This window comes from Myotis daubentonii, chromosome 3 (assembly GCF_963259705.1).
Source record: "Myotis daubentonii chromosome 3, mMyoDau2.1, whole genome shotgun sequence".
Classification (NCBI taxonomy): Eukaryota; Metazoa; Chordata; class Mammalia; order Chiroptera; family Vespertilionidae; genus Myotis; species Myotis daubentonii.
The window spans coordinates 211166167-211234223 of record NC_081842.1 but is presented as its reverse complement, the minus strand read 5'-3'; the positions used below and the strand labels follow the sequence as shown (position 1 = coordinate 211234223).

The following is a 68057-nucleotide window of genomic DNA, read 5'->3' as shown; positions in this document are numbered from 1 at the left end:
GTAAGCAGACACTTCCTTTTGAGTCCAACAGTATTTCCCTGAAAATTTCTTTTCCTTTTCGTAGGCCCATTTATTTTGAATAGTGCCTAAGCAGCCCAAACCTTTTTTTATCGACAAAGTGCTGCCACCAAAGGAACCAACAGTAAGAAACATCATTGAACGTTAGTCAACACACAGGATTATGCTGTTAATGAGGTCACTGTAGTGAGCCAGTTAGAACAGGATGTGAGCTATTGAAGTGAAGCCACCTATATGTGTGTTTTTTCCTAAGTCTGAATTGTAGCCCATTTCAATCTAAATTCCAAGCCAAGTTTCTGCCTTTTTTTTTTTCCTAAAATATATTTTATTGATTTTTTACAGACAGGGAGAGGGATAGAGAGTTAGAAACATCGATGAGAGAGAAACATCGATCAGCTGCCTCCTGCACACTCCCCACTGGGGATGTGCCCGCAACCAAGGTACATGCCTTTGACAGAATCGAACCTGGGACCCTTGAGTCCGCAGGCCGATGCTCTATCCACTGAGCCAAACCAGTTAGGGCGGGTTATTTATTTTTAAATATATTTTATTGATTTTTCACAGAGAGGAAGGGAGAGGGACAGAGAGTTAGAAACATCAATGAGAGATAAACATCGATCAGCCGCCTCCTGCACACCCCCTCCTGGGGATGTGCCCGCAACCAAGGTACATGCCCTTGACCGGAATCGAACCTGGGACCGACCCTTCAGTCCGCAGGCCAACGCTCTATCCACTGAGCCAAACCAGTTAGGGCAACTTTGGGTTATTTTAAAGTCTTGAGTTGTCATTATTCATCAGTGACTAGTATCACATGTTGCATTTTTTCGATATGGTAAAGTGGATTGGATCTACAAGTTCAGGGACTAGCTTTCTTCTAAAGACAAAAAAAAGATAAGAGCTTTTAAAGTAAGCGGCCAGATTTTGCCAGTGTCTGTTACTGGAGAACACCCAATGCGTCATCAGCCTTGAACCCCCCTCGAATGGACATGGGTAGCAGATGGAGACTTCTGAGGTGGTCTGTTTGCAGTCTACTCCACTACCTTATAGTTCAGATTTACTACAGGCTACAGTTTTAAATGTGACTTAAGTATTTTATAGGAAAGGGAGAATTTTGAGCAACCAAACAAAGGAGAAAAAATCCATTTTGTTTTGCTTTGTTTTTTTATCCTCACATAAGGAAATGTTTTTATTAATTTGAGAGAGAGTGAGAGAAATCAATGTGAAAGTGAAACATTGATCAGTTGTGTCCCCTATGCACCCCTACCGGGGATTAAACCTGAGACCTGAGTATGTGCCCTGACCCAGAATTGAACCCATACAACCTTTTGGTGTACAGGATGACAGTAACCAACTAGGCCACTAGGCCACCCAGCCAGGGCAAATTCAGTTTCAGTCTTACCCACAAGGCAAGATTGAATGAGATTGATATACCTACTTAGAATGTTTCACATTTTCTTAGTAACTTGTCAGCTTAGTCATAATACTCTGTATTAGTAAAATAGAATGTATTATCATTTTGTGAAATCTCTACTTTCCCCCCACGGTTTTGGTGCTTTTATTTAAGAAACACTAGCTGATGGTAGCAGTGCTATCTAAACTAATAACAGTTACCCTCTTTGGGTAATTACAGTTTATTAGAAAGCTTAGGAGATTAAAATAGAAACCACAGATGTTTTCAGGCAAAGTGAAGATGTATCCACTTCAAATGATTAAAAGGAAATGGCTCTTTACCCAGGTGACCTTGTGTTGCTGATGTGTATTGGCTTGTGCTGTGTTTGTAATGTTTAAGTAATGAGGTAATTGTATAACATGAGGTTCTATTTGTTTGGGACATGGACTTCCCAGTATCATCAAAGTCAAAATTCTGGACGTAAAGGTGAAATATTTTTGCTATAAACTGCTTCTTTGGTGGCTACTCATTACCAAAGTATCTTTTCTAGTAGTTGAAAAAATAATTCAGAATAATAGCTGTATCTGACCTGTTTTCTAAAAACTAATTAAAAAATAAAGAAGATAAGCCAGGCTAGATAATCATGTTTGGTTTGTATTTCTTCTATAAATAAGTCTCAACTGAGAAAGGAATTTGGAAAGTGTCTGTTACGTGTGTTCACTTACCGTGTACTCCATAAGAGGATGTCCATGTCATGTAATTGCATATGGGCCTACCTCTTTTCACCTGTCTGACGTGTTTGTCCATGAATTTTCTGTGTGTAAAATTAATTTCTTTCCAAGTTCTATTAAGAATCTGTTGAAGTTGACGCATTACTTTATGTATTGTGAGAGAATTCTTTTGATGTCCAAACTACAGAAACATTCCCCAGCTTTGACTGCCAGTTCCTGAGGTTAAAGATGGCAAAGGAATGGAGACTGTAACCCCGCATGCTGTGTGGTTTGCATTGTTAACCCAAGTTTGCTTGTCTGTTTCCTAATTCAAACAGAGCGTCAGAAGCCATGATGCATGTAGTGTGTGTGTACTGCAGCTGGAGTGGGCCCCAGACCAGGTATTTATAGACACTCCCTAAGCCTTCCATCAGTCATCCGTGGTCTATATCTGCAGCAGTTTTGGAACTTAGCGTCCGTCATTCACCATTTCACCTTGTTTAATCTGGTTACAACTAGCCTGTATATATGTTTGTATGTTAGCATACATACACATCTAAACATAATTTCTTATTTAAAGTTTTATCCATTATTAGAACAGTCCAAGGGGAAAATCCCAGAAAAGCAATGTCCATCTCACCGACCATTGTGAATTTCAAATCAAGCATGTCAGCCTCACAGCCCTTTGTTGGATAACTCGTCCTTTAGGGCTTTCATAAGACCTGAAAACTGCAAGTTCTTTTTGCACATTACTGCACACACCCACCTAGAGCTATAGAGCAGTAGAAATTTTCATTCTGTTGAAGAAGAAATGGAAATAGGCCAGGTGACTTGTACAGGGTCACCAAGTCAATAAGAAAGGTGGAACTGGCATTTTATACTCCCAGCAATGAGAGCTGAGACCCTGCTTTTGCCTCTCCCTGGCCGGACCGATTTCCCCATCCCCACCCTCCCTCTGTTTCCCTGCAGTGTAAAGGTGGCCATTGTCAGCCTGAGTATATTGGCTAATACATCAAGAGGAGGAAAATCGGTCTATTAAACTATCAACCTTGGACTTTATAGGGATTTGCAGGCTGGTTGTAATGAGATACATGGGACTTAATTTCTTCTTTCTTTTTCTTGAAAGGCTGGGTTAAAAGCAGGCATAGTTTAATTATTCTTAATATCCATTGCCCTCATTGTCTTCTCCTATCTGATGGTACTGACCTAGTCCTCCCCTGCATTTAGGACTTAGGCCAGTGAAACTGACCCTCTCAGCTACAGGAGGATGTATGCTGCTTTCGTAGTGAGTACAAAATACACTCAGACCCTGTCACCTTGACCTCACCCAGTTGTTACAGCTGTCATATCAGTTCCCAGAAGGCCATTGTCATTCTGCCCCCAGCCCATGCTGTTAACATGGATATTTCACTACAATGTGTCTTTCCTGTTCACAGTAACTCAACATTGAATCTTTTTCAGAGTCAGCCTTAGAGATTGACAAGTAAAACTAGTAACTGTTTTTAGACTCTAAGGGATATGGTTTGCTCTGAGATAAATGCTGTTTTCCTGTTTACCCCTAAACGATAAGTAAGACTGTTTCATAGAAGCCTGTCACTCCCTGGCATAGTGCTTCATTGTCTCGTGCTGTTAACCAGTGTTCTGTCAGAATGATCTAGAGCCATCTGAACTGTAACTGCATTGCTTCATGACTTCTTAAGTCAAGATCAAGCCCCCATGTTGGACACTAATGTTGAGCATGAAGCCGCTGAGTTGTATCTGCCCTAATAGATTGTATTGTGAAGTCATTTTTGTTACCAGCCTTTGACTTTTGAAGATTGTATAATAATTGCATAGAAGACAGTTTTTAACTGGATCAGTGGCAAAAGGAGAGTTGGAACCTATGTTTAATGACAGCATGTTTACACTGAGGTGTAACGTTTGACCCTGCCATCTTGTGTGACTGGTCAGAAAGCTACACTGGGTCCATGGTCATTGCCTATTGAAAACTAGCTCCCTCCACTGCCCGATCTACCTCCACCCCCACTCCCTTGCCCTTAACATACTTCCGTGTTCTTACTTAGTTATACTGTGTTCATGTGGTAAAAGTAACTGGCAATCTGTTTTTATTGGTAAGATGATGACTGGGATTTAATCTGTTTGGTCTTTAGCTTTACTTTTGTTCTCACAGTCAACGCTCACATAGTTTTATTATTTTGGGGAAGTTTGGATAGAAATAAATAGAATGTTCACCTCTCTGTCTTGTGGAGATCCCCAAGCATTACATTCTTCTTCCTCTTTATAAGTCCTGCTCTGACCCAGATGATATGCCTGGTTTAGACTTGTCATTTGTAACCTCAGTGTTCACATCTGAAACACTGAAAGTATCTTGGCATGAGAATCATTCTAGTCAGAGAGCTTCAGAATTTGTAATGTGCTTAAGAATTACCGGAGGAGCTTTTTGGAAATGCAAGTTCCTAGGTTTACTCCCAAGAAAGTATCCCAAAATATGCGTGCTTAGCAAACATCCCAGTGATTTTAGGACAAGTGGTGGAGAGAACACACTGGGGGAAAGTATCCCAGGGTTCTGAACTCACGAAGAACAAAGGTACTGAAATGGCCTTCAGTCTTGAGCACAAACCAGCCATCATGTGTATGTTTATTAATGATACTTAAATAGTGCAGTATGCATCTTTTATTAACATTCCTACCTCTTATTTTCACGCTGTGATGTTAAATTGTCTACCACAGTGGGAATGGTTCTTGTGTAATATAAGCAAACCCAAGTTTAAGACCTGTCCTATCGTGTTTAGATTTGTATCCTCTGGTAATTCAGTGGCCTTCATAACCTGCTGATCTCTTTTCCTCTCCCTTTTGTTCCATGTAGAGAAAAGTGGTGAAGAAACTACCTCACTGGGAATGTCATCGTTACCAACTTCAGATGGATTTAACCATCCGGCCCGTCCTTCAGAACAGAGTCCTGAGATTGGTAATCCTGCGGGTCTCGCTCACTCTGTCTCTGCTTCAGTCTGCCCCCTCAAGCCCAGTGACCCAGACAGCATCGCACCGAACGCTGTGAAGGCCTCAAAGGCTACCACTGAATTCCAGATTCCCTCTGAAAAGAAAGAGCCTCTTCCTCTACAGGATCTCCCTGGTCCTGCTTCTCCAGCAGACTGGAGTTTGGCTGTGCCCTGGCAGAATTCACCCGAGGAAGCCACTGTTGCAGATAATCTGGAGCCATCTCCTGCTGAAAGAAGCACCCAGAGCCTCGACTCTCCCCTCCACCCAACACAGGAAGTGTCTGTCACAGAGACTAGGATGCAAGAACCACAGAGGTTTCTAGGTGAAAAGGCTTGGCATCCAGAATGTCAGACTCTGAGTCAGGTGAATGGCCTTCAGCAGCAGGAGGAACCAGAGAATGGACAGCATGAGGTTGAACAGAATGTGCCACATGACCGAGAACATCTTTGTAACAAGGGGGACCTTGAGCTTCTTGGAGAAAGGCAACAGAATCAACCAAAAAGTGTGGATGTGGAAGCTGCAATGAAAGGAGACACGCTGCAGCAGAATATGGACCTCCCGGGTGCACAGAGCAGTCTACCCTCAGGGTGCTCTGACTGCTCCAGTTCAGAAACACTTATGGAAGTAGATGTAGTTGAACAGCCCCTTCTGGCAGGCGGCCAGAATGCCAATGTCGAGAGTGTCAGTGCATCTGATCTCACCTTAGATAATAATCCCTTGATGGAAGTGGAAACATCAAAATGCAACCCTTCATCTGAAACCTTGAGTAGTTCCATTTCCTCTCAGAATTTACAGCTCCCAGAAAGTAATGTGGAAATGTCTGCAACAAATGCAGACACTGGGAATTGCTCCCCCGCTGTAAGTCTCTGTGGCAGTTGTCAGCCCTCTGTGGAGTCAGCAGAAGAATCTTGCTCCTCCATCACAGCAGCCTTGAAGGAGCTTCAAGGACTTCTGGTCACTAGTAGTAAACCAGCTTCAGAAATTCCATCTGAAGAAGTTATCTGTCAATCAGAAACAGTAACTGAGGGCCAAACAAGTCTGGGGGTCCTTTCTGAACGATGGATCCAGAGTGAACAGTGTTCACAGGTCTCCTTTCATCAGGCCACATCTGTTTCAGTAAAGACAGAAAAATTAGTAGACACTTCCGCTGGCACTGGAATGGAAGATACAGCAGATGTTAACTTCAGGGGTCCCGCTGATGGCCTAGTAACTGACTCGGAAGGTGTCCCCCGATCAACGGAATCAGTAAATGAGAGTTCTGTCATTCTAGCCTCAGCCAAAACGTCTAATCAATTACACTGCACCTTAGGTGTAGAAATTTCACCAAAACTTCTCGCAGGTGAGGAGGATGCACTCAATCAGACTTCGGAGCAAACTAAGTCCTTGTCATCAGATTTCATATTGGTTAAAGATTTGGGTCAGGACACACAGAATCCAGTGACAGATGGGCCTGAGACCAGAGCAGATGTCTGTCCTGAAGTTGCAGGGCCACTTGTTGAATTTGACCCACCTATCAGCTATCCATCATCAAGTCCCTCCATTCTCCCACCATTACTTTTTCCTGCTGCAGACATTGACCGGATTCTCCATGCCGGCTTTACTTTGCAGGAAGCTCTTGGGGCTTTGCAACAAGGTGGTGGAAATGCAGACCTTGCACTTCTTATTTTGCTAGCAAAGAACATTGTAGTTCCTACATAACCATGGAAAAGTGGGCTAGACCATACTCCATTCCCTTGGGGGGAAAAGCTATTATACACACATACACACACTCACCTGTACTAGTAGAAACCTGCAAGCAGAATGTTGAGCCAGATTTTTTTTAAAGATTTTTTTCAGCCAAAGTAATTTATGATCTCTTGTCTGATGAATTTGTCTATTAGTTAAAATTTGGGCCTTTTTAAATGTAATGGCAGTATATGTATACAAAAGCTTTTTATTCTCATTAAGATGATGTATTCTGGAATAAAATTGATGGCTTTGTGTTTAGCATACCATTTTAGAATGAGAGTGAGTCTTGGAGAAGCAGAAGCCCTGAGAAATCCCACCACCCATGCAGCTAAGAGCAGCTCAAGTTCACCCTTTGGCTGTGTCTGTACCACAGGCAAGGTGGTATGGCTTGTTGGTTCCATTGTCAATTTACAAACTTTTGATCACATAGTTTGGGTGTTCGGAATTCTACCCAGTGCTCTGTGTATTATGACTCATCAGTTATAACAAGAAAATTGAAGAATAATTGAATAATATTGCCTGGCGTGGTTTGTGGTTAGGATTTGACATTTTAGAAGGATGAATCAGGAGGGTTTAAAACTTGAGTTACTTTGTACATCATAGGCTGCTGCATGGATTGCCACGTTGGATGGGGTATTGTAGGGGAATTGACATTAGAGTGAAACATGGTGCTACCCAGATTAAAAAAACAAACCTGGAATTCCATTTGCAAATGTCTTGGTGATGTTTCAAGAACTGTGAGTGAAAAATAGTGACCTAAACACTGGAATTTACTCACGTGGGTTTGCTAGCATCTCACTGATCACACTTCAACCCTCAATGACAAATGATGATCTCGAGTCCATCTTCTGGGAAATTCTACTAAAGCTCAGTTTGAGCTGTGATCTGAGTGAACTAGTGAAGTGTGAACCGTGCCACTGGTTTGTCATGGTGCTTGGAATGTCCGTCTGGCGAGTGTGCTTCATGGCAATAGAAATAAATAGTAATGGCAGTTTCTGACTCCGTGGCCTTTTACTAGATGGTTGGTAGTGTATTCCATCCCCGTCTTTTCTCAGGAGTTTCTTTTATTAAACAAGATTCATCACATTTGTGTTTACCATGTCAAGTCGGAGTGGGGCGTAGTGTATAGCGGTATTTATTGTGGCCTTTTACTAGATGAGGACTAGCCCTTGGAAATCACTGTCCTGTGGGCCCCACTGTGCAATAATGCTACTGGAAAGACATCTGCTCTTTTCTGTACCTAGAAGGAATCTGAAATCTTGTTTTATTGAAAAGAATTTTGAGCATGATAATTCCCAATTCCGGTTACACTTTGCAACGTGTTTGAAACAACCTTTGAAATGGTGATTTGTAAACTTAGTGTTCAGTGATTTTGTCTAAAGTCTGACTCTCTTTAAAAGCTTATTCTTGACATCAAAATTCAAGTCATTTTAGCACAATCAAAATGGAGGCTCATATCTCAGGAGTTTTTGAAATTTTAATTTGTGGCTACTTCATGCATTTCTCTTGTACCCTGTTCCATCTTCTCTTGGCTGTGCTGTTCGTGTGCGTGTTAGGAGACTTTAGTAACGTGATGGAACATCACCTAGGTCCGTCACGATCCTCTGAGGTCAGGATTGTGACAAGTTGTAGTTAACTGTTTGCAAGAGGGCGCTCAAAACAACAGGCTAGCCAGATTGTCTTCAAAATGTCCTTTCAGACAGTCATGTGCTGCAGACCCTCTCGCCTGCCCTACACCAAAGATGTACGATGGACTAGGAAACTGCTTGTAGGGTTTCTGTCCGTCACCTCCGAGAGCTGTGACTGTAATGAAGTAGTGCTGTGATTGGGGCAAAATCGGTGGCAGCACAAAGGGGTCTTTATATTTGCTTTGTGGGTTTATAAATCTTTAGGGCCACAGAGCGGTGGGTGGGGTGGAACTTAGCAATGACAATAAGGCCTGTGTGGAGATGGACCTCACGCTGTTCTGTGAGCAGGTGGCATGCACGGCTCAGAGGGCTGGCCACCGTCTTTTCACAGTGTGGGGCCTGGGGAATCAGTCCCAAAGATGGAATAGGGAAGATCCGTCCGGAACAGGTTTCATTGCAATAGCCTTTAAGTGCATGTGTATTTATGATTAGGCCTGTAGGTGTCCATGTATTCTTGTTAGGAATACTTTGAATGAATTTAACCCAAATATCCTTGTCCTTTTCCATCATTTATTTTCCAATGTATAATTGCTTTTTATTTTTAAGGTCTTATTTCCTGTCCATCATTTTTTATGCAAGTTAGGTTGTTGATATTGTGAGGGTTTTGAGTCATTTGTAAGTTCAGAAGTTCTAGAGTGTGACACTAGTGAACCTTCACTGGCAGTTTTTATTCCAAGTGCAGAAATTAGAGATTAACTTCTCTAGGAATCAAATAAAATCATTGTGAAACTCCTTTGGTTGCCAGCAGGACTGGTAAGTGCAGCCCGACCAGTAATGGGCCCCTTAACTAGGCGGCTCCTTCAGCATTACCAGTCGTGGACAATGTTCTGATTAGTGCTCACCTCCAGGGCTGGTCTGTCTGTTCACCAGAGAGGAGAAGATTTTTATGTATAACTTCCGCATTTCTCCTGAAGCTGGTTCCTGTGTGTAAAAATGTGTTTGGTAACCAGACACCTATATCTACGTTATAGATTTTGCCCATTGAAGGTGATAGGCATTATTTCCTCTTGTACCTGGTTAGGCCCCCAGACGTCAGCCAGTAGCCCTCATCCCAGAGTTCGGGCTTTAGCCATAAGCATAAAGATTACCAATTGCTTGGCGAAGGGAACTGGATAGATGGTGAGTGTGTGTTAAGACTGTTTTGCCTTGCAGCCTACCCCACGTGTTTCTCCTTAAAATACCCAGCAAGAGGGTTGCATAAAAATGGAAAGATACATGAGGCTTCATGTCACTGATTTTATAACCATTTGTAGTGGAATCTCCCTGTTCTTAGCACTTCTGTCTCTAGTAAAAGCCATAAAAATGTTGGTTAAACCGCCAGCTCTAGTGTATATATATACATGTGTGCTTGACAAATATCCTACAGTTAACTTTACATAGATTAAAACGCAAACAGTTTTATATCTACAGATCTATTCTTCACTTGTGGCTTTTACCCCCCTCTGTATATAAAAACAGCCTTACAACTAAGTGGCTAGGAATTGCAGTGCTTTCTGATTTCCTTGTCTTACCTGTTTGACACCTGCCCTGAGGGTAACCAGGATACTTGAACTGTTAAATATTCCAAAGTTGTTATCACTGGTAACGTAGTAAGAGAAGCTGATTGGATGATGCCTTCTGCCATTCTCCAGCACAGATTCCAGAAAGCCACGTTTCTCCTGTGAATTTGGTGACTTCGTGTACTCTGTGGCTTTACTAGAAAAGTTTCCCATTCCCATCCTAGAAGATGACTGTTCCCTTTCGTGTTAGGAGTTCCATAAAGTAAAAAGCTTTTCCTCTGAAAGAATTTAAAGTGCCAGTTCCTCTTAACAAAATAGATTCAGAACATGTCCTTGAGAACGGGAAATGTAAAACCATGGCCCAGGTTCTGTTCCTCAGTGGGCCCTCGTAGGTGTCACTAGGAGTTCATTGCATAAACTGAAGGCTTCAGGTGAACCTTCTCTTGTGCCTTGCTTTTTCCAAATAGCAGAGGCATCTACTTTTGGTGGGAAATGAAACGTATGAGGCCTCCATTGAAAGTGGCCCTCCTGAAGATAGGGGGCACACATGGGGCGGCCTTGAGGCTCACCTTCAGTGTTCATCCAGAATGGTCCTGCACCAAGTCATTTGGTAGAACTAATTGAAGAGAGAAGGTATTCAGAAATCAGTTTATGCTGGGGGGTGGGGGAGGGTAGAAGTACAAGTAAAGGGAAGATGACCCTTGCATGCAGGGTAGAGACATGATGGAGATATGGGTGTGCTGTAGCATCCTCCCCGGTTCCCCCAAGCATGGCTGCTCAGAACACTGACCATCAGGGCTAACAGGACTTAGAGGGTGCTGCCAGTCTTGCTGTTCTACAGCAGCTGAGTGCAATATGTGAAAATGGGGACCTAGAGCAGGACATGTAGCAAGCAAGGGTGTTGGACCGGTGGTGGGCAGCATTTATAAGAGGATTCAAGGCTCTAGCAAACCTTCCTATGGGACACTCCATCAAAAGGACAGTCTTAAAAAGAAAAAAAAAAGGACAGTCTTATACCCATTATTTAAGTGTCATCACATGTGTTGTGATCCTGCGGCATACGGGGAGGATTTCTGGACTTTTTAACTAGTGATTTGGGTTTCAGTGAGCGATGTATTGGTGATTGGTAACCTAAACCCTCTGGCGGCTCCAAGGTGAGAGGCTCTAGCTGATACGTTTTAGGACACAATCTTATAGAATGAAATCTGCAGAGAATGGTTCAAGAGTGTAGAAGTTAGAAAATATTTTTTGCCTAAAACTAAGCAAACTACAAAAGACCTGGAATGGAGGCGTGGAATACAAAATTAGGATAATGCTTACAGAACCATATCCCTTTAAATATGTACCATACGGTTTTCATTAGCTGACTTGAGGAAGGGGCATGCTGGGATTTTTCTCCCTGGGAAATACATGTCTGATGGGAAATGATGCTGTTTACCAGGAGTTTGTTTTACTCACAACCTTGAATGAATGCATCTGTGGCTTAACGAAAGGCAGACCCTTACTAGTTTCCTACCGGAGGCAGCAGTTGGGTTTATTTCTAAATCCCTCTGGTCTGAGGTTACCTGATGCTGACCAGACTTTTTCCTTCCCTGAAGGCTCCACAGCTGAGTGAATGCCACCCATCGGTGGCCTTGCCCTCTGCGTGATTATATTTCCATTCTCTGTTCTCTTGTCATGCTTTTGGCTGGTTCTGGTGATGAACTCGGAGCAATTCAGCATAGTAATTGCATTTGCTTTTTTCACTGTGCACCTCTGGTGGAAGTTAATTCCCTCATTTTAATTCTGAATCTCATCTTCATGGCAAGTTGGGCCAATGGCCTTTGCACTCAAGGTTTGTTTACCAGTTGTGTAGCCATACTTGGCAAACCTGAGCAAGTAGACATGGCTCTTTTCCCTTTATTTGTCCTTGCTATTGCTCATGCTTTCCTGGCTTTTCTTCACACTTTGAGACTACCGCGTCTTAGAAGAGCTGGGCCGATTGGCAAAACGGGCTTGCCAGTAGCTCAGTCGCTCCCAGAACGCTTTGGTTTTGAGAGTTGGGAAACTCTGAGAACTTAAGGGAACCACACTCAGGAATCCCGAAGTTGGTTGCATTGTGCCATTGGTTTAGGGGCTGGACGTAGGACCAGTCTGCAGCTGAGTGAATTAGATGCATTTGGGTTTGAGTTTGTGTCACGTAATGAAATGTAAGTCAGCCCTAAATAATCAAAACACTTTCTTTTTTTTAATAGGAACTTTCTGAAGAAAAGTGATGTGTAAAACATTTGATATTTAAACAATAAAGTTTTTATCATAAGACTCTTGTTTGATCGATTTCTTTTCAGTGGAGATGGTTAATTAATTTGTATCCCTGTCTCTATCTCCCTGTCCCTTTAAATAACTTCTTCCAAGGCTCTGTGACTTGCCATGTGCCTGAAACCCAGAAGAAATGGGCATCTCCACGCCATTAAAGTAACTTGCAGATAACCACTGCAGGAGGGTGGCTGTTGCTGTTCATAAGGTGTGCGTCGTGGCTCCACATAGGCAGTTGATGCAAAGTAATAGAAACGGCACTGGCGATGGGGTACTGTGGTTCAGGCTGGTCTCCAGAGCCAGGCTGCTTGGGTGTGAATTTCAGCTTTGCTACTTACTAGCTTTGTGACTGGGTAAATTACCTAACCTTTCGGTGCCTCAGTTTCCTCTTCTGTAAAATTGGGACAATTGGAGGTCACAGGGATTAAACAATGCATATAAAGTCCTTAGAAAATTACTGGCACATTGTAAGTGCTCATTAGATATTAACTAGCATCCATTGCATCACGGGAGATTCGAGGATACTAAGGGAAATTTTCAGAAGTCGGGCAACTCCAGCAGTGATGTGTGGGAAGGGAGGGCTCAATCACTAAGGGCCCTCGGCTACCAGGGTTCTGCCCTTTTCAACAGTGTGGCTTCCAAGATTACTTTGGACGTCAGCATATAGCTGACATACCAGGAAAAGAGAATGAGGCTTCGTGGAAGCTTTTATACCAGGCCTGGAAGGGGTGTTCATCTCTTCTCTACTGCATTTCACAGGCTGGAACTTTGTCGCATGGCCATGCCACACTGCCAGGGAGGCTGTGAGGTCTGATCGACTTGCGTGCCCGAGATGAGGAGTACAGTATGGTGGTCAGCCAGCAGTCCCCTACCTTCACCTCAGGCATGGAGGGCTCCCCACCCCCCACCCGAGCATGCCACAGACCTCTGTCTAGTAGAATCTTCTGCGATGCCCTGTTCTCGCTTGTGGCTTTCTAAGGTCTGACAAGCAACTGGAGGTACCTTAACTGCTCCTACCCGTATACAAGTGTTGGCGCAGGGACAGACAGCTGCAGTAGAAATTCATGAAAGTACTAACTTAGCAGCTTATACTGCATCCCTGCTCGCAGCTGTTGGTATGGGAATGGGATTAAGCAAATTCATCAATCCTTATCTATGGCTTTTGTCCTTTAAAAACTTAGAGCTAGGGTGGGTTGGTTCCTCCTAGAACGTTCCTAAGGCCAACATCATTTTTCCTGCTTTGCCTCAGGAATCTGAAGTGCCCTGAGCCCCAGATCCTCCACCCCCAACTGCTGCTCTCACCGTCTTCCCGGAGAAGTAAACGGCAGCTTCGTCCTCCCGGTCGCTGGCTCTCAAACCTGGACAGCTTACATGCCCTGCATCCAATCTGCCCTACGTCCTGTTGGCTCCTCTTAAAGTCTATTTGAAGTCTGATCCTTTCTAGAGCCCTGGTCCCAGGCAGGGGCCCCTCTCAGCTGGGTTATTGCAGGCGGCCTCCCTGCTCCTGCCCTTGTCTGCCTACTTTCCCTTAGAACAGCTGCCAGTGTGAGCTGGGACCCTTCCGTGAGTCCCATCCCAGAGTGAAAGCCACAGTCCTTACAGTGCCCCCCAGGCCACTATTACTTCTGCCCTAACCTGCTTCCCTCCCCCTGACCCTGCTTGACCTCACCTCGCTCTCCACCTCTGGCTCTTTGTGTATTTGTCCCCTCGTCTGGAATGCCCTTTCCCCAGGCACCTTCATGCTTTTCCTCTCGCTTCCTTCAGGTCTTTACTCAAATATCACCTCAGTAACGTCTTCTCTGGCTACTTTTTCTAAAATTATAGCCACCGACTCCTCTTCCTGTGTCACTCACTGCCCTTATTCATTTTCCTCAGCAGTGACCCCACTACCCAACACACTGCATGTCATTTCTGACCTAGTTTATTGTCTTCCTCCCCCATTAAAACATAAGGTCTATGAGGGTAGGGATTTACGTCTGTCCTTTTCACGGCTACATCCCCAGTGCCTGATGCCTAGTAGGGTTTTGAATGAATAAATCCATAACACCATTACACTGCCTCAGTTTCTCAGCTCAAAGGCCCTAAGGGTGACATAGCAGAACTGGGTTGTTGAGGTCCGTTTGCAGGTTTTAGGGATTCTAGACCAGATGGCTGTTGAGTTTGAATAATGTAGGTTTTATTTTTCTTCTTTTAAATATATTTTTTAATTGATTTCAGAGAAGGAAGAGGGAGAGATAGAAACATCAATGATGTGAGAGAATCATTGATTGGAACACTCCCTGCTGGGGATCCAGCCCACAACCCAGACATATGCCCTGACCAGGAATCGAACCAGTGACCTCTTGGTTCCTGGGTCAATGCTCAATCGCTGAGCCGCACCCCACTGGGCTAATGTAGGTTTTAAAAGACAGATGACATTCTGAGGTTAGTAAGCTTGTAGGTATCCATGTGAAGTAGTACTTTTTATTATATCCAAATGTAAGACTAATTTGAAATATCGACAAACTGCACTTCTCTGCAAATGGTTGTACAGACTGGCCATAGTTCTTCATCCACTGTCTTCCTAAAATAGGCCCAAATCAGGTACAACGAGAAACAACCTTCTATCGGTCCCTGGTTGTTGTTTTTTCTGGCCTTTTAATTCTTTAGATGGCTAAAAAAATTTCTGCATCCCTTTGAGTTAAAAAATTCATCAGAGCCCTGACCGGTTTGGCTCAATGGCTAGAGCGTCGGCCTGCGGACTCAAGGGTCCCGAGTTCGATTCCAGTCAAGGGCATGTACCTTAGTTGCGGGCACATACCCAGTGGGGAGTGTGCAGGAGGCAGCTGATCGATGTTTCTCTCTCATTGATGTTTTTGACTCTCTATCCCTCTCCCTTCCTCTCTGTGAAAAAATCAATAAAATATATTTTTTAAAAAAATTCATCAGAAGATATTAATTCAATAAACATTGAGTTATGTGCCCGATTGCATGAGCCGAGCTAGGATGCCTATTCCCATTACAGCGGTCCCAAAGAGACATTACGGCGGTCTCTTTGAAGAATGATGACAAACAAAATGCTAGGTAATAACTAAATTCTATGATGAAAATTGACTAGATTGGTATGATAGAAGGAACTAGAGACTATTTGATGTTGAGTGATCAATGAGAAGGTCTTCTGAGAAGCTAACCTTTAACATTTGAGTGCCAAGTGAGGATTTGAGGTGTTTTATGTTAGGCTGAAGGGCACAAAGAGGCCTACAATTTCCATAATTTATAACCACAAAAGTTTTTTTCTTGCCTATGTGACAGTCCAAGGCAAGTGTTCCTGATTGGTGGGCAGCTCTCCTCCACGTAGTGATTCAGGGAACCAGGCTCTTTACACCTTGTAAGTCCGACATCCTCTTTGCTTCATCCTACCTGGTAGCTAGAAGAAGAAACAGCAGGGAGAAGCCCAGTCTAGAAGTGGATCACATGATTTCTGTTCATGCCCGTGCTGGGGAGAACTTGGTAGTAGAGTCTTGCCTACTGCTAAGGAGGCTGGGAAATGTCGTCCAGCACTGCCTGACTACAATGCCGTCATGGTGGAGAGAGCAGATTTGGGTGAACAGCTAGAGGCCCTCTGCCATGCTGTGAAGACTCTGCCAGCAAAGGCCCTCAGATGGGTACACACTGGCATGTTTGAGAAACAGAAGGTTGGTGGGGACTGGCACACACCAGCAGAAATTAGGACATGAGTCAGGGAGGAAGGCTGGATCAAATCAGCTATGGCCTTGGAGGCCAGAGAAAAGAGTATGGATGTCGGTCCAGATGCTATGACAGGAAGCTGTTGGAGGCTTTTAAGCCCGGAGGTTGGGTGATACCCCCATTTTCACCAACCCCGTCTTGCTGACTGGACAGGACTGAGGAAGGGACTGATGTTCAATATTTTATTTTTTTTAATATATATTTTATCGATTTTTTATGGAGAGGAAGGGAGGGAGATAGTTAGAAACATCGATGAGAGAGAAACATCGACCAGCTGCCTTCTGCACATCTACTGGGGATGTGCCCGCAACCGAGGTACATGCGCTTGACCGGAATCGAACCTGGGACCCTTCAGTCCGCAGGCCGAGGCTCTATCCACTGAGCCAAACCGGTTTCGGCTGTTCAACATTTTAAAATGAAATCACCTAGAGTCAGGCCCGCGAGGCCTAGTGGTTGAGCGTCGACCTATGAACCAGGAGGTCCGGGTTTGATTCCAGGTCAGGGCACATGCTCAGGTTGCGGGCTCCATCCCCAGTGTGAGACCTGTAGGAAGCAGCTGATCAATGATTCTCTCTCATCATTGTTTCTATCTCTTTTTCCCTCTCCCTTTCCCTCTCCCTTCCTCTCTGAAACCAATAAAGAATATTTTTTAAATAAAATCACCTAGATTAAAGCTGCCTTGTTTTGGTTTACTCAGTCCTAGAGCTGTAGATTGCACTTGCAGAACCACTGCTGTTACGTACAACCAGCTCCTCCTACCTCCCTCTCTCAGATGGGAATCAGCTTCACAAGCCTGTTGGACAGTAAATATAGGGTGTCCCCCAAAAATGTATACACACATTTGAATAATTATAAAGGCAGTGTTTATGAAAATACATTTCAGCCCTAGCTGGTTTGGCTCAGTGGACAGAACATCAGCCTGTGCACTGAAGGGTCCCGGGCTCGATTCTGGTCAAGGGCACATGCCTGGGTTGCAGGCTTGATCCCCAGTGGGGGGGCGCATGCAGGAGGCAGCCAATCAATGACTCTGTCATTGATGTTTCTAATCTCTCTCCCTTCCTCTCTGAAATCAATAAAAAAAATATTTTTAAAAAATACATTTCATTTTCAAAACTGAGCTTTCAGCTGTTACAGTGTGTATACATTTTTGGGGGACACCCTATATTTATTCCCTCCTTTGGGAACACATATATTTGCCTTGAGTTGGGGGGGGGGAAGAGAGGAATGAGTCCTTTAAACCATTCTGCACCTTTTTTTGACAGTCCTGTCCAATGACCTTTTCAGGATGCGAGGATGAAGGTGCCAGAATTACTTTCTGCTTCCTCTCGGAGGCACAGCACAGCTTCAGGAAGAAGTGTAACGGAGACGTGGGCCAGGGCTATGGTCTCTCTAGGATCTTGCCTTTCTCCCCAACTTCGTCCTTCGTCGGATGGAGTTCAGCAGTCGGAGACTTAGGTGAGGACAAAATTAAACGAAGAAGGAGGAGGAGGAAGAGGAGAAGAGGAACAACAACAACGAAATCATTGTTCCTGTGTCACTGATTTGGAAACGAAGACAGTGATTTGCTCGAGGCCCTCGCATGAGTCAGTCGAAGCTTTTGATTCCGATGCCTCAGAGTCTCGTGCCCTTCACATATGACCAGCCGAGGGTTGTGCAATAAATGACTGGGCTTCAATTGTGAGTGTAAATGACGCCCCATAACAGGATTGATAGGCGTCCTGGTTGTGGGTGTTTGTTTGCGTTTGAATTGCCGTGTGTTTGACAGGCAAGGATGGATTCCACATTTAAGTTCCAGGCATGGGACCTTTACCTGCACGTGAACACCCACACGGGGCCCCCCTCTCCCCTTTCCTGCCAAAAGCCTTGTGAGATTAAGACTGTCTTCTCCCACCCACTCTCACACCCACGAAAACCTTAGGGATTTGATAGGCCGTGAGACCGGATGCTGCTCCGGCAGGTTGTAAAAAGTTGATTGTGACCTTACCCGGTGTGCGACGACGAAAGCAATAGGGCAGAAATGCCATCACCTCACAGCACAGGGGGACAGCCAAGTGATGAAAACGCCTACCGGTGGGAGCTGTCAAGTGCCCACGCAACATGGCAGGAAGGTGGCGCCCGGCAGAGGGTGCTGCCCAGAGAGGGCTTGCTGCTTCACAGCGGAATGACAAAGCCAGTTGGTTCCACTCCGGGTTAAATGGCTTCTCATGAGTGGGGTTGCACCCAACAGGTTGGGGCCTGTACGCACCCTAACGCGGGTGGAGTAGGAAGGGAGTGCACCACAGCTATGAGACTGGCCATTCGAGCTGGCTTTCCTCCTCCTCGCCACAAACACTTCAGACACCCGACTGTTTCTTTCCTCATTCAAAGCGATGTGTCCTCTGCTCTCCGCCTCTGCTCCACCCGTTCAGTAGCTGCAGCCTCCATCCCCACCTGTCATTCTGCCCCTGCCCACCTCCACGGAGGCCATCTCTTAATTTTTTTAAACTAATTAGAAAATGCCCTGGGTTTAGAGATCTTACTTCCTTCCCTAAAGGGTTAGGCCCGTGGTCGGCAAACTGCGGCTCTTTGGCCCCTTGAGTGTGGCTCTTCCTAAGCCTTCGGAGGACCCTAATTAAGTTAATAACAATGTACCTACCTATATAGTTTGTTTAAAAAATTTGGCTCGCAAAAGAAATTTCAGTCGTTGTACTGTTGATATTTGGCTCTGTTGACTAATGAGTTTGCCGACCACTGGTTAGACCAAAGGGGTCACCTCCTAGAATAACATGAAGAAATGAAAAGGGATCTTTAGCTCAGAAAAGGATACAAATGGTTTCTGGGCTCCCCCATGTGCTGTCTGGTTTTAGGCAAATTAGCCCATCCCCCCATGTCATCTGTACAGGAATGCTGGGAGGATCCATGAGACAAATGTAGGCACTCGGTTCAGTGTGTGGTACAAGTCAGCATCCAACACGTCATCATCGCCATCATCGTTCCCACGAGCAGCTCTCGCCCTGGGTCGTGAGGTGGTGACAGAATGCGGCGAGCCCAGTTTCTCAAGTAGTTGGTTCTCTTTCCTTTTCCTGACACACACTCGTCCCCTATTCAGTCACATCAAAACAAAATAAAATAACTACTGCCATCTTGGGTGTCCCCTGGAGAAACTGAGGGGTGGGGGGGGATCTTGGGTGTGTATGGGGTGCGGCCCATCTAGGACAGGGATGGGGAATGTCTGAGGGGAGTAGGGTGTTTTGGAGGTGGGGAGGGGCAGCAAGGACCGGGGCTGTATAAGGCCAGAGAAATCATTATGTTACAAATACCCAAATGGCCCTTGGCAGGAAAAAGGCTCCCCACCCATGACTAGAACAAGCTGTAGGATCAGTGTTTCAGGTAGGTGCCAGGGTGACTAAGTGTGGGAGGCGGCGGGAGGGGTAACCTCAGCAGAGAAGAGGAAAAACTGGGGAGCTGAAGTTGAGAAATGGGGTGTCTTAAGCATAAAAAGGGGAGTGATCATTTTGCAATATATACTTGTCTTGAATCGTGTTGCATACTTGAAACTAATGTTATGTCAGCTATATCTAAATTTTTTGGAAGTGAAAAATAAGTATATATTGACATTTGAAAAAAGAATAAAAAGGAGAGACTAAAGGAATATATTTATTTGGGATCAAAGGAGTGAAGCGAGCCAGGTAGGAGAGCGGTGGGGGAGGGGGAGGGGAGCGGTGGGGGAGGGGTAGCAGTGCTGTGGGTTTCAGGCTGAGGGAGTTGGCGCCCACAGGGAGTGTGACCCTGAAGCAGTGGGATGGTGAGAGGAGGAAGGGCGGGGGGGGGGGGGGGGGGCGCTGCAGGTGGAGTAGAGGGTGTTTGGGGGGGGGAGGGGCACCAAGGACCTGACATGGCCTGAAAGTGTAGGACTGAGCTTGAGGGTAAGGAACTGAGGACTGGAGGGCCAGGGTGGCCAGTGAGGGCCAGGGGGCTGTGGGCTGTGGGCAGGTCAAGGTGGGGTGCTGGGGTCTCTAGGCTCCTCAGTGCCTGGGGCCTAGGTCTGTGCACTGGGGGGGGTCTGGGGTCCCAGCATGGCAGCCGTCTCTGTGGCCCTGGCCAGCGAGTTCAGTGGTTAGAGCACCAGCCTGGGCTCCGAAGGGTTCAATTCCCAGTCAAGGGCAGGTACCTGGGCTGCAGGTGGATCCCTGCCCCAGTCCCCCAGTTGGGGGCGCCTGCAGGAGGCCACCCTTGATGTGTCTCTCCCTGTGGGACTGATGTCTCCCTCCCTCCCTTCCACTCTTCCAAAATATCAGTGGGAAAAATATCCTTGGCTGAGGATTAAAAAAAACAATCAACCAATGAATGCATAGATAAGTGGAACAACAAATAGATGTTTCTCTTTCTCTAAAATCAATTAATCAATAAATAAAAAAGTAAAAAAAATAAATTATAAGAAAAGGAAGGGGAGAGTGTTGGGGGGGTCTGCAGGCTGAGTCTTCAGCTGGCCGGACAGATAATGTGAGTGTCTCCGGGGTCCCCAGGGTCTCTGAGCTGATGGGAGTCTCTGGGTCCCGGGGTCAGAGGACTGAGTGGGGTGTCGGGGTGTCGGGTCCCCGGGGTCAGCGGACTGAGTGGGGTGTCGGGGTGTCGGGGTCCCCGGGTCTGGGCGCTGATGGGAGTCTCCGGGGTCAGTGGACTGAGTGGGGTGTCGCGGTGTCGGGTCCCCGGGGTCAGCGGACTGAGTGGGGTGTCGGGGTGTCGGGTCCCCGGGTCTGGGCGCTGATGGGAGTCTCCGGGGTCAGAGGACTGAGTGGGGTGTCGGGGTGTCGGGGTCCCCGGGTCTGGGCGCTGATGGGAGTCTCCGGGGTCAGCGGACTGAGTGGGGTGTCGGGGTGTCGGGTCCCCGGGTCTGGGCGCTGATGGGAGTCTCCGGGGTCAGTGGACTGAGTGGGGTGTCGGGGTGTCGGGGTCCCCGGGTCTGGGCGCTGATGGGAGTCTCCGGGGTCAGTGGACTGAGTGGGGTGTCGCGGTGTCGGGTCCCCGGGGTCAGCGGACTGAGTGGGGTGTCGGGGTGTCGGGTCCCCGGGTCTGGGCGCTGATGGGAGTCTCCGGGGTCAGAGGACTGAGTGGGGTGTCGGGGTCCTCGGGTCTGGGCGCTGATGGGAGTCTCCGGGGTCAGTGGACTGAGTGGGCTGTCGGGGTCCCCGGGTCTGGGCGCTGATGGGAGTCTCCGGGGTCAGAGGACTGAGTGGGCTGTCGGGGTCCCCGGGTCTGGGCGCTGATGGGAATCTCCGGGGTCAGCGGACTGAGTGGGGTGTCGGGGTGTCGGGTCCCCGGGTCTGGGCGCTGATGGGAATCTCCGGGGTCAGCGGACTGAGTGGGGTGTCGGGGTGTCGGGTCCCCGGGTCTGGGCGCTGATGGGAGTCTCCGGGGTCAGAGGACTGAGTGGGGTGTCGGGGTCCCCGGGTATGGGCGCTGATGGGAATCTCCGGGGTCAGCGGACTGAGTGGGGTGTCGGGGTGTCGGGTCCCCGGGTCTGGGCGCTGATGGGAGTCTCCGGGGTCAGAGGACTGAGTGGGGTGTCGGGTCCCCGGTCTGCGCGCGGACGGGAGCCTCCGGGTCCCCGGGTCCCCGGGTCCCCGGCCCCGGACGCGCCCGCCCCCAGGCGCCGCCCCGCTGACATCAGTTCCGCCGCCGCCCGCGGCCTCCTTCCCGCCGGCGCTCGGAGCCCGGGCCGCGGAGCGAGGGGCCGGGAGGCGAGGCCGGGCGGGCGCCGGGCCCGCGGCCGGCACGACGGAGCCCCCGCACGGCCGGCCGCAGCGGTTGGCGGCGGCCCCGGGCCCGCGGCGCGGGAAGCGGCGGCGGCGGGGCGGCGGCGCCATGGAGCCGCGGGAGGTGAAGGACCGGATCCTGGAGAACATCTCGCTGTCGGTGAAGAAGGTGAGCGCGGCCTGGCGCCCGGCCGTCCGCCCCGCCCGCCCCGCTCGCCCCCGGCCGGGCCCCCGCTCGCCCCGTCGGGCCCCCGCCCTGCCCGCCGCCCGCCCGGCCGCCGCGGGGCGCGGGGCGCTCACGTGAGCGCGGCCTCGGGCTATTTTTAAAGGACGGAGTCGAGCTCAGCATCCTCCGCGCTGCCCCCGCCGTCCCGGCCCCCCCCGCCCCCCTCGAGCCGCGGCGAAGCCCTGGGGGACCCCGCGCAGCATCGCCGCGTCCCTGCACCCGGCGTCCCCCCGCCTCGCACGGCCAGGGGCGGCCCGGGCTCCCGGCTCCGGGGAAGTCTCCCGATCACCGGCAGTTTGGAGGGGCTTCTCGGAGCCTGCGCCCTGGCGTGCATTTGTTTGCGGACCCCCAGGACCCAGCGACACCGCGGACACGCGCTGCGTGGGGCTCCCAGCCGCTGCGACCGTGGGCCCATCTCCAGGTGGAAAGAACACATTCCCTACCGCGGGGCGCGCGGCCGGCAGCGGGAGTCAGCTCCTTGGAAAGGGTCCCGTCTAGAAGGTAGAATGCTAGCCGGTACAACCAGGCTAGACCCGACAGGCATTTCAGGGTGTCGCTGGATTTTGTTCTTCGACTTGAGTTCCTCCATCACCCGTCTCAGTCTCAGAAACTGGGGGGTGCGGGTGGGGTGACGGGGTGGAGGGCTCGTCCGAGGATTTTATCACTCCAACACACCAAATGAAGGAAGTTAATGGAGTCAACCGTTATATTTAAATAGCTTTTCCCCATTTAAATGCCTCGAAAGTAGTACCATAGGCGAGCGATTTTACCTTTTGTGAAGGTCCGCGTGGCTTAAAAAGAAGATTGGAAATGCTCTTACTAACATATCCCTCTAAAAAGCACAACTAAAAGTTACATTGCAGGCATCCAACCGAAGTTTTATTTCTCTCATCGCCCCCCCCCCCCCAGCTTTGCTAAGGCGATTGGGGTGTAGGTTTTGCCTACCCAAGGAATGCAGAATGAGCCAAGACTGTTAAAACGCAATACGTCTTTCGCAATGGAAGGGAAAGATTGCTGACTTTACTAATCTGATCTGGGCTGGTTACGGCCTCAGGTAGGCCAGGCCTTGCGTCTTTGGGTTTCCAGGTATCAAGGCGGCGGACAGGGACACTTTGTCATCAGTGTAAACATGGATGTTTTTGAAGGCAGAGACACGCTCCGGAAATCAGAGTGAATTGTGAAGGAGTTATCAAAGTTCTTATCATTGCATGGGCTGGGACAGGCACGTTTTATTGAGCCGTAATGAACACCAGACGATGCAAGTCGCACACTAGAAACCTGGAAACCCATCCCTGGGTGCGTTGCCAGGGAGGGCCTGACTGACTGGCATCCTGGCATGGGGCATGGATTCTGGAGTCTAGCCGCCTGGGTTGAACCCCTGCCCTGCCCGTTAATAACCCTGTAATATTGGGTAGGTTCCTCCGCCTCGCCACACCTCGGTTTGTCCACCTGTAAAGCAGGGATAAATCAGGGTTGTTTTGGAGAGTTAAGGAGAGGATGTATGTAGAGTGTTCGGCACGATGCTTGACCCGGTCTCAGTGGGTAGGTTGTCTTCGTCTGTTTGGGTGGCTGTAAAACAACACGCACTTATTGGTCACAGTTCCCCTCCTCCGGGCGAAGACCACTGCTCTCTCCGTGTCCTCACAGGGGGAAGGGGCGTGGGGGCTCTCCGGGTTTCTTTGGTAAGGCTGCCACCCTCGACCCAGCACCTCCCAAAGGCCCAACTCCTCATCCCACCCCATTGGGGGTCAGGACTTCAGCCTCTATACCTGGGGGACACATGTTCAGTGTGTAGCTAAGTGGTCATTGTTTCTGTTTGTTTGTCATGGAGTTAATTCCTTACTTTTATAAGATCTGAAGACGGCTTAGTGCTTCGCCACCTAAAGGTTGTTGTACAACAACCCTCTGGACTTGCCGCCTGCTTCCTTTGTGTGCTGTGTCTCAGAGAACTGTTTTATGATTCTTGCACCATGAGGTGCCTTTGGTTTCCTGAGGATCTGCTTCTCATAGGAATCCGTTGGTTGTTTGCAGCAGGAGGCGGTGCGGGCTGCGGTCTTGGGGGCAGATCTACTCTGGAACACCAGTGTCACTTACACTTGTTATCCAGCCCGTGAGAGTGGCTCCGCCTTTTTCTTCCATCCACCACTAGTGAAATGGTCTACGGATCCTTGTTGCATAAAGAAAATGAGATGTGGCCCCGCTGCTGTGGCTCAGTCTGCAGCGTAAGTGGTTGTCCATCTGTGATCAGGAGGCCACAGTTAGATTCCTGGTCGGGGCACATGCCCAGGTTACGGGCTCCATCCCCAGTGTGGGGCGTGCAGGAGGCAGCTGATCAATGATTCTCTCTCATCATTGATGTTTCTATCTCTCTCTCCCTCTCTCTTCCTCTGAAATCAATAAAAATATATAGTTGTTAAAAAAAATTTTAAAAAGAAAAAATGAGGTGTATTTCTGCAAAAAAATTAAGGATTCATTGTGTATAACTGTGTTGGGAGAGGGTAGTTTAGAACTTTTTATCAAAGTAGAATATGCCTATACTGGGTGAGTTCTCACAGAGTGGAAACGTTCACATACGCAGCACCTAGATCCAGGAACAGAACATAGCCGTCATCCCAGAAGCCCCCCTCTCCGGTTCCAGGTTCCCCTCCCAGCCGCTTCACCCCCAAGTGTATACAACCCCTCTCCCCAAGCCTGTTGGTAAGTTCAGCTATCTTCCCACCTGGATTCTGTGATGGTGAACACGCACTGTGACACCAGAGAGGTGAGGCAGCTGTTAGCCACCGGGATCCGAGGGAACCTGTGGGTTCCCAGGGGATTAAAGAGAGAGAAGAGTTTAATAGGGAGCGCAGATCAATGAAAATGGTCACAGTGAAAGCAAGTTCCACGTGTTCTCAAAAGGGAGAGAGTAGCAGAAACATCCCAGGCGCGGATAATAGAGCTTGTGGTTGCTGATTTGTTCATAGTTCAAGAGAAACCTCCGAATCAAAGGCCTTTTGCGTCGGCCCGTGGTGCTAACGGAATAGCACCCCCTCCAGGGGGAAGCTGCGGTGTTGAGGACCGTGTCTGCTGATGCAGGTGCCCTGTGAGCGAAGGCTTTGGCTGTGAGAGGCAGCCTCTGTCCCCCCCACCCAATCTCCTCGCCCCGACAGCTTGTACATTGGTTGGAGGGAGAATTTCAGAAATCATTACGGAAGGAGAAGCCCCAGAGGAGGAGGGCTTAACTGAGTCTGACAAATGGGTGGAATTCAGAGAAAGAGAGGAAGCTGGCATTCACGATAGAAGGAGCGGCCTAAGTACCCCCTAGGAAGTGGGGGTGTCCGGGGGACTTTGAGGACAGCGAGGAGACGGACCAGTGTCCGAGGGCGCGGCTTGCGGGGGCTGGAAAGTGCTCTCCCTGGAAGCTGTCCAGCACAGTGGATACAAACCAGGTGTCAGGGCACAGACCTGGATCTGGGTTTGAATCCTGGGTTTGTCACGGACCATGCTGACCCCGGCAAATGGACCTCAGTCAGCCTCAGCAGTCACAGCTTACTCGTGGTATTGTAATGAGAACGAAATTGCTGGGGACAACACACAGCGCATTCAGCAAAAGCCTAGCACATAACGGGGCCTAAATAAAACACAGCTGCCATCTTTACCTGTGAGTGTCTGTGGCAACTCTGCACGTACTCTCATGCAGTTTTCAGGAAAACTTTATTTTTTTTTAATATATATTTTATTGATATTTTTACAGAGAGGAAGGGAGAGGGATAGAGAGTTAGAAACATCGACGAGAGAGAAACATCGATCAGCTGCCTCCTGCACACTCCCTACTGAGGATGTGCCCTCAACCAAGGTACATGCCCTTGACCGGAATCGAACCCAGGACCCTTCAGTCCGAAGGCCGACACTCTATCCACTGAGCCGAACTGGCCAGTGCCAGGAAAACTCTTTTTTAAAAAAAATGTTTTTAATGAGTTTAGAGAGAGAGGAAGTGGGGGGGGGGGGGGGAGAGAAACATCAATGTGAGAGCGAAACGTTGATCGGTTTCCTTCCCTCTGCACCCTGACTGGAGACCAAACCCACAACCCGGGCACATGCCCTGACCGGGAATTGAACTGGTGACTTTTCAGGGCACAGGACAACGCTCAACCAACTGAGCCACACCAGCTGGGCAGGCAGAGTCGTAACACTACACTTTCCTATTTTTTGCAAGCTCAGGGTCTGTCAGACTTCTTAAAAGCCCAGATGGTAAATATTTTCAGCACATACAGTCGTTGGCGCAACTACTCAGGTCTCCCCTGGTAGGAAAAAAAAAAAAAAAGCAGCCTCAGAGAGCCCAATCATGTCTGTGTTCCAGTAAACCTTCACTACAGCTCCAGGCAGCAGGCTGGAGTGGGCAGGCCGTCTTTTGTATGTGCACATGTGTGTTCACATGGAGAAGTCCTCGCGGGGGTAGGTTAGGGGTCCCGTTCAGAGACATTGGTGCGACCGGTCCAGTTAACCAAACCTCTGTTGTACCTGTGTGTGAGCACCTTTTGTGAGGCTTGTGGAGTGAATGTGGACACTTGTCAATCCCATCATATGTCCGTGTATTCAGGTTTTCAAACATACATACATACATACATTCAAAACATGATCACTTCCATCTGTCCCCACTGTCCTGGGCCCTAGGAGGGAGGGTAGTAGCGAGCGAGGCAGATAAGATCCTGGCCTGATGGAGTGGATATTGCAGGAGGAGGAGAAATGAGTAGCCGAACCTCTACAAAGATGGTTTCAGCCTGGCCGGTGTGGTTCGGTGGTTGAGCATCAACCTATGAACCAGGAGGTCACCGTTCTATTCCCGTCAGGGCACATGTCAGGTTGCAGGCTCCATGTGGGGCATGTGGGAGGCAGCCGATCAATGATTCTCTCTCATCATTGATTTTTTTTCTCTCTCCCCTCCCCCCCCCCATCCTCTCTGAAATCAATCAAAAAAAATATTTTAAAAAAATGATAGTTTCAGACAGCGACAAGTCTTTAGCAGGAGAATGTGATCAGTAATTGGCCAGGGAGTGTGCTGTGGATGAGGTGTCAGTAAGACCTGCCTAAGGAGGTGACATTGCATCCAGCAAGGGGCACTGCCTAGGACTAGAGAATGAGTAGCTGTTTTAAAAAGTAACCAAAGAGCTCGGAAGCGTATGAAAGGAAAAGTAAGCGACCCCTGTCCTCCGTCTCCTCAGCCCCAAGTCTGCTCCCCTTGAGCAGGGTACAGAAATGAATTTTGATAAAGTCACGCTCTTCGGGGAATGTTGCTGGGCTGTGGCAACCTTCCCTCGCCCGGGGCAACCAGTGTCCCGCCCAGAGCGAGGTTGTCTGACCAGGCACAGCCTTCCTGGGCAGGGCTCTCCCCGTCGGTCAGCTGGTGAATGAGCAGCAGCTCTCCCATCTCCCATCTAGCCTGTCAGTGCTGTGTGGGGCGTGGGCTTTCCCCGTTCCCATTTTTCCACTCCTTCAGACGCTTAGATCTGCCAGAAATGAACCGTTAGGGCAGCTCATGCCTAGACCAGGCCTGGTAGTCAGATAAATGTGGGAATTATATTGACCATTTGGTTTCAATCAATAGTTTTGTGCTCTCTGGTTTCATGGAAAAACTCTATTTAGAGTTTTTAGAATCTTAAAAAAGTCACTTGGGCAAAGCTCTAAAGAAAAGAATATCTACACACGCTTTTTATAAACTGAAGGCGAAGGGCCGGGCTGCTTCTCCTCGCTTCCTCTTTCCCTGCCTGCGTCCTGACATTGGCAGCAGCTACTTCTCTGCGCCTCTCCTCTCGCTGAACAGAGGCTGTCTAGTGAGGGATGTGAGGGGCCAGAGACCCCCAACCAGGCGGCCCAGGCTTGTGCACCTGACCCCATGGTGACCCCACCCAGGCCTGGTGTTAGATGCCAGGGGAGAAGTGTGAACGGCCCTGCCCATTCCATTTTAAGATGGTTCTCCTTTTACAAAATGCTTCTCTAACATTAGGTTTCTGTTTGAAGCCTTGTGACTGTGGTCCTCCCTCTTTCTTTCCCTTTCTTTCTTTCTTTCTTTCTTTCTTTCTTTCTTTCTTTCTTTCTTTCTTTCTTTCTTTCTTTCAATATATTTTTATTGATTTCAAAGAGGAAAGGAGAGGGAGAGATAGAAACATCAATGGTGAGAGAGAATCATTGATCGGCTGCCTCCTGCATGCCTCTACTGGGGATTGAGCCCACAACATGAGCATGTACCCTTGACCAGAATCGAACCCAGGACCCTTTAGTCTGCAGGCTGACGCTCTACCCACTGAGCCAAATAGGCTAGGCAGTCCTCCCTCTTTCTCTGTTGCCTGGCTCTAGCGTGAGGCCCATCCAGATGATTGAAGGCCTGGCAGAAACTCACCTGCACTTGGGGTTGGACATAGACAGGCGGCCCCTGTCAGTCGGGGTGGGCTACAGCTGTCTCTCTGTAGTCACAGTTACCACTCCGAGTTTCAGGTGGAGCAGTGGCGAGTCCCACAGCCTCCCCCACCCCCCCACCTCCACCCCAAAAAAGCCCAAACTCATCCAGGTGGAGCCCATCCTATATAATAAAAGCCTGATATGCTAAGTGTCTGATTGACCTGTTGGCTGTTCAACCAATCAAAGTGCAATATGCTAATGATATGCTAAGGCCGCTCAACTGCTCGCTATGACTTGCACTGACCACCAGGGGGCAGATGCTCCAACCAGTAGGTTAGCTTGCTGCTGGGGTCTGGCCAATTGGGACTGAGCGACGCCCTGGAGATCCTTCTGGGATCCTTCCCCAGCTGGCCAACCTCCCATGTCCCTCCCCGGTCCCGATTGTGCACCGGTGTGGTCCCTTGGCCTGGCCTGTGCCCTCTCACAATCTGAGACCCCCTCGGGGGATGTTGGAGAGCTGGTTTCGGCCCCATCCCACAGGCCAGGCTAAGGGACCCCACTGGTGCACAAATTCATGCACCGGGCCTCTAGTTATGAAAATAAATTCCCAGCAAAATTGAAAATCTGTTGCTGGTGGAAAAAATGTTAGGCCTGGAAACTAATGTTGAGTAAGGGGTGGAGTGGCGAAGTCGTGTTTTTATGTGGAAAGAAAGGAGCTGGTATGGGAGTGAGCACTGTGGGAAGAAGGAGATTGGCATTTGTACTCACTGTGGGCTCCTGGGTGGGTCATTCCTCCCCCTTGAGTCTTTGGTGCTCATCTCAGGCATGAGGACGTTCCAGCTTGGCAGTAGAATGGTGCCATTGAAGCTGGCGGTGCCCTTACGTCTGAGGAAGGCAGTGGGTCTCTGCTCCCTTTGGATGAAAAGCTCTCCTGGTGGCCTCACTGCTGCCAGAGCCGGTGTCTCGCTTGGGACCCGGAGCCCCAAGTGCAAGGTGGAGTGACCACCGCTGGGCCCAGGGCTCTCATCCTTGGTTTGGGTGGACTTTCCTTCCCAGCCCCATTCTCCTCCTGCTGCTGCGCACTCCTGGTGCGAGTGACCTAGAACGTCCTAGAACGTCCTAGAACTGTGTGAGTGGCGAGTAAGGACAGGTTCTGGGTGAGTCCATTTGGCTGGAGCCGAAAGGCCAGGTCATCGATCTCTCGGTTGTTATAACCGCCTGGGGTCCTGGGAGCCTCCTCTCTCTCCCTGGCAAAGTGGCTGGCCCGGCCACACGGACATTCTCCCCGTGTGATGTCTTTGTAATGTATCTTTTTTCCCTGTTCCTTTGAAGTGTTGACAACATTGTAGAAATACACAAGGAAGAAAGTGTTCGTTTCCTATAATCTCCCTTCCTCCCTGGGTCATTGTCGTTGGAACTAAGAGATTCTGAGAAACCCAGTAATGTTTGAGAACAAGGAAGAGACTATTGTAGAGTTGAAATCCACAAAAACCTCAAATCTTAATTTTTGTAAGTTGTCAACCTCCATTTACACTTTCACCCTACGTTCTTTATTTTTGGTCTTAAACTACGGTGGCATGAAATGTACAAACACACTGAGAGGGGCGGGGAGGGGGCGGTAATAATGCCAGAGCATCCTTCACTTTAACTTGCTGCTTATGCACCTGCTGCTCATACCCATGTCCTCCGTCAGGCTCACAGCACACTTCCCGGATGAGTCATGATCCCTGTTTAATACTGAGGGAGAGGAGCTGCTCAAGACCGTAGCTTCATGAGGGGCAGAGCCGGGCTTGAACCATGGTTCTAGCTCATCCCTTTCCGTTTCTCTGACCCTTTTCCATCTCCATAACGTTTGTCTTGAAATTATAACCGTAGGCCAGTCTTGTAGGTAGTCCTCCATCCTCATTGAACAGATATTTTGTTGAGTGATTGCGCTGTGCTGAGCTCTCTTCTAGTCCCAGGAATCAACAGCGAGCAGAACCCACCACGTCCCTGTCCCCTTGGCGGCTTACTCTCTGGAAGGAGATACTGCCCTTAAACAGATCACAGTGTCTTAGGCGTAAACCCCGGGCCCTCGTGTCCTGTAACCACCATGATGGCCTGGTGACCCGTGGGGTTTTCCTTGTGCCTCCTAACTCTGTGTTTACATTTTCAACCTCTGAAGTCTCGGACTGCATTGCACAGGCCAGGGTCCCCGTGTCCATGGGGCAGCTCTGACCACTCCCATCTAATCTTGTGATTTAGACAGAGACTGGGTGGCCATTTTCCTGAGCAGCAGAGTGGTTGCTGGGTGGGGAAGCACGCATACGATCATGCAGTAGATGCAGCAGGGGAAGGGGGAAGTGAAAGATGAACACAGAACCAGTGAAGGCTCCAGGCTTCGAAAGACTGATTAAAATGAGGCTTTGGGAACGCCCCCCCCCCCCCCCCCAAAAAAAAGCCAAGAGTGCACTGAACGTGGAGCGCTCAGAAAGCGCGCGCAGGGTTTCTGCCAGCCCCTGCTCCCACCCCAGCGGCAAAAGCACGGGGTGGGACCGGAATAGAGCCGTGCATGCGTGTTCTTTCAGGCCTTGGGGTGGCCTCTGGCCCCTGGTGTTTGCCTCTTGGCAGAGCCCCTGCGTTCCCTCCCCCATCTGAAGGGAGTCCTGCTTCCTCCACAAGAGGTCAAGGCCCAGCGGAGTTCAGAGGCAGAGCAATCCTAGAACCTGGGGCTGGGCACGCCCCTTCCGGGAAGGAGAAGCACTTGTCTGCTTTTGCACTCCACGTTCTGTCACAGGACCCGAGAGATCTGTGCCCGCCAGCCAGCCCCCTTCTGCTGTCACTGTTCCGGCGCCCAGAGGAAGCTTAGAAGAACGAAATCCAAGTATCTGCTTTTCTGGGCCTTTCCCCTGCAGGTCTTTCAACAGAGCTGCCAATCAAAGAGGGCCCGCCAGCTCCCCAGCCACAGGCTCATGCCCAGTGACCGGGGAGGCGGGAAAGAAAGCTGGACACGGGGGTATGAGTGGCGAAGGCATGGTTAAGAAGCATTGATTTCACCCTGGTAAACAACAGCACATGCTTCATGACGACCCCACGTGTGGGGTGCCAGCCAGCCCCAGGATGTCGCCCAGCCTGGGCACGAGTCCATCCTGGGCAGGGGCATTGGCCGAAGGGCAGTGTTTTTCATGACCAGGACCTCTGATTGGCTCTCGTGCAGGGGTGGTTTCTGAGATTTCTAGTTCTATAATCTACTGTCATTGATTGTCTCTGGGCGTGAAATATCTTCCAGGCTAATGTGGGGTGGGATCTCAGGGATCTTAAAATTAGGACAGTAAGTCAGGAGCGCTGTGGTTGCCTGGGTTGGTGGGGCAGTGGGCACCCAGCAGGCAAAGCCTCTGACACTCTCACGTTGTCTAGGAAGGAAGCGATTAGGACACTGGCATTTTACAGAGCCCTGGGAATGGCCCACGGGCCCACTGCTCTGCCCTCCTCAGGAAGGTGTGGGATGAGCACTCTGCACATGGTTCCAGCAGGTGCCCTGGCCTTCGCTTCATCCCCAGGTGGGATGGGAGCAGGGGAGCTCCCTCTGTGGCGTCGGCGCACACCTGGCCAAGACTGCAGTGAAACAGAAGGACCCGGGGCCAAGCCAGGAGCCGTGAGAAGCCGCTTCACCGCCCTGGGCCCCAGGCTCCCTGCCTGCAAAATGCGGGTCTGGCTAAGCCCGTGATGGCGAACCTGTGACACGCGTGTCAGAGGTGACACGCGAACTCATTTTTTTGGTTGATTTTTCTTTGTTAAATGGCATTTAAATATATAAAATAAATATCAAAAATATAAATCTTTGTTTTACTATGGTTGCAAATACCAAATATTTCTATATGTGACACGGCACCAGAGTCAAGTTAGGGTTTTTCAAAATGCTGACACGCCGAGCTCAAAAGGTTCGCCATCACTGGGCGAAGCGATTCTCCGGTTTTCAGCAGTTTGAGAAGTCAGAGTTCCGTTCACTGATAGCCTGTCTCTGCTCACACCCCTGCGGCTCAGGGCATTCTCACTGAATGAGTTTCCTCCAGGAAACTCCGCTTAGCAACTCAGTGGTTTCTATGGGCTCTTCTGCTCTTCGATGCTGAAATTCTTCAGCCCGGCCAGCACCCGGCCTTGTCTTAGGTTCCAGTGGAGAATCTTCACAGAAACGCTGTTGGCATTGGCCTTCTAGCCCTCAGATCGTGGAAAAGAGGTGCTATTGCTCTTAGAAGCTTTGCTGGGAGACGCCAGCCTGCCCGCCTTATTTTTTATGTATTTGTTCACTTGTGTCCGTTGATGTGGTGGCCACCTGAAGGGGACATTGGGGAGCTCCAGCCACACCAACCCTCCGGCAGCTGCCACTGACGTGGGTGGGCCCTCTTAGGGTCCTGCTCCCTGAGGGAGTCCAGGCATCAAGGTTTGGGGACATCCCAACCGGAAAGGTACTCAGTGATATCACACGCAGTCGCCACAGTCTGAATAGAATTCCAAAGGCAAGGCAAGCAGTGCCTTTCCCGCAAGGCTCGTCCCTGGCTGGCCGTGCACCCGCAGCAGCACCCGTGGAGGCACCCTCGGGGATCAGGTGGCCTAGAGCAAGCGTGTCAAACTCACAGCCGCATGTCTTGTTTATTTGGCCCATGTTAGCCTTTGAGTTTGACATGCTTGGCCTAGAGCAGTGCTGGCGAACCTATGACACGCGTGTCAGAGGTGACACGCGAACTCATTTTTTTGGTTGATTTTTCTTTGTTAAATGGCATTTAAATATATAAAATAAATATCAAAAATATAAGTCTTTGTTTTACTATGGTTGCAAATACCAAAAATTTCTATATGTGACACGGCACCAGAGTTAAGTTAGGGTTTTTCAAAATGCTGACACGCCGAGCTCAAAAGGTTCGCCATCACTGGCCTAGAGGGTCCTGCAGCTCAGGGTGGCTCTGCATTTGAGCTGAGCTCATGTAACAGGGCCATCATGGATTTAATTTTTAATAGAGCTGACTTCCATCCCGGCCGGTATGGCTCAGTGGTTGAGCGTCGACCTATGGACCAAGAGATCATAGTTCGATTCCCAATCAGGGCACATGCCCAGCTGCGGTGGAAATCCAACAGCAAAAAAGAAAAATGAAGGAAGGGTGGGCTCGATCCAGGTAGGGACCATGCAGGAGGCAGCCGATCAATAATTCTCTCTCATCACTTATGTTTCTTTCTCTCTTTTTTTTTAATATTTCTTATTGATTTCAGAGAAGAAAGGAGAGGGAGAGAGAGATAGAAATATCAACGATGAGAGATGAGAGAGAATCATTGATTGGCTGCCTCCTGGTTCATAGGTCAACGCTCAACCACTGAGCCACATCGGCTGGGCTTCTTTCTTTTTAAAAAAAATATTTTTATTGATTTCAGAGAGGAAGGGAGAGGGAGAGAGAGATAGAAACATCAGTGATAAGAGAGAATCATTGATCGGCTGCCTCCTGCATGCTCCACACTGGGGATCGAGCCCGCAAACAGGCATGTGCCCTGATTGGGAATCGAACCGTGACCTCCTGGTTCATAGGTCGATGCTCAACCACTGAGCCACACCGGCTGGGCCATTTATGTTTCTATCTCTTCCTCCTCCTTGCTCTCTGAAATCAAATGTGTATGTGTGTGTGTGTTGTTTTTCTTAAAGAGCTGATTTCCGGTCAGGTGGCAGCCCACCCTTCCTTCATTTGGGGTCTTTTCTGCTTTTGGATTTCCACTTCCTAGGCTCGGCCTGCTGCAGCTGTTCTAAGCTGCCTGTTGTTTAAATACATCCGATGGCATGGAGCCACTAGGGAGGCTGCTGTTCCCTGGCGATGCCTCCCCGGCAGCACCCAGCGGTCCGAGCCCTCTGTGTACTGAGCTGCGATGGAGGAGGCCCAGCACTGGGCCGCACAGTTGTCGGCCAGTCCGCACAGGCGCCTTTGCAGCCCTGTCTCCGCCTCTCCAGCCCTGTGTGCACTCTCCCGTCGCTGGGGCGGGGCTTTCCATCCTGCCCGCGAATGTGCGTGGGCGCCCCACAGAGCAGCGCTGAGTAGGTAGCAGAGTTAGATTCCAGGTCTCCCATCTGGAATCTTACTGGGCAGCCCCACAGCCTCTGTAGTCTCACCCGAGAGGGAGGAAGAAAGTAGGGCACCTGTAGTGTCTTATTATCATGTGGCCACTTCCACTCCTTCACCGCTGCCTTGGGGTTATCTATTAGGGACGAACTCTGGAAGGATTTCTTAGTACCAGCCTAGGACTAGGAATTGATTTGTGGTTGTGTGTCTGTAAGAGACAGGAGGACCTAGAGGGCCGGGCAGTGGCAGCTCAGAGCACAGAGTGGGACTCGCCCTGATTAACATGCTCTGAGTCAGGCATTTCTGGCTGGCTGGAGCTGTCACCCACATTTCCCCGCAGCCACGGGGTCTGGCACAGTCATGCCGGCCAGTCCTCCCAGTGTGCTGGGCAGGGAGCACCATCCTCCTGGCTCCGAGAGTCGGGTGGCCTGGCCAGCTCCCCGCCTGGTGCCCCAGCGCACCCAGAGCATCAGAGCGGGGAGAGAGGAGCAGCTGGGCCAGCCCAGGGTGTGGTCTGAGAACAGGCCTGAGTTAGGGGAACCACAGCTCTTTTCTTGTTATTACTTTGTCTTAATCCTTTTCATCCTCAGCTGACCTTGCTTATTTTTATTTATTTTTTAAATATATTTCTAATGATTTCAGAGAGGAAGGGAGAGGAGGGAGAGAGAACCATCAATGATGAGAATCATTGATCGGCTGCCTCCTGCATGCTCCCTACTGGGGATTGAGCCTGCAACCCGGGCAAGTGCCCTTGACTGGAATGGAACCTGGGACCCTTTAGTCTGCAGGCTAATGCTCTATCCACTGAGTCAAACCAGCTAGGGCTGACCTTGCGTATTTTTAGATACGCCTCCGCTGAGAGCTTTTTCTTGCTCCCACCACCACTCACAGCAGGCCCGCCCCGACCCCCCGCATCTGGGCTCGCATTGGGGCCATCCTGTCTTTCCCGCCCAAGGACTTGATTTTTTCACTTTCACTCCACCCCCATTTTCTTGCCATCTTTTCGGCAAAACTGCTCAGAGGGTCCTCTCCTCTTCTTCCTTCCTCCATTCTTCCTCTCTGCCCCGCTCTCCTAACCAAAAAGGCAATACTTTATAATTCACAGAAGTCCACAGGCAGCTCTTCTCATCTCACGACTGTCTTGTGTCTGCGAAACCCCCTCCCTTCGCTGTTTTGAAGCAGAGGTACCCATCACATCAGTAAACACTGCTCAGAGATGAGGGTCTTTTCCTCACTTAAGCCAGCACCACAGTCACACCTTTAGAATTTTAATGCTAATCTTTCCTCGGTACCATCAAATATCTACCAAGTTTTCAAGTTCCAGTGGCCTCATGGATCTCACTTTAAAAATGCTTCATGTGCTTGAAGCAGGATCCAAGTAACCCCCGTCCCTTCCCGGCAGCCCCTCCAGGCTCTCGTCCCTCCCCCTTCGCTCACGTTGCTCTCACCGAGGTTCCCAGGCCCCCCTTTGCCACTTCCCTCTGTGACCTCCCTTTCTGGGGGAAGGTGACCCGACGACTGCTCGTGCCCACCTTTGGAAACCTCCTTCACTTGTAAAGGCCGGTAGTAAACATGTGAGTTCCTCAGGCCATACAGCACCCGCTGCGTCTGCGCCCCTCCCGCCATGGCACGAGAGCAGCTGAAGGAAATACAAAACCAATGGGCGTGGCTGTGTTCCAGTAAAACTTTATTTACAAGCATAGGAGGTGGACCCACTGGCCGCAGTTTGCCGACCCCTGCTCTGAAATTCTCTGGACGGAAGGAAACACTCAGAACTACTTGGCAGTCTGAGCGGCAGGATGGACTTCTTCCCAGAAGTGGGGGAGCTGCTCCCCGGGCCACTGCGGCTTGCATTAGCCAAACCACACGCACCCGCCCTGGGACCCTGGGGAGGGGCCCGCGTGTGGCAAGAGGAGGGAGGGGGTAATGGGAAAGCTGTCTTTTAAAAAATACATATGTATTTTTAATTGGTTTCAGAGGGGAAGGGAGAGGGGGAGAGAGAGACAGAAACATCAATGATGAGAGAGAATAATTAATCGGCTGCCTCCTGCACACCCCACACTGGGGATCGAGCCCGCAACCTGGGCATTGACCGGGAATTGAACCTCGACCTCCTGGTTCATAGGTCGATGCTCAACCGCTGAGCCACACCAGTGGGGCCAAGTTGTCTGGCTTTTCTCCTTGTTCCATCTTCCAAGAAGCAGAGCTGAGGACACAGAGCTTGTCCACCGTGGCGCTTTTTAGCTCCTGCGACTGTAAGAGAGGGGACTGCCTCTCTTGGGTTCTCCTACCACATATTAGAGCAGACTCTAACATTTTATATATATTATTCATTTAGGGGGTGTCTTGAACCCAGCACAGGTGAAAACAATTTAAAATCAGGCTCTGCCACTTACTAGCGCTGTGACCTGTTTTATGGGGGTGCTGTGATGACTACAGTAAATAGTCTTTGTAACGTGAGTCATCATTGCTGCTACATTTATGAAGGGTTTGCAAGGTGTCATGCACTTGCTATGACATAGGGAGTATCTGAACCCTCACAGCAACCTATGGGGAGGGGGGAGGGTCCTATTCCTAAGCCCATGTTACAGATGAGGGAACCGAGTTTGGAGAGGTTAGCTAACTTGCCCAAGGTCACACAGTGAGTGAGTAGCAGAGCCCACATTCAATTCCAAGTTGTCTGACCCCGGAATCCACGCTCTTAACCATCTGCCTCCTTCTTAGTGCATCTAATAAGCGCTCAGTAAGTGATGGTTGTAATTGTAGCCGGTGTCAGCTCTGCCAGGAGGCGGTGTGTGTGACCGCAGAGTAATTTGGAAGAGAGGTGGTCATTGTACTTCCAGGCTGAGTTGTGTTCATTCTACTCATTCCATTCCTCCTGTTGCTCAGGAGCCCTCATGCATTCCATCTTGCTCTCCTCCCACTCCTTGCTTTTCCAGAGCCTCTGGTCTGACTGGTGCAGTGAGTGGCCACCTGCTGAATACCTCTGCCCTTTGCCTTGATGTCATGCATCACTGACCAGCTCCCCACGCAGGAGCTCGGGCTGTTGACCTTGATCCATAGGGGTTCCCCTTCTTCTTCCTGCTCCTCTCTAGGGCTCTGCTGAGTGGCAGCATTGATTCAGACTCTCCTCGTCCCCTGAGATCGTGGGAAATCTTTATCAACCTGCTGTGAGAGCGGTTGAAGGACAGGCCTTGGAGCCACCTGCTCGTGAACGGAGAGCAGATCAGTCCTGAGAGGAGAGCCACCTTCTGTCTTCTTACCTGAGCTTACGTCTAGCCAAGTGCTGTCTTATCAGTTTGACGAAGACCGTGAGTTCATTATTCCTCATGGTCTGGGTTCATGTCTGTTGAGCACTGGCTGTTTACCGGGACCTGTGCTGAGCCTTTCCCATACTTTATACCGTTCGCTCCTCCACACCAGTGCTGTTCAGCGCTTTCTGCAGTGATGGGACGTCTGTGTCTGCTCCGTCCAGCAGGGTACCCTCCAGCCACACGTGGTCTCTGAGCATTTGAAATGTGAATAGTGCAACTGAAGAGCTGGGGGAAATGGGAAACTATAGAGGAAAATACTGACAGATTTGACTACATAAAAAAATTAAAATTTCTCAATAGGAAAAAACACACCAAAAGCAAAGTTTCAATGTCAGTTGAGACTGAGAAACAAACAAACAAAAACACACCCCAAAACAGAAAACAGTGCAACAAACGGTTAAATTCTTAACGAATAAAGAGCTGCAGCAGATGGGGGAGGGGGGGCGTATATACTACTTTCAACAATAATGATTTTTTTTTTTTAAAAAAAGAGCCGCGCCCTAACCGGTTTGGCTCAGTGGACAGAGCTTCAGCCTGCAGACTCAAGGGTCCCAGGTTCGATTCTGGTACCTTGGTTGCGGGCACATCCCCAATAGGGGATCCGCAAGAGGCAGCTGATCGATGTTTCTCTCTCATCAATGTTTCTAACTCTCTATCCCTCTCCCTTCCTCTCTGTAAAAAATCAATAAAATATATTTAAAAAAAAAAAAAAAAAAAAGAGCCGCAGCAGATAAGCAAAGCCCAGCAGCCAGGAGACTGGGGAGGTTATGAATAGGCGCGTCACAGAAATGTGAGATACCCATGGCTAATAAAGCTGCCCAACCGCATTAGTGATCAGAGGGACACAACTTAGAGCAGTTAAGCACTGTTTTTCACCGATTGGAGCAGCAGAAATTGACTAATTCCATCCTGTGTTGGCCAGCTTGGTCGGTGTGGAAACTGACCCACCGTTTAGACAGGCCAGTGGCCGGCTCCAGCCACATGGTGAATGTGCGTGTTCTTTAGCTCCGCAGTTCCACGCTGAGCACCCACCGGGCATATCACCCACACGGGGATCCACCATGCTCGTCGCAATATTTTGTGCAATATCAGAGCATTGGAGCCAGTAGCCATGTCTAACCATGGTTAAAGCATGGTGCCGCCCATGGTAGAATACAGTGTGGCTATGAGCAAGAACACAGTGGATGTGGCTGTAGTGATATGGAAATATACCTCTGATGTATTGTTAAGAAAAAGCAGCTTTCAGAACAATGAGTACAGTATGATCCTATTTCACTTTTTAAAATCTGTGCATGGCCCTGGCTGGTTTGTCTCAGTGGATGGAGCATCGGCCTGCAGACTGAAGGGGCCCTGGGTTCAATTTCGGCCAATGGCACATGCCCGGGTTGCAGGCTCGATCCCCAGTAGGGGGCGTGCAGGAGGCAGCTGATCAATGATTCTCATCATTGATGTTTCTAATCTCTCTCTCCCTCTCCCTTCCTCTCTGAAATCAATAAAATATTTTTTTTTAAATAAAATCTGTGTATGCAGGGAAAGGGCTGGGAGGACACACACACACACAAGCTGTTGACAGTGAGGAACAGGGAGCAGGCGGCTTTCATAATTATATCCACTTCCATGTCACTCGCATTCTTAGGGTGAGCAAATGTTTCCAGAATAATTTTTTTTTACTGTGAGGAGACTACATTAGTGGAATAAAACATGCCGAGCTTCTCCAGGACACAGCCATGCTAATGCAGGAGCCACGGAGTCTGTTCTTGCTTTAGTAGAAAAGACAGTAATCTGCACATCACCAGCATCTGTGGCTGGCTTGATTTAAAATGTGCATTAAAAGGAAATCGTTGCGCTTATAGCTTACCCACACTCATCAGTGGAAGGCCTTTGCTGCTCCCAAAATAGCACTAGGCACGGGCTGCGTCCTAGCGCCTTCCCTCAAGCAAAGGCACGGTTCTCACCGCGGTTCCCTCCATGGGTCCCCGGGCCTCGAACTTCCAGGAGCCAGGGGAGCAGACAGGCCCCTCTGGCACCACCCCCACCCCTGAGCCCAGCCTGACAGCAGCTGGCTCAGAAATAATTTTGTTTAAGAAGATATTTTAATTTATTTCAGAGAGAAAGGGAGAAGGAGATAGAAACATCAATGTTGAGAGAGAGTCACTGATCGGCTGCCTCCTGCACGCCCCACACTGGGGATCGAGCCCACCACCCGGGCACGTGCCCTGACTGGGAATCAAACCGTGACCTGGTTCATAGGTCAGCACCCAACCACTGAGTTATGCCGGCCGGGGAGGAATAATTTTTTTAAGGTACCTTGACCTGAGAAAGGAGTCTGCGTTCTAGCCGTGGCTCCCTCATTTAGCTAAACGTCATAGTGAAGGTGGCTTCAGTCACCTTCTCTGTTTAAACATAAATGAGTAAAAATTTAAAACTTGTCCATGTTTTCAAGTGGGAGAGTGGGCATGGCTACTTTCACAGCGAAGAAGGTGGATAGGCCTGTTTTGCTCTTTTACTTCGGGAGTCACACTCCATCTCCGAGGGTGCTCTGGCTCTAACATTAAGCCCCTGACCTCAGATCTCCTTGGATTTTGAAATTAAAAAAAACAACCGCGGATCTTGGCGGTGTGGTTCTCGGGAGTCAAGTGCACAGAAGGCTTTCGGCCGCTGCTGCCAGGGAGTCGTGTGGTTTTCACGGGCTCACTGCTCTTCCTGTCCGTCCTGGAAACCTCTCCTCCTGGGCTGTTTGCCTGCCTGAGCCTGCCCTGGCCCGCAGGCCTGCGGCTCTGGGCCACGGAGAGACTGTCTCTGTGGTGCGGCCGGATGGGGGCCTCTCTCCAGGAGCGCGTGCTTGCTGGTGTGGCTGATGCGTCTCGCCTGCTGCCGCCTCCACTGCGGCTTCAGAAACACTTGAGAGCAGGTTTGTCCGGTGCCAAGAGCTTAAACCTGAACTGAGCGAACAGGGATGTGCTCTTCCCTCGTGTCCTTCCCCCTCAGGCCATGGCAAGGGCAACAGCAGACGAGAGAATGGCTGAAATGAAGGTGCAAATTCGGCGCCTGGGGCTTTCTTTGAAAGGGGCTCCTGCCTCCTAACTGGTTGCAGAGAACTCAGTCCAAATACCTGGGCTTTTGCCCGGCCGGCGTGGCTCAGTGGTTGAGCGTCAGCCTGTGAACCAAGAGGTCGCTGGTTCGATTCCCAGTCAGGGCACATGCCCAGGTTGCAGGCTCAATCCCCAGTAGGGGGCAGGCAGGAGGCATCTGATCAATGCTGTTTCTCTTTCATCGATGTTTCTCTCTCTCCCTCTCCCTTGCTTTCTCTCTAAAAGTCAATAAAGACTTTTTTTTAAACCCACAAATTAAAAATAAATAAACCCCCACAAATATCTGGGCTTTCTTCACCGTCACTAAGCGGGTCGAGCTGCCCTCACCTTCGCCAGCCGGGTGGCGTTTGCTCGGAGCTGCACTTCGTCCCGCCCGCTGTCCACATCTTGTATCTGTCCACCTGAGGACAGTGTCCCCCTTGGTGTAGGGCTTGCCATGAGCCTGGCATGTTCCCAGGTCCGTGTCCAGCCTCGTCAGGCTCCTCAGGCAGATCCTTGCCAGAGGCTGGCACGGAGACCGTGGCAGCCAGTGCCCCAGCCCATCAGCCCTTAGCTTTTCCAGAGGAGCAGCTTGGAGCAAGGCCTTCGTGTGGCACAATCCGGGGGGGGGGCATTTACACTGGGCACGGGGTTCGTTTACGTGGGTAATAACATTCTAGGTGGCAACCCTGGGGCTGTGTAGCTCGGTGACCCAGGCTCGGACCCTGGTACCACCTGAGACCCCCGCATGCAAAGCCCCTGGCAGAGCCTGAGGGGCCTGAGCTGCAAGGACACAGCCTTGGGCTCTGGACCCTGCAGTGCAGGACGGGCAGCAGTGCAGGCAGATGGAGGCGGACCCCCTCTCGGTCACCACGAAGACGCCATTCGACTGGTTTTCTCAGCCACCTTCTCGGTTCCCGGGCTCCTGTGGCCTCCTCTGTCTCCATCTCCGATCTAAGGTGGTTGTTCCCCTTCAGTTGCAGAGCTACTTCGCGGCGTGTGAAGATGAGACCCCTGCCATCCGGAACCACGACAAGGTGCTGCAGCGCCTGTGTGAGCACTTGGACCACGCCCTGCTGTACGGGTAAGCTGGGCAGCTGGAGGAGGCGGCGGGCAGCACAGGGCACGGCCGGGCCATGCGCGGCCTCCGGAGAGAAGTCCCCGGCCTCGTCCGCCTTCTGTTGCTCCCTCCCTTGGCGGAGAGAAATGTGTCTCGCTCAGGTGGGCCGCAGGCGTCTGTGGTTATCCGGGTAAATTGTCTCTGAGCAGGCACACGAAGGGGGAGAAGGAGTAGGCGACATGGGGAGGCACGGCGCCTGTGGGTCCCGCCGGGAAGCCATGGCTCTTGGCCTTGAGCTCACGGCTGACGCAGCTGGTGGGCCCCTGCCGGCACCTTCCCCGGGAGCCCTGCCCAGGGTCAGCAGCTCCTGTCCTCTCCTCAGGCTGCAGGACCTCTCCTCTGGCTACTGGGTGCTCGTGCTGCACTTCACCCGCAGAGAGGCCATCAGGCAGATCGAGGTGCTGCAGCACGTGGCCACCAACCTGGGGCGCAGTGAGTAGTGCAGGTGGATGCTGGGAAGGGCCAGCTCCGCTCTCCCTGTGGGTGGCTCGGGGCTTAGGTGCGGCCTCCTGGTCAGCCCCGGGAGCCAGTCCCGTGCGATGTCCAGAGGCAGTGGGGCCCCCAATGCCAGTGCCCTCCAGAGACCCGTCCTCCCTGCGAACGGCAGTCTGTGGGAGCCTCGAGTCTGGGGTGAAGGAGAGGGATACTGAAGAGAACCCCAGCCGAGCACATAACGGGTCTCGCTTCCCTCCTTGAGTGAGGATCAGTGTTCGCCTGCAGGGTCGTGTAGAATCCTTGCCTTTATCAACCCCCTGGAGTTTAAAATCTGCCCTCTTTGTCCAGCTTTCTGGGCAGCCACAAGCTAGGGGCTCACCGGGAAAATAAAGATTTCAGGGTCATGGCCCTCCAGGAGGAGGCGAGGCTGTTGGCGTGCATGGTCCCCTCCCCCGCGCTGTCTCTGCTCCCTGCCCGTGCCCGGCACATGCACTGCGCCCTGGCAGACCTTCCTCCCAGTGACTCCTGCCCTTGTTTGCAGGCCGGGCCTGGCTGTACCTGGCCCTCAACGAGAACTCCCTGGAGAGCTACCTGCGGCTATTCCAGGAGAACCTGGGCCTGCTGCACAAGTACTACGTCAAGTGAGTGCCCGGTCTGTCCCCGCAGCCCCCGAGCTGCCCTGGCGCCTCGTCCCACAGGCTCTTGCCACATGCAGACACCGTGGTATGCCCCCTCAGAGGCCCGGCCTGGCACTGCCTGCTGAGGACACGTCAGTGCCGGCCACAGGGCCCTCCGAGCCCGGCTGGTGCCAGGAGCTCAGGGCTCCGGCTGGGCTCCTGTGTTGGTGCTCTGCCCCCGCCTGATCCTCTCCCCGGGCCTCAGACCAGACTAGAATGTGCAACCTTTGCTGGGGTCGCTGTAGGATCCGAGTATTTATAGCAGCTGCTGCGAGCCAGCTGGGCCTTACGCCACAGGCCCCAGATCTGAAGACACTGGCGGGAACTTGCCGTGTGGCCCAAACCCAGCAGGGAGGCTGGGAAGGGGTGGGTGAAGCTGCCTCCAGCCGGGTGCCCTCAGGGAGAGGGGTGTCACATGTCGCATTTCAACACAGCGGGCTTGTTGGCGAGGGAGGGCGAGCTGGACCCCAGCCCAGCGCCACCACCGTCCCCTCCGTGCCTCACAGGAATGCCCTGGTCTGCAGCCACGACCACCTGACTCTCTTCCTGACCTTGGTGTCTGGGCTGGAGTTCATCCGCTTTGACCTGGACCTGGTAAGACCCGTGGCTCTCCGGCTCTCGGGGCAGAGGAGTGGGCGGGTGGGCACGTGGTATCCATTCTGGGGAGTCTCCAGGTGTGGCCGGGCCTGAGCCACGCCGTGTGTACGCAGGTGAGGGAGGGTCAGGGCCGGCACTTGGGAGTGAGAGGAAGGGTGTCATTCTCTCTTGGCCTGAGGCCAGATGCCCTGGTTTGGCTGACTCCTTCCATCTCTGTTCCTCCGGGGAGAAGAGCCACGCTGCTGGATGGTTAGGACATGAGTGTTTGAGGGGGACAAGGCCAACGCACCCCTATGCCTCCTGGGGTCCTGGAATTGCCCCCGGCTCCGGCTCTCGGCCCCCCTCCTACATTCACACACTAGAGACGTTCGGTGCCGGCCCAGATCGAGCTGAAGGGACCCATGGCGCCTCGGACGCAGCTGCCCCGCCCGAATCCAGTCCCCTTCCTGGGTCCCTGCCCGGGCGGCACAGACGGAAGAGGAGGAGGAATTAGGGGAAACGAGCAATTCGAACAGTGAGAGGTCAGACGGGCTGGAAGGCCTCGCTGGCCCTGTCCTCTCTGTGGGCCTCGGTCCGGCTCTCAGCGCCACACCCATCGCATCACTCGTTAGCAGCTCGTTTCTGCAGTTAGTACCTTAAGCCCGTTGGTTTCCCAGAGAAAAGCTAGCACGGGGGAGGGTGTGACAGGCAGGCCCGTGGCTCTCGAGCCCGGCCCCAGACCTGTCTTTCTCCTCTCGCCTCAGGACGCCCCCTACTTAGACCTGGCCCCCTACATGCCTGACTACTACAAGCCTCAGCACCTGCTGGACTTCGAGGACCGCCTTCCCAGCTCGGCCCACGGCTCCGACAGCCTGTCCCTCAACTCCTTCAACTCCGTCACCTCCACCAACCTGGAGTGGGACGACAGTGCGATCGCCCCGTCCAGTGAGGGTAGGTGGCCGGGCAGACAGGAGCCAGGCCTCGGCGCTAACACCGATTCCAGAGCCCCTTGCGCCCGGCAGGGCGGTGTCTCTCTCGGCTCCTCCTGGTCCCTAGTCCTGGTCCAGTGGCTGAAGTGAAAGTTAAACGGTCAGCGTCTCTCAGATCCTCGTTTCCTCCAAGCCCCTGTGGAGGCTAAGAAATAACTCTGGAGACAAAAAGTGAAACAGTCTTGGGACGGGTCTTGGGGGTGAGACCCTTTTCTAGAAGGCTGTAGCCCCGGGCCCGGGCAGTTTTCCGAGTGAGGAGGGATTAGCGTGTGACCAGGAGACTTCCTCTCATCGCAGGGGTGAGGGCGCCCACCCCAGATTTTAGGCGGAAAGAGGCTAAGGAACCACTGGAAAGAGAAGAAAGCCAGGTGGACGCAAAGCTTAGGGGAAACCTGCCAGCATTTCTCGTGAGTCCCTCCCGCACTTGCTAGTGTGTCCGCGAGGACTGCACCCATCGCATCAGAGGCTGAACAGGAAGGTCATCGCGTCTGGAGGTCATGGTGATGTCTTGATCCAAAAGCTTTACCGAAACAGCCTGGCTCCTTCCAAGCCTTGGGCCTCCGTGTTCATGCATTACTTATTTATTTATTTTTAAAAAGTATATTTTTACTGATTTCAGAGAGGAAGGGAGAGATAAAAACAACAATGATGAGAGAGACGCATTGCCCCTCACTGGGGATCGAGCCCGCAACCCGGGCATGTGCCCTGACCGTGGATTGAACCGTGACCTCCTGGTTCATAGGTCGATGCTCAACCACTGAGCCCCGCTGGCTGGGCTGTGTTCATTTATAAAACTGGCTGTTTCCTCACCCCCAGGGAGGGGGATCCAAGCCCACATTCAGCCCCTGGGACTCCCTAGCATTGCATCAGCATTGAGGCCTTGACCTTTTTCTTTATTTCTAATTGTGCCATGAGCCATGCGTGCCAGGCAGAGGGCAGCTACTGGCTGACTTGCTGTTAGCAAGACTTGCATTGCTCCTTGTACAAGCGGACGGAGGGTAGGGCTCACGGGCTGCCTCAGAGAAGGCAGAGGGGCGCCCCAAAGGAGCAGCCCCCCTTGTCTCAGCTGCTGGTGCGGAGGGAAGGAAGGCTCAGGATAGAAAAGACGGTCAGGAGCACGTGGGCCCCCCTTCTCTGCTGGAACCAGGTCCCCGGCCCCCGACGTCTTCCCCGCTGGTCCGAGTAAGTCCCCTGAGGTTGGCTGTGAGATAAAATGTAGAAAGTCTAACTTTTCCTCTTGTTGTCTCCCATGTCCCCGCCCTGTTGCCCCCACCCGCCCTGTCCTTCCACTTCCTGTTTCTAATGGTCAGTTTTGTCCCCGTTTTTGTAGATTATGATTTTGGAGATGTGTTTCCAGCAGTGCCGTCTGTACCCAGCACAGACTGGGAAGGTGGGCAGAGTCCGCTCTTACCCTCGTTCCCATGCCAAGCTTGCTGCATGACTCAAAATCAGCTCGATACTTACAATAATCATGTCAGTGATCGTACTAAGCCCAGCCTGGTGTCCTGATAGATGGAATTCTGCAGGAGGAGAGCTCCACCTCTAGCCCCAGGCCAACGCCTCCTCCCAAGGCAGGACTCCTGCCTGCGGGCTGGGCCGTGGCCTTGTGGAGTCACGTGACTGCTTCAGGGACACACAGATGGTGCCACTCCATGCACCGGCTGTGCCTGGGGAACTGCCGGCCGTGGGCACGCACTGGGGCCTGACCCCGCGAGTGCAGATTCGTTCTAGAAAGAGATGCCGTGGAGCGTGTGGGTTGTAAATTCCTGTAGGTCAGACGCATTCCTGTGTCAGAAGCATCAAGAAGCAAAGGCAGAGGCTTGATTCCTTCAGTCCGTTCTTAATGGCTTCCTCTCGGACATTTTTGAAGGAGATTGAGGGAAATTGCCCACATACCATACAGATGAACCTTCCGATGGAGAGATTCTCTGAAATTTCAAGGCAGATTAAAATACTCTCACTCAGCCCACCCTCCCACCGTGTCCACTAGGTGGCAGTAATACCCAGGCATTTTCCGGCTGGGCGGGGAGGGGGCCCCACTTCTGGGCTTGTGAGAATTCGTGACGCTATTCTTTACGTTCAGTTCTGTGATTGCTCAGAGCACAGGGCATGTTCCTGACGTTAACGCGTCCTCTTTAAATCTGAGGCCATAACCAGGCCCCGTGTTAGAGACCCCTTGCCCTGTGGGTCACTTCCATCCAGGGTGGGGTGGGGGCAGCCTCTGAAGGGGAGGGACAGGCGCCCTCCCACTGCTCCCGAGCTGGCCCCTCGTTATGAGAGCCGTGATCCCTGAGTAATGGATGACAGGTGACCTTTGCCCCAGTCACGTGCGGATGGAACCGCTGAAGTCCGAGGGAAATACGATGGCACTGGGAACAGTAAATTCCGCCATCTGGCCAGGAGCGTAGCATCAGAGTCCCACCGCGCAGCTAAGAGTAGCGTGAAGTCCAGAATTCCATCCTGACAGCACCTGTCCTCTCAGCCTCTCTCCCTGCAGCAGGCGCGCTGGGCATCGACATTTCCCCTCTGGTTCTAACCGCTAACCCTCCTGACCCGCTACTTGTTGCCTGTTGCAATGCTTGACGAGCAGGGCCCTGCAGAGCGCCCTGTGGGCCCGGGGTGGGGACTGGGCGGCTGTCCCATGGTCCTTGGCTCATTTACAGGATTGGAGGTACCCCAGCCTTGACACCCACCACGTCCGGTGGTCTGCTCGCTCACCTCTCGGGCTCCTCCCAGGAGCAGCTGCAGGTCCCCAGGCCTGGGACAAGACGCGGGGCTTTGCAGGAACCTCCTTTGAGACCGAAGGGCAAGGTTTTCTGCGTTGAGAACTAGGTCCCAGGACGTCAGGAGAAACTCTCATCTATTGCTGGTGGTTTTGGGGTTTTTGATATATTTTTACTGATTTCATGGATGGGGAGAGAAACATAAATGGTGAAAGAGAATCACTGATCAGCTTCCCCCTGCATACCCCCTACTGGGGATCAAGCCACAACCCAGGCATGTGCCCTGACCGTGAATCCAACCGTGACCTCCTGGTTCATGGGTCAGTGCTCAACCAGTGAGCCACACCTGCCAGGCTATTGCAGGTGTTTTTTTCTGGCAGGGCTGGCAATTGCTTTTAGCTGCCTCCTTTGCCCTTATATTAAAAGACAATGTACTTTTTGAAAAATACGGATGGCGTGCTGTGTCAGCAGGCAGCTGCCAGCGGTCCCGAGGTCCACTAGGAAGCTGACGGCCGCCAGGCCCTTCGGGTGAGGCTGAGGGTGGGCAGCACGCTTGCCCGTCTCCGGGGCAGATAATGGCCAGTGAGAGGTGTACACGCTGTACAAGGTGGCTAATGGAGCGCGAACGGCCCGTGTCCCTGTCATTAACCTTCACCCAGGCTGTCCCCCAGCCGGGCCTCCGCCTCTGCTTGGGCAGCTCCCATCTGCCACCAGATAAATGTCCCGTGTGCCTTTCCTCTCTGTCCTGTTCTGGGGACCCGGATGGATTGGGGGCGGGGGGGGGGGCGGGGAGGCCAGGTCCACTCTGGAGGGGCAGCAGCGTCCCCACCCGTCTTCTCCCCGGGGTGGCGGTGGGTGACAGTGGACCTGTATGCCAGCTGAGGCTGGAATGAAAGCGAGTTCTCGGCACCCCCCTTACAGGGGCCCCGGTCCTGCCCTGGAGCATGTGGGTCGTCAGGGAGAGAGGCAGCCACTGAAGGGCCCACGAGGCATCTGTGGGGGCAGCCACGCAGCCCACGTTTCTTGTCCCCTTCACATCTCCTCCCTCCTGTGCTCTGGCTCCTTCTCTCTGCCCTTCCCCCTGCTCCTCACCCCTCAGCCTTTGCCCTTCACTCTGCACCCTCATGGTCTCTGATCTCTGTCCTCTCTTGTGTTCCTTCTTATCTGCCTCTGTGGGGGGCCCTCAGAGGACTTGGGGTATCTCAGTCCTCCCAGTGCCTTGTGGCGCTGAAGGGGCTGCGGGCACCCCTCTAGCCTCCGTTGAGGGAGGGTTAGACTGAGAGGCGTGCGGCCCGCTCCTCTGTGGGCACCGAGGTCACCCCCCGGGGGCTTCGGCTTGGAGCTCTTACCTCCAATTTGGCCACGTTGCCGTGACTCTCAAGGGCTCCTGCTTCTGGTGATGGTGGTGGTGATGGTGGTCCCTCTAAGTTGCCCCGAAAGCACAGATCCCGTGTCCTGTTGGGTCTGGGTTTCTACGCTTGAAACGGGGCCACCCATCAGATTTCCCTGGGAGGAACTCGCCCGCCCTCCGCATGAGGAAAGGCTGCTTCGGGGGCCCCAGAGGGTGTCTGACGGGCGGTGTCCTGCTTGCTGCTCTTCCTCCTCTCAGATGGGGACCTCACAGACACCGTCAGTGGGCCCCGCTCCACTGCCTCCGACCTGACCAGCAGCAAGGCTTCCACCAAGAGTCCCACCCAGCGCCACAACCCCTTCAATGAGGAGCAGGCAGAGGCCGTCTCCTCCTCCGACACCACCCCTGTGCACTCCGCCTCTCAGGGCAAGGAGCCGCACCCCTCGGAGCTGCTGGACGCCGGCACGGAGCTCGAGGTCATCAGGTCAGCGGGGAGGGGGTGAGCATCCCTCTTCAGTCCAGGCAGGCAGCTGGGTGTCTTCCTGGAGGCGAAGTACCCCCTCTTCCCTTGCTGGTGCCTTGAGCAAGAGGAATAGCAGGCCCGGAAGACAGAGGCCCTGGCTGGTCCGAGTCCAGAGCAGCTTGAGCCGCTCAGACCCAGGGCCCCTTAGCCAGGCCCACGCAGCCAACGTGGGACCGAAAAGTGGGTGCCAGGAGTTTGAACCCAAAGACTTTGAGTCCATTTCTGGTTGAATTGTCCGTGATGGGAAGTGAGGCCAGCGCAGGGGCCATGGCCCATGTCCTAAGGGAAGGGCTGAGTAGAGGGACCATTGGCCTGACCAACCATGGCCTGTTGTTCCCTAGAACGCAGCTAGCTGCACTGCAGGACCTGCTCAGGGGCCTCTGGCTGCTGCCATCTGTGCCTCCTCGGGCTGGTCCCTGCCTCTGCCAGCCATGGGGGAGACCTCAGGGGCCCAGCCGCTGCTGCCCCCAGCCAGGACCCTGCACCCAGCACTGCCCGGGACCACTGAAGCTCTGGCCATGCCCTCAGAGGTCACACACCCAGGATCACCTCTTTTGGCCCCACCCATCCATGTCCCTGAGTGCCTGGTGCTCAGAGGCTAATTTCTCCCCTCGCCTCTCTCCCAGGGTCACTAAGAAAAAGAAAACTGGCAAGAAGAAGAAGACCAGATCAGATGAGGAAGCCAGTCCACTTCGCCCAGCCTCCGCCCAGCACACGGGTGCCAGGAGGGGGGATGGCGACAGCCGGGTCAGCAGCCCAGGCCTTGGGCGGGGCTCACCAGACACCACCTTGGCTTCCCCCCAGGAGAAGGGAGAGGGGCCCAGCAGCGCCGCTGAGAGCAGCGAGCGCTCAGAGCCCAGCCAGATGGGCCTGCTCATCCCTGAAATGAAGGACACCTCTATGGAGCGCGTGGGGCAGCCCCTGAGTAAAGTCATCGACCAGCTCAACGGGCAGCTGGACCCGCGCACCTGGTGCTCCCACGTCGAGCCCCCAGACCAGCCCTTTCGGACCGGCTCTCCGGGGGGCACCCCGGAGAGACCGCCCTTTTGTGACTTCAGTGAGGGGCTCCCGGCCCCAATGGACTTCTACCGCTTTACCGTCGAGAGTCCAAGCGCTGTTGCATCAGGTGGCGGCCACCATGACCCTGCAGGGCCTAGCCAACCGCTGCATGTTCCTGGTGGCCCTGCGGCTGCTGGCCAAGAAGAAGAGGGAGGAGGAGGAGGAGAGGGAGAGGCGCCTCCGCCTCTAGGGGCCACCCTGGGGGAGGCTCAGGAGCCAGAGACCCAGGCACCGGAGACCCAGGTGCCCCCCGTCAAGGAGGGGCCTGGGCCTGAGCCAGAGTCTGGGACCCAGGAGGCTCTTTGTCAGCTCAAGCGAGACCAGCCCAGCCCATGTCTGAGCAGCGCCGAGGACTCTGGGGTGGAGGAGGGGCAGGGGAGCCCTTCGGAGATGTCCCACTCGGCCGAGTTCAGGTGAGCAAGGCTGTGTGTGCTGGTGAGAGACACTCCCAGTCCTTGAAGCAGGGGCCCTGGGGTCTGTCCTCCCAGTAAACTAATAAGCATAACTCCCGGGAGACCCAACCTGGGCTGGGAGGTAGGGGTATGGTCCTCCCTCCCCTCCTTCATTTGGCTCCTGGTTGGGGGCAGAGCCACGACAGCTGTACCGCCTCTGGGGGCACCGCCTCTGGGTGCCTCTACGACCTCTGATACCTACACCACCTCTGGGTGCCTGTATGCCCTCTGGGTGCCTATAAGCCCTTTTGTTACCTACACCACCTGTGGGTGCCTCTACGCCCTGTTGGTACCTTCACTGCCTCTGGGTGCCTATATGCCCTCTGGGTGCCTGTGCCAACTCTCTGTACATGTATCTCCTCTCTGTGCCTGTTTCACCTCTCTTGCCCCTGACCCAGCCTGACACCGCGCCCTCCACACACTTGTTCCTCTCACAGGGTAGACAACAATCACTTACTCCTGCTGATGATCCATGTGTTTCGAGAAAACGAAGAGCAGCTCTTCAAAGTAAGTCCCAGCACAGCCCGGGCAGGGCGGGGTGGGCCACCGAGCAGTCAGAAGGGGAGGCGCGCTGCCCGGGGCTGGCGGGCAGGAGCCACCGTGCCTGACCGGTTTCTGCTTCACCCGCAGATGATCCGGATGAGCACGGGGCACATGGAGGGCACCCTGCAGCTGCTGTACGTGCTGCTCACAGACTGCTATGTCTACCTGCTCCGGAAAGGTGCCTGCCGCCCCCCTTCCCCAAGCCCCCCACGCCCCGGGTGTCCCTCAGCTGCCTGGCGTGTGGCGATGAAAATACACTCCACAGAAGGTGCTGCCAGCAGGCCCAGCAGCCCCAAGACATGAGCCCAGGCCTCCTCTCCATCTGCACCCATGTCATCATCATTTCAGATCCCGGGGCCCAGGCGGGTCTCCTGGAGAGAGGGGCCAGGTCTTAGAAGACGGGCAGGGGAGGGAAGAGAGGCCGCTGTGGGTAATGAGCATTGGCATGTCCTCTCTCAGGGGCCACAGAGAAGCCATACCTGGTGGAAGAGGCCGTTTCGTACAATGAGCTTGACTACGTGTCGGTGAGTCCAGGCTCCGCAGCTGCTGTTCGCTGTAGGCCCAGCCATCACAGAGCAGAGCATGCCCCTGCCTCAGCCCCGGGGCTGGGCGCCAGCTCCTCTCCGAGCAGCTTCTGTCCATGGTGCTGGGGGTAGGAGCCGAGCTTGAGGGTGCCCCTCCGTCCGTCCCTCCCTCCCTAACTCGGGCCAGGGTCCCAGGCCTCCGGAGCGACCCCAGGGTGCGCGTCCTCCCCGCCCCCCAGCCTGGCCCTCAGTCTGGCTGTGGCCGCTCGTCTGGCGGCGGCCAGGCCCGTGTGCATGGGAGTGTGGTCTCTGGCAGGTGGGCCTGGACCAGCAGGCGGTGAGGCTGGTGTGCACCAACCGCAGGAAGCAGTTTCTGCTGGACACGGCCGACGCGGCTCTGGCTGAGTGAGTGACACCCGCCCTCCGCGGAGCTGGAGGGTCGGCCTCGGCCACTGGGGTGGCCCTGCCCTGGACTCCCGCCCTCGGGTGGAGGGTGGGAAGTGGCATAGGAAGAAGTGGGGACAGAGGAATATTCCGTCTGGACCCTGCGGTCTGGTCAGAGAGGGAAGGAAATAGACAGACATGCCGACTGGTTGATTCGTGGTCAACCCAGGCAACTGCAGAGAGGAAGGGGTGGCATGAGTTTCAGCAGGAAGAAAGCATAGCCTGGCTGCTGGGCCCCGGCGCCCCAGGCCTCCACACGGAGCCTGCATGCAGCCAGATGGCACTGGTGTTCCAGTCCCTGCAGCCCCTGCCAGCCTCCCCTCACTGTCAGAACCCAAGGCCCCTTGGCCATTGGGAATGGGCAGGCCTTTTCTCAGTCGCCACTGGGCGACCGTGGCCTGCGGTCCCATCACTGCCCCGCCCGCTGCCCTGAGCTCTGGTTCCAGCCAGGTCCCTCCCCCAAGTGTCTGTGAGCCCGGCAGGGCGGGGGGCACGTGCCTCTGACGGCAAAGCCCACTCCCCGCGCAGGTTCTTCTTGGCTTCTTTGAAGTCGGCCATGATCAAAGGCTGTCGGGAACCCCCGTACCCCAGCATCCTGACCGATGCCACCATGGAGAAGCTGGCACTGGCCAAGTTCGTGGCCCAGGAATCTAAGTGTGAGGTAAGAAGCTGGGGAGGCGGGGGCAGGGGCCGAGGGCTGGGCCTGGGGCGTGTCCTTGCTCTCAGTGGCCCCCCTGGTGCTGGCCAGGACCTCACCGCTGTCTACTGCCCCTCCCACCCCCGCCCCAGGCAGCCGCTGTGACCGTGCGCTTCTACGGGCTGGTGCACTGGGAGGACCCCACTGACGAGTCCCTGGGCCCCGTCCCCTGCCACTGCTCGCCCCCCGAGGGCGCCATCACCAAGGAGGGCATGCTGCATTACAAGGCGGGCACCTCCTACCTGGGCAAGGAGCTCTGGAAGACCTGCTTTGTGGTGCTCAGGTGGGAGCCTTCGCAGCAAGTCTCTGAAGGGAACCGAGGGGGAAACTCCCTCCCCACGGGGCTTAGGGGAGACATACCCAGGATATTAGGGCTTCTCTGTAAAGCCAGCCTCCTGGGGGCCACCCCGGGCTCCCACCCCGGCCACCCCAAAGCAGCCCGCCTGGAAGGCTGCAGGCAAAGACCTGGGCAGGGCTGCCCCGAGCTCCCAGGCTGCTGTCCCTCTGCAGTCCTTTCTTCACCCTCCCCGCCACAGAAGACAGCCCCCTGCTCCTTGGCCTCGAGTTCAAGGCTCCAGCCTGTGGGAGTCCCCGGGATCTGGGCTCCACCTGGTCCTGAGCCGTGATAGGCCTCAGCCCTGCCATGTGTGCCCCTGCAGCAACGGGATCCTCTACCAGTACCCCGACCGCACCGACGTCATCCCCCTGCTCTCGGTGAACATGGGGTGAGTGTCCTGGCGACGGGGCTGGGGAGGTGGGGTCTGGCATCGCGGCCTGAAGGTCAAGGCTCTGGCTGAGCTGGGGGCCCGCGCTCCTGTTCTCCCTGAGACAGCTCCTGGCTCTCCCTCTTGTCAGCTTCGCCTGCCCCTCACCCCACTGCACCCAGCAGCCCTGACCCTGTGCCCTGGGTCCTGCTGAGCTCTGAGGACTGCTGGGACCCAGGGAGGGGAAAGGGAAAGCTCCTCTCAGGGAAGCAAGAGCTTCTTGCCTGGAAAGGGTCTGGTCTGATAGGGGGCAGTCCCCCGGCCTGATAGGGGGCAGTCCCTTCCCTGGGAAGCGCCTGCCCTGCTGGGGAAGATGGACGCACACATACGTGGAGGAAGCGTCAGCCCTAACAGGGAACATGAGGATGTGCCCTGATTCTGAGAGGCCAGAGCTCTCAGCCTCTCCTGAGAGCCAGAGGGGTCTGGACTTCTTCCGGTGTCCTCCGCCCTGAGACTGGGCCGGCCCTGTACCCACAGGCCTTGAGCCACACCCAGGGGCTCCCACCCCGAGCCACCCCTGCCTCCTCGCTCCCGTTTCACCCCTCCTCCTCTGGCCCAGGGGAGAGCAGTGCGGTGGCTGTCGGAGGTCCAACACCACGGATCGGCCCCACGCCTTCCAGGTCATCCTTGCTGACCGGCCCTGCCTGGAGCTGAGCGCCGAGAGCGAGGCTGAGATGGCCGACTGGATGCAACACCTCTGCCAGGCCGTGTCCAAAGGGGTGAGCTGCTCCTGCCTCCACCGTTCACCTGGCCTCCCGACCCTGCTCCGTGTCCCTTCCCTAAACCCACAGCAGTCATGGAGCAACCTGTGGGGACCAAGACAGGTTCCTCCAGGGACAGCCCAGGAGCAGGCCCTGGAACTCTCATGGTCACCCCACCCCCACCTATAGCCCTGAGTGGGCGGAGCCTGCCTGACTTCCGAGGCGGGGCTAAGGGCTGGCTGGGCCCCTGGATGGGGAGACCGGCTGCAGGAACTCCAGCTTGCTTCCTGCCCCTCTGCCAATGCCCTCAGGTCATCCCCCAGGGGGTGCCTCCCAGCCCCTGCATCCCCTGCTGCCTGGTGATCACCGATGACCGCCTTTTCACCTGCCACGAGGATTGCCAGACCAGCTTCTTCCGCTCCCTGGGCACAGCCGCGCTGGCCGACATCAGCGCCGTCTCCACGGAACCTGGCAGGGAGTACTGTGTCTTGGTGAGTCCGGTGGGGGGTGCTGGAGGCAGGCCCTACAGCAGGAGCCCTGTGTCGGCTGACCGGGCCCCGCTCTCCCCAGGAGTTCTCCCGGGACGGCCAGCAGCCCCTCCCCCCCTGGGTCATCTACCTGAGCTGCACATCTGAACTGGACCGATTCCTGTCTGCACTGAACTCTGGGTGGAGAACCATCTACCAGGTACCCAGCTGCCCGGGGCCCTGCGGAGCGAGCCGTTCCCTACAGAGAGGAGCCTTGCCTGGCACAGACCAAGGCAGGGGTTGGGGGCCTGGGGGCAGCACCGGACCTGTAGCTCTGGGACAGACACGAACATTAGGACCAAAGGGCCACCCTGACTCCCAAGGAGTCTGAGACTTGGGGCCATCCAGGGCCTTCTTGGTTCCAATAGAATAGCGCGAATTGAGTGCTGAAGTGGGGCTGAGACCGAGCTGTTCCAGGTAAGCAGGACACTCAGGTGCGCAGCCAGCTAGAGCGCAGGGCCTGCCAGGTGGGCGCCCACCCAGAGCCGGCCTGCCCCGGAAGGAGGCTGGGGTGTCACCTGGTCTCAGCTTCAGCCCCACCTTGAAGGGCAGAATTCAGGGGGCGGACGAGGCCGCCCTGGTGCGGGGGCTCCGTGGCCCTCACGCTCCCTGCCGCCCGACACAGGTGGACCTCCCCCACAAGGCCATCCAGGAGGCCTCCCACAAGAAGTTCGAGGACGCCCTGAGCCTCATCCACAGCGCGTGGCAGCGCAGCGACAGCCTCTGCCGCGGCAGAGCCTCCCGGGACCCCTGGTGCTGAGGCGGAGCTGGCCGGTGTCCTGGTGGGCAGGACGGGGAGGCGCGCGGGGCACCACGGTCACCACGGCGGCGGCGCGCTGCTCGGGGCCCGGCCTCCCCCGTTCCACAGCCCACTTCCACCCCGGGCGGCAGAACCAGCGGGCGGGGCTGAGACAGGGTCGGTCCCTCCCTGTGACCCAGAGCGGGTGCGGAACACCCTGGGCACCCTGCCCAGCAGGTGGGCACTGGGAATGCCAGGGGCAGAGGTCTGAGCCCTATGGGCTCTGTAGTTGCACAGCCTCCTCCCAGGGCCACGCCTCAGCCACGCCATCTCTTTAGGATGGCGATGGGAATAATACCGACCCTGAGGGAGCAGAAGGATGGGGGGGTCCCCTCTTCCTCTCCATCCCGGGCAGAGGGGCCGCCCTGGGGCCCGGAGTGTCTGGCCATCCTGTTCATTTTTGAACATATACCCGGCCGTGCAGGGAAGCGGAGCACTGGGGTCTTAGTGCATGTCATCTCCTCACTAACCCGTCCCACGCGCACTGCTGCCTGCCTTCCAGGGCGGGGCCAGGGAGGACTGGCCTCCCTGGCTGCCAGGAGGCCCTGCATGTCCGTGGGCCCTTGCCCTTGCCTCTCCCTGAACCTGGCAGTGCCATGGACCCAGGAATCAGGCTGTGTCCTTGCACCGGGAGCAGAGGGGAGGGAGGCGGGCATGGAGCGGGGCAGAGCCCACCAGCCTGGGGTCCACGTTGGAGCCTCCTGACTGTCCTGCTTGGCTAGAGCCAGGCCCTTCCCAAGCGCTTGTCAAGGGCCCTCTCGGGGAAGGAGTCGGGTCTGGGTTTTGTTTTTTAAAATAAAATAGATGTTATATTGCCAAGACGTGTCACTGGCCGTTTTTGACCAGGATGGGATGGGGGACCTCCAATCCCTCTCCTCAGGCCCCTCGACCCTCGTTCTTCATTCCACAATGTTCCATCAGCCGCTGGTGCCAACACTGGAACCAGAGTCCCTGCGCCCTGGGGCACTCGAGTCTGGAGGAGCCCAGGCCTGGGAGTTCCGGCCTGACCTTTGCCCTCCCTCCGGTTTCCTGCAGGGGCCAGGGGTGGGGTGGCCCCAGTCCTAGGCAGGTCTCCACTACTGGAAAGACACTCCTGCCTCCTGGCCTCCCAGCCATGGGGGTAGATGCCAGCCACTCGGGTAAGCCCGGGAGAGTTCCCGCTGTTCCCGAGGCCTCTTGTCGAGCTGCTGCCCCAGGGGCTGGCTAGAGGATGCCAAGCCACCAGGCTGGGGAGCCGTTCGCCACTGCCACCTCCAGGGCCTCACACACCGGAGGAAAGGGGCAGACTCGGGAGGGGGTGGGTGTGGCGGCCCCCAGGCAGGGTTCCAGGCAGGGCGGCTCTGCCTCCGGTTTTGACACTGACACCAGCACCTAGGGTGATGCAGGGTGGCCCTGGCAGGAGAGAACTGCTCTGAGGGCAGAGGTCAAGGTGAGCAGCCTGGCGCCTGGCAGCAGGGGGGGTGGGGGGAGGGGCGGGTTCCTTCTCACCGGGCACGAAGGGCCATTTCCTGCAGGGGCTCCTCCAGAAGCCACAACCCAGGAGGGGCTCCCACTGGGAGGAGGGTCGGGCTGAGGGACAAGTCCCGACCAGGTAAGCGGCCGAAGCCACTGGTCACTCCTGGAGGTCTCCTACCCGCCAGGGACCCCGGCAGCGGGGATGTGGACCACCTTTTATTGGGTGCTTTTCACACATCGCTGACCCTCCAGAGAAGCTCTGCCGTGGGTGTGGACGCCCCCCTTTCACAAACGGAGAGCTGACGCTCAGGGGAAGTGACCATTCTAGCACAGCTGGGAGTCCAGGCCAGTCCCTCCTCTGCCGTCCCTGACGGAGCCAGACTGGAAGGCCGAGGCCGGGGAGGGGCCCTCACACGCGGCAGGGGTAGGAGTGGGGCTGTGGCTGAGTTGCCCGGCAGACTGTGGCCAGCAGCCCCCGGGGCAGTTCCCCACGCCCAGGGCTCTGAGCTGCAGCAGGACTGGCTAAGCCTCAGGTGGGGCAGAAGCACCAGCCCTTTGCCCCAGGGACCACAGGGAGGGCTGGAGGACAAGGGGCAGGAGAAGGAGGCGCAGCTGATTGGCACCTTCTCCCCGCCCCCAATCTCTTGCTGGTCCAGGTGACCTTTGCCCCAGATCCCAGTGTCTAGGTCCGCCCAGCCGGGAGGTGTGGAGAACAAAGGCAGCTGGGATTGGTCAGAACCCAGCAGGGGTGTGTCGCAGGCACCCACAGCCCAGGCGTGAGCGCCGGGCAGGTGGACTCTCGGGATAGATCAGCAACGGCCTGGCAGCTGCAGGCCTGTCCCACCGGACCCTGCCCTCCACACATGGCCCCCGGGCCCCTCGATCCCTAGCCCTGTGACCTTCCAGGGGTACAGGCAACCTGAGCGCCACCACCCCAGGGTCTGTGCCATGCCCCTGACCCGGGCACAGCCGGCTGCTGGCACAGAGGACACGGGAGCGGTGGCCCCGGCTGTGGACCTGGTGCTGGGTGCCTCGGCCTGTTGCCTGGCCTGCGTCTTCACCAACCCCCTGGAGGTGGTGAAGACTCGGCTGCAGCTGCAGGGAGAACTGCAGGCCCCGGGCACCTACCCTCAGCACTACCGGGGCTTTGTGGCCTCCATAGCCGCCGTGGCCAGAGCAGATGGGCTGAGTGGCCTGCAGAAGGGGCTGGCCGCCAGCCTGCTCTACCAGGGCCTCATGAACAGCGTCCGCTTCTATTGCTACAGCCTGGCCTGCCAGGCTGGCCTTACCCAGCAGCCAGGTGGCACCGTGGTCGCAGGTGCGGTGGCTGGGGCACTGGGAGCCTTCGTGGGGAGCCCTGCTTACCTGGTGAGTGCCTCGTCTCCATCCTCCACCATCCCATGACCCAACTCCCGCCAGGGCTCCGAAGCTTCCAGGGCTGGCCTCTGTGGCCAGGGCGGGGGGAGGGGCGGGGGGGCGGGGGAGGGTAGACAGTGAAGGGGGTGGGGGCAGGCTAGGTGGGGCTGCCCCCTGGAACATCCCTTCGCAGGACTGAAATCTGCCCCAGGACCTTGCCCCATCCTCTGTCCCCTGGAGCCCCCATCCTGCAGGTCCTGAGCCAGGGCCGGGCAGGGGGTAGCAGGTGTGCTGGAGGTGTGCACTTGTGTGGCTTGTGGTTGAGCATCCATCCCTGAACCAAGAGGTCCTTGGTTCAATTCCCAGTCAGGGCACATGCCCAGGTTGCAGGTCGATCCCCATTGGGGGACATGCGGGAGGCAGCCTTTCGATGTTTCTCTCTCATCTCTCTATCCCTCTCCCTCCCTCTCTCCCTCTTAAAAAAAGTCAATAAAAACATATTAAAAAATAAAAAAGAATAAAGCTCCCCTGCCTGTCTGGTGTAGCTCAGTGGTTGAGCATCAACCAGGAACTAAGAGGTCACCTGTTCTATTCCTGGACAGGGCACAGGCTCAGGTTGTGGGCTCCATCCCCAGTCAGGGGCGGAAAGGGAGCAGCTGATCAGTGATGTTTCTCTCTCATCCATGTTTCTATCTCTCTATCCCTCTCCCTTTCTCTCTCTCTAAAAATCAATAAAAAAGTTAAAATAAATAAAAAATGAATAAGTACTCTCTCTATAAAAAAGAATGACGCTTCCTGGAGCCAGGCCGGCACTAGGCTGGGTGCGGTACCACTGTCCTCTCCCCCGGCCCTCAGATCAGCTTTTCGAAGGTAAGCAGACACAGGAGGTGTGTGCAGACCCGGCCAACTCTGGAGACTCGCCCCAACCCTGTCTCACACGCCCCCTAAGCTGCAGGTGTGGGCTCCTGGAGGTCCAGGTGCCCGGTGGGACAGCTCCCTGGAACATCGCTGCCCGGGTCTGCACTCTGCCCCGGGCGACCGGGAAAGGGTGCCCTCCACCCACACAGCTCAGCCAGGCTCTCCAGGCTGGGCCCTAAGCCCTCCATCACCTCTGCTCTCACAGGTCAAAACGCAGCTGCAGGCCCAGACGGTGGCCGAGATGGCTGTGGGGCACCAGCACCACCACCAGGTGGGACTGTCACTCCCCAGAGCTCCCTGGGCTGGGTGGGCTCCTGGGCGGGCAAGGGGCTGCCCAGTGACCCTGTGCCCTCTCCCCACAGAGCGTCCTGGGCGCCATGGAGACCATCTGGCGGCAGCAGGGCCTGGCAGGTCTGTGGCGGGGTGTGGGTGGGGCTGTGCCCCGAGTCATGGTTGGCTCAGCTGCCCAGCTGGCCACCTTCGCCTCTGCCAAGGCCTGGGTGCAGGAGCGACAGGTGAGGGGCCAGGGACACACACACAGGAGTGAGGGGGGCCACCTGCCTCCTTTCTCCCTCTCTGCCTGGGCCCGGGTCACACCTCAACATCCCAGCTGGACTCTCACACAGGGAACCCCAGTGGGTGGTGACAGACAAGGTCCCATAGTACCCCTGGGCCAGCAGGAATGGGGGGCCCAGCAGTGAACCCTGAAGGTGTGAAGAACCTTGTGGGGGAGATGTGGGTGGGGGGTGGCTGGAGGGGCCCTGTCTTCTCCCTTCTCCCAGGTGGAGGGAGGCTGGTGGGAGCAGCGGCGGGTGTCAGCAGCCTGTGCCATCCCCACAGTGGCTCCCGGAGGACAGCTGGCTGGTGGCCCTGGCCGGAGGCATGATCAGCAGTGTGGCGGTGGTGGCGGTCATGACCCCCTTCGACGTGGTCAGCACTCGGCTGTACAATCAGCCTGTGGATGGAGCTGGCAGGGTGAGCAGGGGACCAGGTGGCGAGGATGTGGGAGCTGGAGAGCGCCCGTCCCAACACACACACACACACACACACACACACACACACACACACACAGCCGAGACACACAGGCATGTGACATACATGCAAACGCATTCATTCGGCTTGTGTGCGGAGCACCTATGACCCAGGCACGTGCTAAGCAGTCTCACATCTGGAACTTATTCCATCCTCACACCCACCTTCATTTTCCTGATGAGGAAACTGAGGCTCAGAGATATCATGTGACTTGCCTGAGGTCACCCAGCTGTTATGTGTGGAGGACCCTGCACTGGAATCCAGGCCTGACCCCACGGCCTCACAGACAGGTGCCCGCCATCGTGTACGCTGGTGCAACTGTGCCCAACACACAGGTGCCCTCCACAGGCTGAGTTAGGGATGAAACCCACCTGTGTGCCACTAGCCAAACTGAGCCCCTGGCTGGGGCTGGGGCTGCCTGAAGGAAGAGACTCCTTTTAAAATGTTGCCACGTAAAGGTCCTTCCTTCTGTAATTTCCCTAGCTTGGGGGGGGGGGTGCCTTTTCTGAGGTGCCGCAGAAGCCCTTACACACAGACATACTCTGGTGTGCCAGCCAGGGCCCCACAGCCCCTGTAGTGACACCCACCTTGTGTCTGTCCCCAGGGCCAGCTGTACCGGGGCCTGGCTGACTGCCTGGTGAAGATTTGGCGGCAGGAGGGACCCCCGGCGCTCTATAAGGGTCTGGGCCCCGCCTACCTGCGCCTGGGCCCCCACACCATCCTCAGCATGCTCTTCTGGGATGAGCTCCGGAAACTGGCCCGATAGGGCGGGGCCAGGGCACCTAGGGTGTCCCTCACCCCACAGCCTGACACAGCCCGTCACCCCGCTCCAGCTGGGAATGGCCATCTCTCACCAGTCACAGGCCCAGGCTCTGCCCCGGGTCTGGGGAGAGTGTGGACAGCTGGTCAACCCACCAGCCCCGTGACCCACCAGCCTGCTGGGAATCACCACCTCTGTTCTCCGGAAAGTCCTCTTCCCTTCCTTCTCTGCTTGGGGTTGCCTTGTCCCAGGGCCTTACTCATCGTTATAATGACGGCCCCGCGCCCAGCCATGAGCTGGGTCGCTTACCTGCATCAGCTGCTTCAACCAGAAACAACGGTGGGAGGTGACAAACCCTCTCACCAAGGAGCCAGCCGAGGCTCAGAAGGGTGAAGAGCTTTGATCAAAGCCACACAGCGCTGAGATGGCAGAGCCAGGACTGGAGCAACCCTGCCCAGCCCAGAACTGTGCCCTTGGCAAGGACCAGGACGCGGGGCGGAGTGTCCCCAAGGGATCACTGCACACAGGAGACCCTGGGTGCCCCGGAGGCATGTCCTCTCCCGTGGTGGTCCGCCAGGGCTGCCGGAACAAAGTGCCTCAGACCAGGCGACTATAACCATCGACGGTGATTTCTCCCAGCTCTGGAAGCCAGAAGTCCAAGATCAAGGGGTCAGCAGGGTTGGTTTCTTCTCAGGCCTCGCTCCTTGGCTTGAGATGGCTGACTTCTCTGTGTCCTTCCTTCTGTGCGTGTCTGTGCCCCAATCTCATAAGGACCAGTCATTTGGGACTAGGGCCACCATGTTAACGTAATCACCTCTGTAAAGACCCTTCTCCAACTACAGCCACCCTCTGAGGTCCTGGGGTAGGATTTCGTTATAATGAATTGGGGTGCGGGGGGGACACAGTTCAGCCTGTCGCGTCAACGATGGCTCTACTGAGGCCCTCCCGTGCCCAGCACTGCGGGCATTTGCACAGATCCGCATGGCGACCCTGGAAAGGAGCCCTCGGGAAGCCTGTGGTTCAGATGAGGAGACTGAGGCCAGGCTGGGGGAGTGGCTGGCCCAAGTGGAGTAGCAGAGCCAGGCATCCTCCTCCGACGCTTTTCCCAAACTGCAGCCACACTCCCTGCGTGGGTGTCCCTCAGGCCGCGCTGACCTCTGTGCCACGGAGGTGGACGCCCAGGCCCCTGAAAGGGGAGGCCTGGCCCGGGCCCAGCAGCCTGAACTGCCTTCCCTGCCAACACCCGCGTCTTGGAAAAGCTGCTCCCGGGGGCACGCCTACCAACACTCCAAACCAATAAAGTTTTCTATTTTCTTTACTCCAATGAGTCTCCTCTGCCGGCAGCCTCAGTCTCCCCCGCCCCTGAGCCCCCCACCCCTTTGGCTCTCTACCTTGGTCTCCCCCTCCCCTGAACCCCTTTCCTTGGCTACTTCAGTCTGGGGAAGGAGGGTCCAAAAGCTTCGGGCGGTCCAGCCCCACCCCGTCTGGCCCCGGGGAAGCCTGCCACCTAGAGGACACAGAGAGGATAGTCAAGGCGCTGCCCGTGGCTGAGGTGGTGGGGCCCAGAGCTAGATCCCAACCTCAGGCCTGGGGGCGGATGTACGCCCCCCTCCAGACTTGGGGCTGAGAGTAGAGCCTGACCTCGGGAATGTAGGGGAATAGAGGCCGCCCTCCAGATCCTGGGCTGAGAGGACAGAGCCCAGACCGAAGGCTGGGACAAAGGATGACAGGACAGAGGCCTGGGCTTCAGGAAGCCACTGTGAGGCAAGCCCTAAGGGAGGGTCAGAAAAGCGGGCACCAGGCTTGAGCAGGGACAGAGACCAACCCCTGAGATGCCCCTTCACCTGGTGCTGCCCGGATGGGGAACACCTGGGCCGCATTGGTCCCATCGCCCCTTAACCCTCCCGCTCCCCTCCCTGCCCTCCCGCCCTGGGCCTTTGACCCCTCCCACCTCCCTCCCCGGCACCTTTGCCCTGTGACGTCAGCTGTCAGCTCTCCGGAGCGGACCAGGCCAAGGCTGGGCTGGATCTGGCTGCCATGTTCTCCCTGCTGTCCCTCCCCTCCTGGCTCCCGGGCCTCTCCTCCCTTGAGTGGGGCTCCAGCCTCCTCCTCGACTCTGTTCTGACAGGTGAGCGCCCCCTCCCGCCCCCTCCAGGGCCTGCTCCGGTGGTGCAGGGTGCACCCCACCCATAGGTCTCCCAGCCCTAGGCTGCCCCTCCTCTAACCCTACGAGCACGCCCACTCTCCCCCCCCAGGCCTCATCGGGGCCTGCTCCAGTGGTGCAGGGTGCACCCCACCCATAGGTCTCCCAGCCTAGGCTGCCCCTCCTCTAACCCTACGAGCACGCCCACTCTCCCTCCCCCCTCAGGCCTCATCGGGGCCAGCGGAGTCTCCGTCCTGAACAGCCTCCTGAAGGTTTACTTTTTCGTGGGCTGTGCCAAGTGAGTGTCCACCTGCCCGGCCCACCCCCAGCCCTTTTGGGCCCCTGACCCCCAGCTGTGACTCTGGTCTCTGAGGGAGGACTGGGGGCAAGAGACCACCCGTCCGGTCCGGCCAGGGAGTGTGGCCGGGGACCCGGGAGCCCCTCCAGGGCCCAGGCTGCTGGTCCTGCCACTCTGCCTACACCCCCTGTGCCCCCACAGCAACCCGGAATGGCGGCTGGAAAAGGAGCGGCTGCAGACCCGGTGGGCCTTGCTGGAGTCCGTGCACCTGCCCGGGCTGGCCCTCATCCTGACCCTCGTGGGGCCCCGGGTGGCCTCCCTGGTGGTGCTGGAGTTCTCCCTCAGGGCTGTCTCCACGCTGCTGTCCCTGGGCAAGGTGAGGCCCGGGCGGTGGTGGGTGCGCACTGCTGGCCCCGCAGGCCAGATCGCTGGAGTGCATCGTCCCATGGTCCTCACAAGCACGGGGGAAAGTCTGTGTGAGCCCCGTTCACAGATGGGGAAACTGAGGCTCAGAGAGGGTGACCCACAGGGAGTGGAGTCAGGCTTTAAACCCAGGCCTCCAAGGCTCCGAGCCACCACGGGTGCTTCCGCGAGCACATGGGTGCCAGGAACAACCAGGATGGAAATTAAGCGGGAAGAAATGACCCCATTAGGGCTTGACGGGAGGCAGGATTCCCTCTTGGGGAATGATCCGAGGGGTTCCTTTGGGCCCAGCTTCCTGTAGACTGAAGCGTTTGTACCCTGCCAGCCCTCGGCATCCCGGTGGTGAGGGGACCACCATCGCGGCCCCTCTTCTGCCACCTCCCCCCAGGGCTCCGGGAGCGCCGAGAGGCTGCAGCTGTACCTGCTGGGCCAGTACTCGCTGGGCTGTGGGCTGAGCTGCGGCCTGAGCTTCCTGCAGGAGGGCGCCTCTCACCGCACGCTCAACCTGCTGCTGGGCCTCGGGCTGGCCGCGCTGCTGAGCTCGCTGGCCCAGCGCCTCCTCCGCCACGTCTGCCGCCTCTATGAGCTGCACAGCAGCCAGCACTACTGTGGGGTCTGCCTGAGTCTGCTGGCCGGGGCGCGTGACCTGCCCCGCCTGCTGGGCCGCGCCCTGGTCGTGGCTTTTGCTGTGGGCGACCTGGCGGCCGTGGCCCTCATCAACCGGGACTTCATGACCACCTCGGAGGCTGTGCGCTTCTGGACGCCGCTCACCATCTGCTACACCCTGCTGGTCATCTACATGCAAGGTGAGGGCCGCGGGGGGGCCGGGCACCCGCTGGGCAGTCACATCCTGCTGTCTGGCGGCCCAGCACTGTTCTAGATCCCGGGAGGCTGACAAGCTAGCCCCCACCCCTGCCACCCCAGGGCGCCTAGCCTGTGGCAGAGGCCACGTGGTGGTGGGGCAACTCAGAGAGGGGTGCAGCGTGCCCTGAGGAGATGGTGCTAGAATTGGACCTTGAAGGGTAAGCAGGAGCCCCTGAGAGAGATGAGGGGGACATGACCTTGTACGGCATGGCTCAGAGGTGAGAGAGCATGGCAGCCTCAAACAACTGGAAGAAGCTGAGTGTAGATGTCACCCCAAGAGGGGCTGACGCTGACGCGGTTCACTGGGGCCTGATGGAGAGTCCTCGTGGGCAGGGTTGTGGGGGGCGGGGTGTGTGGTTCTGATCAGATCTGGGCTCTAGGAAGAGGCTCCTGGCTGCAGAGTGGGGATGGGCCGGACAGAGTGAGGGTGGCCGGAAAAGGAAGGGCAGTCAGGCCGAGAGCAGCAGGTGCAAAGGCACTGGGGTGGGAGTGAGCTTGGGGTGCTCGCGGAACAGCAAAGAAACCCGAGTGGCTGCGGGTTTGAGTAAAGAGAAGTGAGCCAGGGATGAGATGAGTTGGGCGCGGGCACCGGACATCAGCAGGGCCTCACAGACAAGGTGAGGCGTGTGTAGCTCATTCCGAATGCGGTGGGAAGTGCTGGCGGGTGACACGCACAGGAATGACGTCCTCTCACTGGTGCGTTTGGAAGGTCATGAGCTGTTGAGTAGATACTTGAATTGTAGGGTCAAGAACAGAAGCTAGGCCGAAACCGGTTTGGCTCAGTGGATGGAGCGTCGGCTTGCGGACTGGAGGGTCCCAGGTTCGGTTCCGGTCGGGGGCATGTGCCTGGGTTGCGGGCGCATCCCCAGTGGGAGATGTGCAGGAGGCAGCTGATCGATGTTTCTCTCTCATCGATGTTTCTAACTCTCTATCTCTCTCCCTTCCTCTCTGTAAAAAATCAATAAAAATATATTAAAAAAAAAAAAAAAAAAAGAACAGAAGCTAGGAGCCCAGTGAGGAGGCTGCTTGGAGAGATGAAGGTGGCCGGGACCAGGGTGGGCAGTGCAGTGGCGAGGCGACTTGGGTGGGGATCTGCTTGGCAGAGTGGACAGGCTTACTAAGGGGTGAGACATAGACGTGCAGGAGAGGAGTCGGGCTGCAGGCTGGCGTGTTCGGCGTGCTCTGTCCGGAGCGCAGGAGGGGCACACCAGCAGGAGGCGCAGGTGAGCAGTGAGGCCTGGGAGGCAGAGGGCCTGGTGCCTTGTGGGGCTCCAAGAGTGGGGGTGGGGCCAGAAGCAAGGGAGAGGGGCTGCAGGGGGAGGGAGGGGAAGGCTCTCACTGAGGGGCGGGGGGGGGTGGAGCAGGGAGGCCCAGGCCTGATCCAGCTGGACCTCAGTTTGGGGTGCCGGTTGCGGCAGGTGGGGCGGTGACAGGCGGTGTGTTCCACAGAGGAGCAGCGGCAGCACCCTGGCCTGCAGAGCCAGGTCCAGACGGTGCTGGTGCGCATGGGCGGCCTCTTCGTGCTGCTGCTGACCGTGGGCCGCTGGCTGGACCTGCTGGGCATCCTCATCTCCCTGCTGGGCGAGCTCTGGTGCCTGGTGGGCGTCCGCACCCTGCTTGACCTCTGCCAGAAACAGGTGGGCACCCCACCCCGCGCGTCCCCTACACACTGACGCCTGCTCCCGACAGCCGGGGAGCCTCCACGGGCCCGAGTGTAAGAAGAGCCGGGCCCTCGCTGGTTTGCTCAGTGCTTAGCGTGTCGGCCCGTGGACTGAAGGGTCTTGGGTTCGATTCCAGTCAGGGGCACGAACCTCGGTTGCAGGCTTGATCCCCTGTCCCGGTCGAGGCACGTGCGGGAGGCAACCAATCGATGTTTCTCTCTCACATGGATGTTTCTCTCTCTGTCTGTCTCCCCCCCCCCTTCTACTCTCTCTAAAAATCAATGGAAAAAATATCCTCGGGTGAGCTGGGGAAACCTCTCTTGGGGTGGGGGCAGGAGCTCGGGTCCCCTCTCTCACCTGGCGTTAACCTTTGACCTGTGCCCCAGAGGCCCTCAACAGGAGGAAGGCCTTGAATAAATGGAGGCCTGAACCCCCACAGGGGACGGGGCATCGGTGGGGTACCCTCCATCCTTTCCTCCCCGCCTTCCCTCAGGATTTTCCACCCCAGAGGCCTACTGTGTCAGCTCCAAGTCAGCCCCAGCCCTCGGCACCTGCCCAGACCCAGGGGACGGCCCCTTCCTGACCTGCCCCCCAGAACGGACTCCCGGACCCACCCAGGCTCACCTGGAGGCCTGACACCAGCACGGTGCCCGGAGGCAGGGGGCAGGGTTGGCCCCACCTGGAACTCGCACTGGAGCCCCTGAGAGGGAGGGGAGGATTTGGGGTTAGGAGGGGGCACCTGGGGCCACTGGCTTCATCCTTTACTGGGGTGGGCAGGGGCACACAGCCCTGAGACCTGCCCCAGGGCCTCCCCCTACCGCCTTCCGTCCTCTCCTCAGACAATAAAGGTGTTTTTCTCACCCTGTGGCTGGAATCATGAGTATGCAGAGGGGCAAGGCTCTTCCCACCACACAGCTTCCTGGCCGGGCGGGCTCCTGGGATATGTGTCAGGAGTCGGCTACTGAGGTGGCTGAGGAGGCAGTCGGGGTGCGGCGGATGGACACATGCACGAGCACCCACTTGCATCTTGGGGGGACGGTGCTGTCCTGTCCCATCCGAGGCTGAGGCACAGCTGAAGGGAACGGAATGCTGGAAGGGCCTCTCAGGCCCCACCACACCCTGGCCTGTCTAAGCCCATGAGGATGCTTCCTGTCTCAGCTCCGTTCAGCCTCGCGTCCCTGCTTTTCCAGCGAGTACAGAAGGCTGAATACCGAGCCCTCTGCTGGCCTGCTGTGCACCCTTGGGTAGGCTGCTGTCCCCCTCTGAGCCTATCAGAACAGCTACCATGGGTTGTGTGCCTTTTTATTTATTTATTTATTTATTTATTTTTAAAAAACATATCTTTTTTTAAAACATATTTTATTGATTTTTTACAGAGAGGAAGGGAGAGA

The 68057-nt window shown here is 54.8% G+C and overlaps 4 protein-coding genes across 18 annotated transcripts in view; all 4 read left to right on the top strand.

The window, feature by feature from the left end:
• Positions 1-6855, top strand: part of LOC132231650 (protein DDI1 homolog 2) — a 37912-nt gene extending 31057 nt beyond the window's left edge. For 5 of the 9 annotated variants that reach the window (XM_059691162.1, XM_059691163.1, XM_059691164.1 and 2 more), the window contains one exon: positions 4985-6855. In XM_059691162.1, coding sequence (XP_059547145.1) covers positions 4985-6816 — 1832 coding nt within the window. In that variant the 3' untranslated portion in view covers positions 6817-6855. Of the gene's footprint in view, positions 1-2456; positions 2520-4984 lie in introns of those variants that run through there. The other 4 variants (XM_059691169.1, XM_059691168.1, XM_059691165.1 and 1 more) reach the window with 3 other exon arrangements.
• A 14792-nt stretch (positions 6856-21647) lies between these two features.
• Positions 21648-56575, top strand: PLEKHM2 (pleckstrin homology and RUN domain containing M2). Of its 7 annotated transcripts, none has more exons than XM_059691149.1 (21): positions 21707-21958; positions 41830-41936; positions 42295-42417; positions 42949-43048; positions 43591-43678; positions 44425-44611; positions 45980-46039; positions 48982-49207; positions 49588-49776; positions 49873-50718; positions 51195-51264; positions 51388-51478; positions 51760-51824; positions 52141-52229; positions 52797-52929; positions 53058-53248; positions 53625-53690; positions 54289-54448; positions 54742-54921; positions 55001-55117; positions 55583-56575. In XM_059691149.1, exons 2-21 carry the CDS (start codon positions 41858-41860, stop codon positions 55715-55717), a joined length of 3195 nt encoding a protein of 1064 aa, XP_059547132.1. In that variant the 5' UTR covers positions 21707-21958; positions 41830-41857; the 3' UTR covers positions 55718-56575. The 7 variants fall into 7 exon arrangements, with proteins under 7 accessions (XP_059547137.1, XP_059547134.1, XP_059547132.1 ...); XM_059691148.1 differs by having other exon boundaries at positions 43519-43678; XM_059691147.1 differs by having other exon boundaries at positions 21708-21958; positions 42295-42404.
• Positions 56576-57943: 1368 nt separating this feature from the next.
• On the top strand, positions 57944-62601 carry SLC25A34 (solute carrier family 25 member 34). Its single transcript, XM_059691139.1, has 5 exons — positions 57944-58579; positions 59691-59756; positions 59848-60000; positions 60326-60460; positions 61122-62601. Exons 1-5 carry the CDS (start codon positions 58160-58162, stop codon positions 61281-61283), a joined length of 936 nt encoding a protein of 311 aa, XP_059547122.1. The 5' UTR covers positions 57944-58159; the 3' UTR covers positions 61284-62601.
• A 669-nt stretch (positions 62602-63270) lies between these two features.
• Positions 63271-67526, top strand: TMEM82 (transmembrane protein 82). The gene is made up of 6 exons (XM_059691138.1): positions 63271-63405; positions 63646-63718; positions 63920-64094; positions 64530-64947; positions 66455-66642; positions 67160-67526. The coding sequence occupies exons 1-6, from the start codon at positions 63315-63317 to the stop codon at positions 67247-67249; spliced, it is 1035 nt and encodes a 344-aa protein (XP_059547121.1). The 5' UTR covers positions 63271-63314; the 3' UTR covers positions 67250-67526.
• Positions 67527-68057: the final 531 nt, after the last annotated feature.

What these genes read in the sequence shown, in the direction of transcription:
- PLEKHM2 (XM_059691147.1), top strand. Translation starts at nt 21,899, where the DNA reads ATGGAGCCGCGGGAGGTGAAGGACCGGATCCTGGAGAACATCTCGCTG. An exon ending in GACCACGCCCTGCTGTACGG is followed by an intron (nt 41,937 to 42,294) that starts GTAAGCTGGGCA and finishes TCCTCTCCTCAG; the next exon opens with GCTGCAGGACCTCTCCTCTG. An exon ending in GCCGACGCGGCTCTGGCTGA is followed by an intron (nt 52,230 to 52,796) that starts GTGAGTGACACC and finishes CTCCCCGCGCAG; the next exon opens with GTTCTTCTTGGCTTCTTTGA.
- SLC25A34 (XM_059691139.1), top strand. Translation starts at nt 58,160, where the DNA reads ATGCCCCTGACCCGGGCACAGCCGGCTGCTGGCACAGAGGACACGGGA. An exon ending in TGGGGAGCCCTGCTTACCTG is followed by an intron (nt 58,580 to 59,690) that starts GTGAGTGCCTCG and finishes CTGCTCTCACAG; the next exon opens with GTCAAAACGCAGCTGCAGGC. An exon ending in CTGTGGATGGAGCTGGCAGG is followed by an intron (nt 60,461 to 61,121) that starts GTGAGCAGGGGA and finishes GTCTGTCCCCAG; the next exon opens with GGCCAGCTGTACCGGGGCCT.
- TMEM82 (XM_059691138.1), top strand. Translation starts at nt 63,315, where the DNA reads ATGTTCTCCCTGCTGTCCCTCCCCTCCTGGCTCCCGGGCCTCTCCTCC. An exon ending in CCTCGACTCTGTTCTGACAG is followed by an intron (nt 63,406 to 63,645) that starts GTGAGCGCCCCC and finishes CTCCCCCCTCAG; the next exon opens with GCCTCATCGGGGCCAGCGGA. An exon ending in CGCTGCTGTCCCTGGGCAAG is followed by an intron (nt 64,095 to 64,529) that starts GTGAGGCCCGGG and finishes ACCTCCCCCCAG; the next exon opens with GGCTCCGGGAGCGCCGAGAG.